A 63,807-nucleotide genomic window follows, 5' to 3' on the forward strand; every position below is an offset into this window, starting at 1 on the left:
TTCTGTCCTGGGAAGCAGAATTGCTTTACTCAGTTAACAGTCATTGGACATTCCAGAAGCATATTTACAAATGATCGCTTTCTTTCTTTTTTTTTTTAATTGATTATTTAAAGCATTACATAGCTCATGATATATCATCTTTCATACATTTGACTCAAATTGTGTTTTGAACTCCCATTTTCACCCCAAATACAGATTGCAGAATCACATCTGTTACATATTCACATTTTTACATAATGCCATATTAGTGACTGTTGTATTCTGCTACCTTTCCTATCCCCTACTATCCCCCCTCCCCTCCCCTCCCCTCCCATCTTCCCTCTCTACCTCCCCTGCTGTTGTTCAATTCTCTCTCTTTTTTTCCCTCCCCCTTGCCCCTCATAACCTCTTATAATTCTATGTATCATTGAAGGTCTCCTACTATTTCCATGTGCTTTCCCTTCTCTCTCCGTTTCTCTCCCCCCATTCGTCTTTGTTTACTGTAGTCTTTTCCTCATGCTCTTCCTTCCTGTTCTGTTCTTGGTTGTTCTCTTTATATCAAAGCAGACATTTGGCATTTGTTTTTTAGGGCTTGGCTAGCTTCGCTTAGCATAATCTGCTCTAATGCCATCCATTTCCCTGCAAATTCTATGATTTTGTCATTTCTTAGTGCTGCATAATACTCCATTGTGTATAGATGCCACATTTTTTTTATCCATTCATCTATTGAGGGGCATCTAGATTGGTTCCACAGTCTAGCTATTGTGAATTGTGCCGCTATAATCATTGATGCAGCCGTATCCCTATAGAGCGCTTTTTTAAGGTCCTCAGGGAATAGTCCGAGAAGTGCGATAGCTGGGTCAAATGGTGGATCCATTCCCAGCTTTCCCAGGAATCTCCATACTGCTTTCCAAATTGGCCTCACCATTTTGCAGCCCCACCAGCAGTGTACAAGTGTACCCTTTTCCCCACATCCCCGCCAATACTTATTGTTGTTTGACTTCATAATGGCTGCCAATCTTACTGGAGTGAGATGGTATCTTAGGGTGGTTTTGATTTGCATTTCTCTGATTGCTAGAGATGGTGAGCATTTTTTCATGTACTTGTTGATTGATTGTATGTCCTCCTCTGAGAAGTGTCTGTTCAGGTCCTTGGCCCATTTGTTAATCAAATGATCGCTTTCTTGACCACTGAACTAGATAGATCACCACATTATATGTAGATTTTAGTAGATTGATTTTCTGAGAACAAACTCACTTACAAATTTTTGTCAGCCACTTCTTCAAACATGAGTATCAGAGGAATTAATACTGAGGTAACAAATAATCATAAAGTCTTGTGGCCTATAAAAACTGAGGCTAATTTTTTCCTTCATGGAATATGTCCATAGGTAATCAATAAAAAGGTTTTGTTCATAATAATCTCCCTGAGTCCAACAACACCAGAGTTGAGAGAATAGAAACAATCTAGAACATAGTGATCACAGTACAGAGGCCCTTTTCTATATGGATATTACCTTTCCCACATTGAGATTATGGTATAAATAGTATAGTATTATATGTCATACTTAAATAAAAATGAAGAAAAACTGGTCCATATCTATTGAATCTGATTGAAAAACAAAACCCATACCCTAAAGGCACTTTTTCTACTCAAGGCAGTTATACTTGAATCAGGACAAAGGAATCTCCCTCCAGGAAAAGTAAATAACCTCTACCAATGATGAACTCACAAGAAAAAAAATTTAAAATATTCAAATACCAATAGTAGTATTTATAATTTTATTTTGTTTATATATTCAGATTGTTTTCAGTTCCCAAAATACCAGAAAAAAAACTTTCAATCAATAAAAGCTAAGTTTATGCAGGTTACAATAGCAAGGAAAGACACAAACTAGACACTCTGTGTAGTGTGTCAGGAAAGGAAAATCAAGACAGGATACTTACAGGTCACAGCACTAGGTGATTTCAAGTGAGCCTTGAGGGCAGGGACATGAATGGGAGTGGACAGATGTATGTGTGGTTTATAGTTCAGGAGGTGGACACAGGGAGAATAGGATCTTGATGTGAGTTCTTCATAAGTAAGCTGTTTCCCTTGGCTTATAATCTTAACTTCCAGTGGCCAGTATTTCCTGGAGCAAGTAATGAAGTTAAATTACACTGATCTTGTATGGATTAGTCAAAAACAGAAAAGTATGATTAGGTCCAGAAATGAAAAGCATAGAGGCAGGAAATTATGTTGTTTTCAGTGAAGTATACTTATATTTTCAGATATAAAAATTATCTTTTCAAATGTGAAATGATGTGTATAAGTACATAATGAATATTCTAAATATAAAATGGTATTTTCAAATACCAAAAAAGTGTACAAATTTATAAACATAGTAAAAATGTAAATTAACAACTAATATTAACTGTTTTTTTAATAACTTCATCCCCATTGCTTTATATTTTTTATTTTAAGACATAGTCTCACTAAGTTGCTTAGGCTGGCCTTGAAGTTGTGATCCTCCTATAATCTCCCAAGTCACTGGGCTTATAGGTATGTTACCACCATGCCTGGCAAAAATATATTATTATTCAAATACAAATTCTTAACAAATCATAATAAAAATAGTTGTCAAAAATTGTAATAAGCATTAAATAAAATAAAGAAAACTTGGTTTATCATGAATTGTTGTAAATGACATATTACTTAATCTTTGGATTCCTAAAAAGCAAATTGTGCTAAAGTTATCATGGTTGAGCATACTTTTGTGCAACTTTTCTGCAGCTGCTAAAAAGCTAAAAAGCCTCTTTTGAACCTGCTGTAGTAACTAACTTCAAATTTTTTCCTCTAACTCCATCTTCATGGTCTTGAGAAGATCTCTTGAATAACTGTTAGACTTTGTTGGTGATGTTCAGTCAAAGATTCAAGAATTGTACTTTTCATAGCTAATGAACTGCGTTTCAAATAAAGCCTTTCTGACTTATTTTTGTCACCCTTAGAATAAGAGAATATAAGTCAGTAGGATGATTTTCTGTTCTGTCATGTTGATATTTCTCTTCTTCAGAAGGTCTTTGACTGAAGTACAAGTTGTTATTGCAATAGGAATTTGTATTAATTTTCATTTTTTTTCTCCTCTTTGTGTTTATAGATTCAAGGGAAAAGTTTACTTCATTCAAAACTTTAACACAGTGTAAAATAGATTTCTTTGTTGTTCAAATCACTGCTGTATTTGAGTTTCTGCTACATGTAGCCAAAAGTATATAGAAAATCCAATAAAACATGCAAACTATGGATAAAATTAGAAAGCTGATCTGGGGATGTAGCTAAGTAGTAGAACTCATGCATGAGGTCCTGAGTTCAACCCCCAGTAACAATAACAACAAATTATATAGTTGTTTTAATGACATTAAGTTGGGCTAAATGGTTATATTACTATCCATTTGCTTCTGTAATTCACTGTTGTCATTGAATATGTTTCTTGCATTTTCAATTGATAGTGCATATTGGGAGTTTTGCCCTGGAGAATATCACATGTGGACACAAGGAAACAAAAACAGGGATGTTTCCAGCAGCATTGCCCATATACAATTAAATCAATTACAGTTGGAATGTTCTTACATAAGCTACATGATTCACTATTGCATAAAAAAGTCAATTATTCCTCAAATTTTCTATAAATGCTATAAATCTTCAGTTACCATTCAAGGAGATTTTCTTTTTTTTTTTTAAAGAGAGTGAGAGAGGAGAGAGAGAGAGAGAGAGGGAGAGAGAGAGAGAGAGAGAGAGAGAGAGAATTTTTAATATTTATTTTTTAGTTCTCGGCAGACACAACATCTTTGTATGTGGTGCTGAGGATCGAACCCGAGCCGCATGCATGCCAGGCAAGCGCGCTACCGCTTGAGCCACATCCCCAGCCCTCAAGGAGATTTTCAATGAAGTTTGACAAGTTAATTCTAAAATGTACAGGAAAAAGCAAATGACCAAAAATGGTCAAGACAGTTTGAAAGAATAAAAGAATAAATTGAGCAAACTTGCCCTTTCAAATATGAAGACTTATTATAAATCACAATGAGCTAACAGAATTATAAAAGTGTGATGTTGATGGAGGCAAGGGAATTTGTGTAAGTCACCAAGGTCAGATGACACAAAGTCAAAATCAAGAGGAAGAATACACCAAATGTTTAAGCCCTTGCAACCAGAAAAATGAAGCAACCAAAAAGCAAGAAATATTTCACTAAATGGGAATAAAAGAGGTTGAAATGTTTGGATCACTCATGGGGCTCTGCAGTAGACTTCTTCCCCAAAAGGAAGAAAATATCTTTAGGAAAAATAGCAAATGCAAATGAAGTCAGAGGTAACTTAGAGATAGAGCCACACAGGTTCTTGCTGTCACAAATTATTTTTTGTGGTTCATGAATATCTTTCTAAGGCTACCACCCAGGATGGTATGCATTCAGAAGGTTTGTAGTAGAACAAAATCCACATTGATGGGACTAATGGATATGTAAGTAAACACCTTAAGTCACCATTGCTAAAAGCAAAAATTTTGATAAAATCTTACAGAGTGAGGAAATTGTGTATAGAACTCAGAGGCTGTGGCAAGGAGAAGACCATGAATGAAAGATGGACAGAGGAAATGATGTCTATGCAGACTCTGCCACCTACTTCAGTGTCACCTCTAGGTGGTGCTGTCTCTAAGCTTTAAGCCTCAATGTGTTCTGGTTGTTGTTTTGGCAGTTGTTTTAAAAATAAATAAATAATAATAATTTTTTTAATGCAATTTGCTTTCTATTTCCCAATGCCATTAAAATTCTACAGCGTTTCTTCACTTATTTTTTGTTCCGCATCATACATGGAAACAAATTACATCTTACTGGGATCCATTCTTGTAATTAACATGACTATTGATTATATAGAGAGAGAAAAAAACTCAGCTGAAATTCTCCTACCATACAATCACAGAACAGATCACTTGTGTGACCTCAAAATATGTAGGGATTCTCCCCACCAGCAAGCAAGTAATTTTGCAGCAGAAACCAGCTGGGCATCCTCTAACTAGGTTCTGACACTATAAATATCAAGTCTCAGAAGTTGGGGGGTCAGTCCCCAAGACTACCTCCACTTCAGACCCAGTCAGAAGTATCAAGCTCTGAAACTGCTGACCAACCCACTGCAAACTGGGGTTCCCAAGATCATGCCCCCTTTCAAGTTCAATTGATTTGCTAGAGTAGCTCACAGAACTCAGGCAAACATTCTACTTACAGTTACTGGTTTACTATAAAGGATGTTTTAAAAGATACAGATAAACATTCAGATGAAGAGATACATAAGGGTGAGGCCCTGGGTTCAATCTCCAGCATCACATAAAAACTAAATAAACAAAATAAATGTATATTAAAAAAAGATACATAAGGCAAGGTCAAGAAGGGTCCCAAGCCCCAGAGCTTCCATCTCCTTAGAGATGGGGTGCATCACCCTCCCAGCCTGTGAGTGAGTTCTTGTTCACCTCCCTGTAATATGTGCAGCTATCCAGAAGCTCTCCCAGAACCCTGTCCTTTGGAGGTTTTATAGAGACTTTATTGCATAGATATGATTGGAGCATAGACAACTATGTAGAAATATGATTGGACAAAGAATATAGTCTAATGCTTACAGAATAAAGCAAGGCCTGTCCACTAGAATTCCTTTTGACCTTTCTGTGCATCATACATTCCTCCTGGGCATGGACCAGGTATTCTTCTGAAATAAGGATCTTATGACCTACTCTCAGATAAGGCGATGAGAAAATTTCTTTAGGGGTCATCTCTGAGACAGAAAGGTAGGGGAATGCTAGAGCTCCTATGACTCATATTTGGGAAGAGAAATTCTGTTTTTTATGAGCTGCCTTGGGTGGGGGAGCAAGTGACAGGAGGTAAGGAGAAATTCAAAGACAGATTTTGCTGTCTGAGGCTGCTTCAAAGGACAAAAAGTCTCCAACCTTACAACAAAGACATGCTTATTATTCTAGTCATATACAAGATAACAAGGGGCACTATGGGAATTATAAACCAGGAACCATGCACAAAGACTCATTGTATCATAATATTAAGAGTTGTAGTTAATGACATTAGTTGTTATATAGTTAAGCCCTGCTAGAAGTATCTTATGAATGGTTTGAAACAAAGCTTGGCCAAGCTATGGAAAAAATCTCTCAAAGTATTTAATATAATTTTTGAGTATTCTCAGAACCTCAGTAAACTAAGAGGAAATTTTTGGTCAGGTGTCTCAAGAATTTTGTAATTGTAGACATCTAATATATACATTTCACAATCAATTAGCAAAAAACATCAAAGCCTTAGTACGATTTTAATAGCATCTTGTTAATTAAGAGTTCTCACCTTTTGCATAGATTTTCACCACATGAAAACTTTGTCCCGATTTTAATTTAATTCATCTCATGTTCCTTGATTTGTGGTATTTCCCACCACTTGTCTTTCTCTTTCTTTTCTCTCTCTGTTCACCCACGCCAACCAAAGAACATTAGAACAATATTCAGAAAGCTGCTCTCAGGGCAAGATCAACCACTAAAAACCAAGAGAAAGGAAAATAAACACTGCTGGACTGAGATCAACCAGTAGCTTCCTGAATAACCTAAATACATAATACAGGCATGCAGTGGTGCAAGTCTGTAATCCAGCAGTTTAGGAGGCTAATTTGAGCAGCTTCAGCAATTTAGCAAGGCCCTCAATAACTTTGTAAGATCCTGTCCCAAAATAAAAACTAAAAAGGGCTGGGGATATGGCTTAGTGGTTGAGTGCCCCTGGGTTCAATCCTGGCTGCCAAAATAAATAAATAAATAAAACATAATCAAATTGTGCAATCAATTGTGGTTTGAAGTAGAATAAACACCTTCATTTCTGTGTTTCTTTCTCTACTCAATATAACATCACCTTAATGTTAGTTTTATCTCAGATATTTTACTAGGTGGTCTTGTCATTGTGCTAACATCATAGAGCAAACTTATATAGACCTAGATGATACAGATCAATCACGCTACATGGCCTCTTGATGCAGTCAAGAGGCTTAGTGAACATGAGATGTGTGCACTACAGAAAATATAACATGACCTCCTGTTTAACAGTACACTATTTTTTTTTAAGTAGGAGTGCACTCTGTAGTAACAGTAGGGCTACAGGTGCAGCTCAATGGTAGAGTGCTTGCCCAGCACAAGCAAGGCCCCAGATTCCATCCCCAGCACCACAAAATACAAAATATGATTACAAAGTATAGCATAGTAAATACATAAGCCAATAATGCACTGGCTTATTATAATTATTGAGTGTTACATGCTATGCATAATTGTACGTGCTATGCTTTTATGTGACTGGCAGTGCAGTGGGTTTGTTCATACCAGCATCATCACATATGTGTGAATTACACATTTAGCAATGATGTTGTGCTCCTACATCCCTAGGCAATAGGAATTTTTCAGCTCCATTACAGTCTTATAGGATCATTGTCATATATGCCATCTGTCACTGATGGAATCATCATTATGCAGCATATGGCTGTAATTGTCATTTCCACAGAAAAGATAGGTCAAACAACTGTATACATAAATCATGCACCACCTCCCCAAGAGATCATTGGAATAACTTATTGATCAAAGAGAGTTAAATTTATTGAATCTTCCACAATAAGGAAGAACAATCCTTTGACAAAAGTTTGATAGTCTCAGAAGGAAAGGGATACAGGTCGGTATTTGTAGGACTCGGGAATCTGAGTACAAATGGCTTAAAGAAGGATTTTCAAAGCAGTGAACTATTCTGGGAATTGAACAAAGTTTATAACATAATAGTTTAGGGATGTGGTAGTGTGACCAACTTGTCTTAGTTTACCTGGGACTTTCCCAGTTTTAAGAGTATAAGTCCTACATCCAGGGTACTAATTCAGGCCAAGGACAATTGGCCACCATTACAAGTATGATAACTAAATTTTCCTTTAATAAGTGGCATATTTTCCCAGAGGGAACAATCTGTTTCAGATATAATAGCCATTTTCCCAGAACAAACTGTTCAGAATAGTTTGCAGCAATTTTCTAAAATAATGAATTTAGTTATTAGTTTATGGCCTTATTCCTGGACATGAATTACTAAAACAAGTAGAAAAGTAACATCTTTATATTTGGCTTGATTTCCCATTCCTTATACATAAGGTATATGAATATAATGGTCTCAGTTCTCAATAGATCTACCTATATCAGAGTATAAGTCTTGATATAAATTAGTTTGGGTAAGGCAAGAGAGTTCTCTGGGATTTTATTTTTTAATCAGGACACTACTCCTATTTGTAATGGTTTCATCCTTATAACCTAATAGCCTCCCAAAGATTCCCCTTCCTAATATCATCACCTTAGAGATTAGGATTTCAACAGTCTTTAACAAATATATGTAGTTATTCCATAGGTTGTGCAAAAACACTTTGGGGGATTCCTTTGGAACTGATGTCAGAACTGTTCTACATTGCTTTAATATCCTTAACAGCATGGTTTCAACCTTTTACAATAGATTTAATTTGGAAGAAGAAACAATATTATTCATTGTCAAATCAAAAAATTAAGATGTGTAACTAGACAGGATTGTAAGTTCAAAGACAGCCTCAGCAACTTAGCAAGGCCCTAAGCAACTTAGCAACACCCTGTCTCAAATAAAACATAAAAAGGGCTGGGGATGTGGCTCAGTGGTTAAGTGCCCTGGGTTCAACCCTCAGTAAAAAAAAAAAAAAAAAAAAAAAAAAAAAAAGACATGATTAAATTCAATAAAGCTAGATGAAGTCAGACATTACTACTCAATGGCAAGAATACAGAAATGAGAGTAGACCAAGGATTCTAGTCCCAGTTGAGTCCTGAACGAAGTAAGCAATTTTGGCCTGTCACCTCACCTCACCTGTCACATCACCTGTGGTGATGCTGGTATAAATTTAGGCCTAAATTTCCCTCCATAGAATTCTCTATCAATTATCTAGTTGTCACATGGAAGTCAAAGAACCTGACTCAAGAGCATAATAGTCAGGAAAGGTAAGTTTTTGCTAAAGGAGGAGATAGAAACCTGTTCAGAAATGTTAACAGGACTAAGCATCACAGTAGAAAGCTGAACCAGTTAGTGCATAACTCTATAGTTCTGACCTACAAGTTTTCTGTCTGCCAATTCTGCTAGACATTTAAACTGGAATACCAGACGCAACTGAAAAGAAATTGTAGCCCAACTTTCAAGGTTTGTCTTAGAAAGTTTATTGACAATATTCCATTTTACAGCTTCTATTTGCATCCCTGTAGTGCATTCAGCTCGTTTCATAGTAATAAAGTTTAAAATGTTTTAATTTGGTAGGGTGTACAAAGTTTGCCATTTGAACCATTTCCAAACATACAACTGAGTGCCATTCATTACATTCAGGATACTGTGCAACCATCATCATTTACTTATTTTAAAAAGATATTTATATTTACTCATCTACCAACATAACTGTCCCTAGGTGCTAGGAATTTTGTGTTGAACAAAAAATGACATGTGGCCTTCACGGACCCTGGCAGGTGCTGCTGTTTTCCGAAGTCTTTACGTACAAATGGCCAAGGCTGAAAGATGAAGTGAGTGCAACACTGAAGTTGCTCCCACCCGGCCCCAATTACCGAAGCAGCGCCTTGAGGAGCGCTCCCTTCAATCCACGATTCTAGATTCTAAGACAAGCAGATTCTCCACAACCCTGAGGAGGACAAGACCAGGAGGTGGGCGGGACCAATGTCGTGGGCGGGGCCTAGGGCGGGGCCTGTTTCGTGGCTGCCCAGGAGGCGGGGCCTGGGCGGGGCTGAGGAGCCGCCGCTGGGGATTATTCGGGTGACTCACGCCCGCCAGGCCTGGGCCTGCTCCTGGCGCTGCCAGGGCCGCGGCTAGGCGTTTTGGCTTCTCTCCTCACGCGGCTCTGTGGCCGCGGCGGCCCGACCTGAAGACTGAGTGGGATGAGGCTGACGCGGAAGCGGTTCTGCTCGTTTCTCATCGCCCTGTACTGCCTCTTCTCGCTCTACGCCGCCTACCTCGTCTTCTTCGGGCACCGCAGCCGGGTGCCGACTGCGACCTCTCGGGGCTTCAGGAAGGGGGCGGCTCCAGCGCGGGAGAGGCGCGGCCGAGGTAGGACTGAGGCAGAGCCCGGTCTCCCGCCGCGCTCCAGGTAGCAGGGCTGCGAGGCTGCGGAGCTCCCTGCCCGCAGGTCCGGGATTCCTTCCGGGGCCCAGCATGCGCTTTTCCTCCTGCCGCCTCCTTATCCTTGTCCGAAGATCGCTGGCGGGCCATACTCCCCACCACGAGGCTGAAAGGCGCGGACTCCCTTTAAAAACATATTAAATAAAATCCAAGACGAACTCAACTGCCAGGATTTGCGGGAATGCTGCAAGAGGGCCACTGGGTCTAAGACATCAATGTCCTTATTGAAGGAGTCTTCTCTAATCATGCAGTGACTTTGGACGGTCACTGCACTTACCTACAAATTCTGTCCCCTGTCCTGTACTGTTAATTGTATTAGGATCCAACTCAGCAGTATCTCTCCTTTTATTCAGAATTTTGCACCATAGTGTCCTAAACAGGTGAACACTACATCCTGAATTATTCATATAGTTAGGTATGTACAATCCTTATATTAAAGAATTGGGAAAGTTAAACATGTAAGTTGATACATAGTATTCCATTATTTTTAAAGGTTTTGTTTTGGAGGATATGCTTGTCTCACATTAGCATTTTATTTCTAAAATCTTTCAGATCAATGGTTCATTAAGTTGCTGATTACTTTTTTTTAAATGTCTTTAACCAGTTCAATTTCAGTTGCATCATCTCTCTGAAAAATTGAATTTAGAATGAAATTAAAACTCTCTAATATCTAATTTATAAAATTTGAATTTATCTACAATTTTGGTTATACCTTACTGTAAACACTATTACTCTTTTTAAAACAGAACAGTCTACTTTGGGAAGTGAAGAATGGAATCCTTGGGAAGAAGATGAAAAAAATGAGCAACAACACAGAGTTAAGACTAGTCTTCAAATATTAAATAAACCGAAGGGAAAAACAGACCACAGTATACAAATCTGGGGCAAAGCTGCCATTGGTAAGTCAACATATAGAGCAAAGACGTATAAAAAGCATTATAAATCCAGTTGTGGTGGCACACACCTGTAATCCCAGCAACTCAGTAAGCTGAGGCAGGAGGATCACAAGATCAAGGCCAGCTTCAGCATCTTAGCAAGACCCTGTCTTAAATTTTTAAAAAAGACTGGGGATGTAAAGTGGACCTAGGTTCAATCTCAGTACCAAAATAAAAGCATTATAAATGCACATTACTGATATTAAATTCACTTTAATATAATTTATTTCATCATTGTTCTTTAAGGGAGCATATATTTCTTTCATTTTGTCAATATTTTATTCTCCTTGCAATTAGATTACATCTGTATAAACATGCACAAATACACACACATGCACTTTCATCATTGGTCCTTAGCAGAACACAACTTCATTTGTAGATGCAAAGAGCAGATTATATAGCACCATTATATTGAAATGTAATGTCAGCCTGAATTCTCATGAATCTGTGTATTTTATTTATTGGACACTTAATATACAAGTATATACATGTACATTTTATATATTCATACACACACAATATATATGTAAAATCTCAGATGTGTCCTATGCCCTAATAGCCAAACAAGTTTGGAAAACACTGAACAGAACAAAGTTAAATTAGGTTCTTCATTTCAAGATTTTCAGAGCTTTCAATATGACACTCTTCATTGTAAATGTCCAACAAGGGGATATAGTATGTAACTGATTAAACTTGATTGCTCATGGAAGTATTTTTGCTCTGTGTATCATAAGAGTCTAGTGCCCCAGGATACATGTTATGCTCAATTAGAAAACAAAGCCCTCAGTGATGACTATAAGAGTTACAAAGGATTTAATGAAAAGAAGAGGCTTTATTTGGCCTTTGAACATGAATTGGATTTATTATGATAAAGGATATGGATTTAGAAAGTAGAAAGTACCAAACGAGGAAAGTGAACAGTGCCTATTTCATTGTGTTTCATAAGTTCTTTATGCCTACATACAAGTATACATCCTCGAAGGTCACTACTGACCTCTAAATTTTAGACACCCAGATGTAGGCCTATAAATCAATCAATATCTAACAATTAAAAAAACATTCTAGTATTGATTTCTTCCATTAAATCTCCACATCCCTATTACAGTTTAATTAACTTTATCTCTTAACAGATTTTTACTGTGTGAAGCTGTGATACTTTTGGAGGTTCTGGATGAAAATCTGTTTCCCTCCCTTTCACAGTTTCTAGACACTACCCACATCCCTTGACTTTTAGCTCCACATGACTCTGACCTGAGTTGAGCTGCTGTAAGCATTGATGTGGCTGCTTCATGTAGTATGCTGATTTTGCTGAATTAAAGTCTTTGGGGTATATATACCAAGGAGTGGGATAACTGAGTCAAATGGTGGTTCCATTCTAAGTTTTCTGGGGAATCTCCATACTTCTTTCCGTAGTGGTGATACCAATTTGCAGTCCCACTAGCAATGTATGAGTGAACCTTTTTCCTCACATCCTTGCCAACACTTATAGGCTTTGGTTGTTTGGGTGTTCTTTAGTGAGACAGAGTGTAATGAAAGTGAAAAAAAAAAAAACAACTTTCAGCATAATTAAAACAAGGTTCCCAAAGTTCTTGTGAGGTCTCCACATTACCTTATTGTGTGATGCTATTCTCTTTTACTTTTAAAGCTTTCATTCAGATGAAATCATGATAAAACTTCAGGGACTACCCTAAGGACAAAAGATGAAGTGGTATTTGTCTGCAAGGGGCATCATGCAGTCAGGGAAGTGTGTTCAAGTGAAGAGGAGGTAAAATCCTCTTGACTTATTTAATTGTATATATATTTCTATGAGCTCCTCTGGTTGTGTCTGGAACAAAATAGTTTAATTCCTCCAGTTTATTATAACATAAAAAGCAGTTCTAATCATATAGTGGTTACTTTTACATTTCAAAATATGATGAGTAATTGGGATCCAGTGATACTAAGGGTTTCTCAAATCTAGAGGAAGGGAGGTTATTGTCTTTCATATGACCCACAGTTAGCCACATTTTACACTCACAGCTTGAGTTGTCTCTGTCATACATTAGTTGCCACATAGACAATTGTGGGCATTTGCTTGGTGGTAGAACTGCCTGCCAACCAACCAAAAGGGGAAGATTCTAGTTTCATAGTCAAAGATACAAAGGAACAGAACATAAACTTTTCTTACACACTAGAGTGTACAAGAGACTTAATGTTTTATGTTTATTTATTTATTTATTTTTACTTGTCAGGTTTGTATCTTTGGGAGCATATTTTTGAAGGCTTACTTGATCCCACTGATGTGACTGCTCAGTGGAGAGAAGGAAAGTCAATTGTGGGAAACACACATTACAGGTATTAGTTGTGCGACCTTAACTTTTGTTGTGCTGCTATACAATAGTTTATATAAATACTAAAAGGAAAATATAATTTTATAAAACATTTTCATTTCAGCTTGTGGAGAATAGAGAAATCTTATAAATATTCATAATTAAAGCTGACTTGGACACTGAAATATGAAATATGAAACTGACAAATGAAATGTTAAAAAATACTCCCCTTTTTTGGAATTATATATCTGTTTTATTAGATTATGTGGAAAAGTTCATGCTCTATATTTTGTAACATTTGTCTGATGATGAACATTTAACATTCCATACTTGGAAGAGTAATATACAAACCTCAAATTATTTTCATTTTTTCTTCATATAATAGTCATGTTTACTTTTTATAATATTCAGGTGATATTAAAGCTTTTGCTATCACTTTTGAGATTTTTATTAATTAAAACATTGCATGTTTAATACATTACCATCGTATGTATACCATCATATTTAGTGGTATAGATTACTGATATTCAGAAATCTCCTTTTTAGATTCAATACAACCAGTGAATTTTTAAAACTTTTTTAGATTGTATTTTTATAAAGTCCTTTTTATAATTTATATTTTATAATATTCTCTAACTGCATATTTTCTGAATATTTTGAGTAGAATTAAGATCATTTATTTAGAAAAAGTATAATAAATTATAATTTATCATGAAAATTCTATTTTTATTAGATTTTTGCTTTCTTAATGAAATAAGAAAAAAAAAGTATTTTAAAATGCTATTTCATGTAATAGTTGTATTATTAGAGTGAAAAATATGAACCATAGTTTCTAATTTCTGTTAAGATTTCATTTCTTTCCCACTGAAATTAGGAAGGGAAAAGCTAAGTTAAGCTTAATTTCATTTGAACTTTTACTGCCATTCTTATTCTTTATTTACTTTATACATACTTGAAAAGCAGTTTCATTCTATCTTCTCAAAGTAATCATACTTGAAAAGTAAACCAATTTTTAAAAATCATCATTGATGAGGATTATATTTTCTTTTATCTTCAGGCTTCTGTTGCTTTAACCATTCCAAATCTTAAGCATAGTTCTCAACTTATAATACTAGGATTTGGATGTTGGAAAGTAAATGTTTTTTATGTGTATAAATTTAATAATTTGGTGTTTGAAAAATAATCATGTGGGCTCAGTGGTAGAACGCTTGCCTAGCATGTATGAGGACCTGAGTTTGAGCCCTAGAAGCACAAAAAAAGAAAAAGAAAAATAGTGAAAGAAAGAAAAGGAAAGGAAGCATGTGTTATGGATATTTGTCTAATAGTTCTAGCCATAATATATAGAATTTTCAAAAAAATTCTTAAAGAATTAGCATCTTTAAGCTTAGAAGAATAATATTACATTGCTGTATTACAACAATGGTAACAAAGGACTTAAGCAAACAGCATTAATTCCCAAAAGAAAACCTAATTTACCCTTCCCTTTTCAAATTTTTATGCAGATTTTATGGTCTGATCAAAGAACAATGTTATTTTCTCTTTGGATTTAAGAGAATGTATATTCCAGAAAGTTCACCATTGTACCAATTCTTATAAAGCAAATGGTTTAAGTTTTAGGCTTATGAAAAGTAGCATATGTAATTTATCCAAAATTAATGAAGCTTTATGGAATTACAAGTTTTGAATTAAAGAGGTTATGTGAGTACTAACTTGAATGCCTGAACACATTCACCATCCTTATTTGACCAAAAATGAATCAAAAGTAATGATTTACCTTGAAGATATTGAAAGAGTTTCGAATAGCAGGATACTTGTTTTAAATAAGTGTAAATATTTAGTTTTGTTTAGGGCTGGGGTTGTGGCTCAGTGGTAGAGCGCTTGCCTAACGTGTGAGACTCTGGATTCGATCCTCAGCACCACATTAAAAAATAAATAAACAAAATAAAGTTGAAAAATATATGTTTTGTTTAAATAAACCTTTACATTTATAGAGAGTTTATATCATTTAATTTTAGCCTCCTTACTGTTCTCAGGCATTAGTATAAAGTTATTATCAGTGTTCTCAAGTTCATGAGGCTCAGAAATACTGATTCTTACAACTCACAGATCCAAAGAATGCAATCCAGAAACCAAGTAAGTAACTCAAAATGGAAGGGAACTATTAGGCAACTGCTTGTACTGGCTTCAGTGGCATGTTTCTTTCCATCCAGACAGGCTATAAGTGATACCCTGAGAGTTTTTTGATTAAACATGGAATCAAAAGCACTGGGCTTAATTATGGTAATTCTTCCCAAATTAATGTGTTTCTGAAGATAAGAAATATGACTCCTTACTCACCATATGAGTCAGTAAACAGCATACATAGTCTGCGCTCAGCATCTGAACATATGCCCGTCAAACTGAACAGCTGGTTAGCCCAATGAAGCCATTGACACCTTTGGGCAGTGTAGCAAGGTAACTGAGTTAAGAGTACAGCCCCTGAAGCCAGACTATTGCAGTTCCATTTCCAATTCTAATACTGTTGTCTGATCTCACATAGGTTTCTTTTTTTTTTTTTTTTTTTTACTTATTTCATCTCCTCTATTAACTTTAATCACATTTTCAACATGCAGCCAAGAATGAAGCTTTGACAGTAAGCCATAAGTTTACACAGTCAAGCTTTGTCAATTTTCTGCAGTCGCAACACTGAGATAAGATTAGAAAGTTAGGTATTTTCTTTCTTGTACCTTTCTTGACTGAAAAGCAATGAAAACTATTACAAAGATTTGGCCATACCTCAAATTCATTTTCCATAAATCTCTTGAAATTATTGCATTTACTTTTGCTTGGTTTATGGCAAACAAAATCAACTTAGTTCTTCAATTCAATTGTTAAATGCAGAATTTTAAGAATCACAGTGATGACAAAATTGGTACACGTTTCATCATAATACACCTGCTTATGAGAACAGACGTGAACATTAAAAAGGATTTACATTTAACATGGATCATTTGCCACGTGGACAAACACTTCTGGTTCTTTCAGAGCCAGAATGCTTATATGGTTCCAGAGGGACTCCTTGGCAGAATTTGCTAATTACTCATTAAACAGTTGAACATGTATAGACGTTATTTATCTTATAAAGCTTACCCACAGAAAAATAGACACAAAAATGAGGTAAATACTACGGGCAAGATTGTGGTTCTTGGAAAAAGGCTAAAAGCCAACATATATTTTTGGAAAGCTTTTCCTCCTAAGCATGTTTCAAAAGATGAAAATAGTAAGAGCTGGAAGGCCACAAACTTAACACACACGTCTTGTCCTCCAGGGAAACGAACGGCACTCTGCTGCACTGCAAAATCTGATCTTTCCCAACAGGCAGTGCCAGCACCATCGCAGCCATCTTTGTCATAGTGGAGACAATGCTTTGATCATTCCCTCTTTTAAATGTGATCTTTGTTCCAAGACCAGCTGTTTGTTTACATTACTCACGGAATAACACTTTATGCATCCTTAGGTCTCTCACAGCCAGGGAAGCTGTGGGAGGCAGCTATGCTACCTGCCTTTTAAGCTACAGTAATTAACATCAACCCTGTATGAGAATGAGGTGAATGATCCTTCTAAGAAGTCTGTAGTTATAGTTCTCTCAGCTAATGATCAGAAAACAAATCAAATTCTGACAAAGAGTAAATTCATCCCATTTTCCCCCTCATCTTCCCCATTCAAATGATCATATTTAGGCACTTGAAACAGGAATGGTAGAGCACTCTTCTCTTGGCCATTCAGTCAGGCTCCAGCTGCAGTTTCTCCATGTGCCACTGAAGAGTGCCACTGAAGGTACTGCTAAGCTTGAAGCAGAGGCTAAATGTTGGTGGGAATATTTTGTGGAGCAGTCAATGAATTCTCCTCCATTTGTGAATGTTGTTGTTCAAGTTCTTAAAAAGTTGAGAATTTTGCTAGGCCCTTCTCCATCTCAGCATATTGTTCTTTAAGCCTTTCCATGGCTCTTCTGTGTTCTTCATCCACCTCAGCCTGACGGCGGGGTTGTTCTTTCATGAAATCCTCCCACTGGAGTTGATGCTGTTTCTCAGTAGCTATTAAGTGGTCATGATACATCTTTCTTCGTTCCTGTTCCCTCTGCTGGAGTCTACAGACGGAGTCATTAGCTGCTTGCACTGAAATAAAACAGACAGTTGGTTTACAATTGTTAGCCTTTAGTCAGGAGAGACTGACTTGGATTCTGTTAATCTCCTCACATAGGTTTCTTAACCTTTCTGTTCCTGGGTTTTCTCCAGATTATAATAAGTCAAAAAAGTTCCTGTTCCACAGGATTGTTTTAAATATTAAATGCAATAATAGATGTACAGTGCTTGGAATAGTATATAGCATGTAGTAATCACTATAGAAGTCTTCTTGCTATTTTATTATTTATTCATAATTATTTTAAAAGATGAAGTGCTGTGATAAAAGTGTGCTTTACTATAAAATTGTGATAAAGCAAATTTTAAGAGAAAAGCCACCTTTTTTCCCTAAACCGAATGTGATACTATATAATACAAATTAATCTCCTAATGATACATTTAGGAGGTTTTGTATTCTTAGGAGACTAAAATTGCACTTAGCTGCAAGTACACTACCTAAATATTAGCAGATATAGATAGAAACAAGATGGAAAACAGATTTTTAAAACCAAAAGAAATAAGAATTTAGCTGTCTCTGAGAAGGCAAACTGATTGACATAGGATGGTGGTATATTATTTTCTTTTCAAAACACATCTTGTCTTATAATGAATCAAATAATCTGAATGAAACAGTAATTTTTGTAGGTTAATCATCCGTACCTAAAAAAAAAGAGTTTTGCGATAGATAAAAATTAGAAATGCAAGTAAATAACTTCTTATAATACCCAAAGACTGTTTGAATAGCAGAAATACCAGTCTTTGAATCAGTCATCAGATGACACTTTTCTTAAATTAAGTATCAACTCCTTGCTCCAAGGAATACATATTACTTAAGACAAAGGCACTCCCTATGAGACAAAGGTCTTTCTCATATCCTTTCTATAGGTAATAATTTTTTGCCTTAGTTCCAGTAAGATTCTGTGGCATCAGGTAAATCCAACTATGCATGAATTCTGAATATCATAGCATGAGATAGTATTTAGAGCAAGAGATATAGCCCTGACTCCCATTATCACTTTATATCGGTACTTAACAATTTTAGAACATTCAGATCCCATTTCTTTTCATTATAGAGAAGACAAGTTGGTTTTCCACAGTTCTTATTCATAGTTTCTTAATAAATTGTCAGTCATATTACGGCCAAAATATAATTGCTAGCTGGCTTTAGAAAATGTATATATACTGGCAATCAATGAATAATTCTTCAAAAATTAAAATATTAAATAACTAGAAACCTGGCAATGCAATAATTTATTCTTGACAAAATAATTAAGTACCTTCTAGTGTCCTATTTCCCTTTTCGTCCTCCTTAGTTTACAGAAATGGTTAGGAATGTTTCTTCTCGACTTTACAAACAGGTAGCTAAAGGTGGTAGTAGACTTATTTATAAATTGATTATGCACTTCCTAGAGCAACAAATGGTAAGTTCTTAGTATCTTATTCCCACTGGTGTTTTTCGTAGCTTCTCCCAATACTAAAATAAATAAATATGTAATTTGTCAGCAAACCATGAAAGCAGGATTTGTTGAAATCCTACCTGGACAGTTTCAATTAAAAAAAAAAATGAATTTTGGTATACAAGTATATGTAGGATAGAACACTGCAAAGATAGAAGTTGAAAAGTGTACTTGAAAAGTATCAAAATACAAAAACTGGGATATTTTAACACTTTTCCTTAAGGAGAGGAATTTATGTGCTATATCACTCAAAATATGAAATAATTGCTGGGCACAGTGGAGCATACCTGTAATCCCAGAGGACATGGCAGGAGGATCACGAGTTCAAAGCCAGCCTCAGCAATTTATCGAGACCCAAAACAATTTAGCAAATACCAAAATCCCCAGTACCAAAAAAAAAAAAAAAGACAGACTGAGGAACTGTCTTGGAAGATTGGAAACAAAGCACACTGTGTGATCCTAGATCTGAAGCTGGGGTCAGAAAAGGGACAGGAGTGTCACAGCTAATGAAATCTGAGTATTGTGAATTAGATAATAGTTTAATATCAATGATAATTTTCTCAGATAAATAATTATATTATGGTTATATAAGATGTTAACATTTGAGAAATCTGGATGAAAGGTATAAATAAAATTTTTGTGGGACTTTTTTGCAACATTTTTGTAAATCTGAAATTATTCCAAAAGAGAAAAGTCAAAAAATATAAACAAATTTTTAAAAAATTATGCCATAGGAAATAGTCTCACTATATTAACTATTATCAGTTAAATGCTTGTGGATTGAAGGCTCAATTATTATTTATTATTTTGGTACCTGGGATTGAGCCTAGGGGCACTTAATCCCTGAGACATGCCCCAGCCCTTTTTATTTTTTAATTTTGAGACAGGGTGTTTCTGAGTTGGGAAGGCTGGCATCAAACTTGCAATTCTCCTGTCTCAGCCTCCCAAGTCATTGGGATTATAAATATGCATGCACCACCATGCCCAGCAATAGTCTTCAGTATTTCATGATCTTGTGAATTAGGAGGAGTATTGCACATTTATTTTATAGAATGTCCTTTGGTTTGGTTTTGTCTCATGTTTCCCCATGATTGGATGGAGATTATGGGGTTTTATTTATAATACTTCAGAAGTAACATTGCACTGTCTTCAACCATCTTTTTTTCCCCATTGCTCATTATGTTGACTTTGATCACTTGGCAAAAGTACTGCCAGTTTCCTCATTGTAAAATTAACTATTTTTTCCTCTGTGATTATTAATTATCTTACTAAAGAAATACCTTGAGACCATGTAAATCTTCCTATATTTCATTATACTTTGACCCACAGATTTTAGTATTTGGAAGCAATAGTTTTCAATGTTTTGAATTCAAAAAGCAAAAAATAAAAATAGAGTACCTAATTTGAATATGATGGATTATTTTTGGGGAAAAAGAGTTAAATTGTTAACTAGGTGCAAATAAATATATAAAATCCAACTAAGAAAACCTCATAGAAATTTCCAGACTCACTAGATAAAAATTAAAAAGTAAAAAAAGTGCAATCCCAGTAGACTTTAATGTTGTAATTCTTTAAGGAAAAAAAAACACTAATGGAAATTTAGAAGGCAAAAAAAAAAAGTAATGTATTGATACATTTGTAAACACTGCTTTATATCTTCAATGCTTATATAAGCAGAACTCGGGGTGTTTTAATATAGAGAGTTGATGGACAAGGGCTTAAATATGTACAGAATTAAGAGGCTAAAATTAGGAGATAGAATGCATGCCTAGCATGCATAAGTTCCTGGATTCAGTCCCCAGCATGGCAAAAAACGGGGGGTGGGGGGATTAAGTGAAATCAACATAACAGTTTCACTCCTAAACAGTGCTATCATAAAGATACCCTTTTTAATTCTTTTTCTATTCTTAGAATGGTTTAACCTGTTATTTATCGAGGCTGACTCTGAAAACAAATAGAGTTTAAAATTCAGACTCACTGACATAAATGCAGTCATAGAAATGGAAAACAACATGTGAGAATTTGTTTGATTTTTAAAAGGATGAGCAGGCACATACGAACAAATAAGTTTATGTTTGAACAATTCGTATGTGCCTGTTCATCCTCTTAAAAATCAAACAAATTCTCACATGTTGTTTTCCATTTCTATGTCTGCATTATTTATCTAGGGTGAACAAATCTATACGAACAAATAAGTTTATGTTTGAACAATTCGTAGAGATTTGTCCACCTTAGATAAATAATATGAAAATAAATCAAAATAGAAAGTTACATGTGAAAAAAACTGACATTTTAGGTTGTTAAAATATAAGTTCTCTGAAAAAAATGAAATAAATATATTAGTATTATAATATATTGTGAGTTAAAGCTATGATATTGTTATTAGAAGATTACATTAATAGAAATGTATTACAAGTAACATCAAAATTACAAAAATTTAAGTGCTAAAAGTTCATTTTTAAATTAGAAGTCTACAATGTACAGTTTATGAAAAAAGATTATATTATGGTATATTAATCTTTAAGATTAGTAGATTATGAACATGATTGTGACACCCTCTTTTTGGGGAAAGATGACTTATCCTCCAAAATCACATTCTCCTGGCCCAATCTCCCATTCTTATGAGCTATCATGAGAATTGGGTGTTTCATCATAATACTAAAATGGGAAAGTGTGGAATTATAGCTACTCTGTACCTTCAGATTAAGGGGTGAATCACAGCAGCTACTCAGTGTAAGAACCATTCATAAATTAGATATACCAGCCAGGCCTGGTAGCCTGTACTGAAATCCCAGGAACTTGGAAGACTGAGGCAGGAGGATCACAAGTTTAAGGACAATACTGGCAATTTAACAAGTGAGACCTTGATTCAAAATAAATAATAGGGGTATGGGTATAGTTCAGTGGTAGCATACCCTTGACTTCTATACATAGTACTTAAAAAAAGTTAGATATACCTGTTTTATAAAACTGAAGTTTCTTATATATTAAGCAAAAAAATAATAATATAGAATCCAATGACTGACAGTCATGTGACTTTGCATTGTGCATTTATCACTTATTAAGGCACTTTTGAGACCACTAGGTACTTTGTCATCATAGTTCCCTTAACATAATAGTGGTATATATGATATTCATTCATTAGTACTTGCTGAATTTGGAAAAGAGTGGAAGTGATTATGGGAATTCCAAAAATATATTGTTTTCAGAGTCAGCTTTAAAATTCAATATTTAATTGATTTCTCTGGGCTTTTTTTTAGTTGTAGATGGACACAATACCTTTATTTTATTCATTTTTATGTGGTGCTGAGGATCTAACCCAGTGCCTCATATATGCTAGGCGAGCACTCCACCACTGAGCCAAAATCCCAGCCCCTTCTCTGGGTTTTTTTTTTTTAACATTGTAAGTATTTATTTGAAGGAAATTTTTCAACTGAGACAAGCAACAGAAGAAAAATATTGAAAACTATAATTCTGATTGTTAAAAATATCCTAGCATATCATAGACAAGCAAATCACTGTTTTAAAATTCTCTATATCAATTCTTTAAATATGTTTACTCTTCAGTTAATGGAACTTTGATTGATCCTTAACTAATAACTTAGTAAATTAAAATATAGCATTCATCACAAATAAATACCTTCACTTTATAAAATAAATGTGTATCAGGAAAGTTGCTATTAAATTGAATTTACATTCCTTGGTTCATATTTTAAGCAGTAGGAGAACTTAAATGATAGAGCATATAACTCTCTCACAGAAAATTGCTACTTATGTATTCAACATTTACTGAGGACCTACTAAAGTTAATTCTTAGTAGGTTCTGAGAATTTCAGAATGAATAAAATGCTTTCCCCTAATCTTGAGGACTTCACACACTAGTAGTTAAGAAAAACAAATTATTGTCATGCAGTATAGAAAGCATAATAATAACAATATGTATACTCCATTATAACAGTTAATTAGGAAACACAGATGACAACTAACCTAATATAATAGCATTGGGTTGTGGGGCCTTTGGAGAAAGAATTCCTAAAGGAGGTGATAACTGCTGAGTCTTTAAAATGTGTAGGAGTTAGCAAAGCAGAGAGAGGAGAGATTATATCCCTAGCAGTGGGTGATATTAGAGACCCAAAACTGAGAAGCAGCTTGGCTTGTGCATGGAACTGCAAGCTATCTGATTTCCCTTAGAGCATAAAGATGAGGTAAATTGCAAGCTATCTGATTTCCCTTAGAGCATAAAGATTAGGTAGCATGGCTGAAACTGGGAGAATTGGGCAATGGCCAGATCATGTTAAACCTTATATATACACCATCTTAAGGCTCTCAGACATTATTGCTGGCAGTGAAAAACAGTTGAAGCTATTTGAGCAGAATAGTGAAGATCATGTTTTTGCAGATGTTTATGCTTCTCTAACAGCCATGTAGAAAAATTATTTGAAGAAGACAGCTGGGTACAGGCAGACCAGATGGGAGGCTGAAAGTTTGTCCACTCTGCTAGCCCACTCCTTAACGCCTACCTGACCTCATTCTAAGCGGACAATCCTGCCTCCAGCTTCATCACAAAAATTGAGGCATCTATTATTATCTCCCTTTATTAGCCGTTGTAACATTCACTTGCTGTCTACTTCATCCCTCACCCATCCTTACTCTTTCCTGAGTTCTCAGACAATGAGTTGGTCTTTCCTAGTTCACCTCACTTCTACATACCATGTGCCTCTTCCAGGACCTTGCTTGGTCAGTTACTTTCTTGCTGTCCTTTATCCCTGACTTTTCTCTGTTTGTTTCTTGCCTTCTCATGCAGATTTCCAAAATAGTTGTCTACACTCATATTCTCCAATCCCAACTTCTCAACCCACTGCAGTTTGACTGACTAACCTCCCAACAAAACACATATACCCACCCAACTACCTGAATCTTAGGCAGTTGTTTTTCTTTTCCCTTAAAATTTTGTAACCTCTATCACTGTTTCCCAGACAGTGTACTGAGACAAGGAAACATGGCTACGTTTGACATCTGTCAAACACCATGCCAACTGCTAACTGAAGGTGATATCACAGTAGAAACACTAGATTACCCTATATTTATTTTAATGATGTTTTACCTTTGTAAAGCTGAGTTTTCCATGGTTGCTACAATTAAATGAAAGTACCACATAAAAATCAGGGTAGAACAAGAAGTAAAAGTGGCAGTATCCACTCTGATTCCAGGATGACTCAGGTGCACACATCCCATTATTAAGTATTTGTGATTAGTTAAGAATGAAATAGGGTTATTAGTTTTTCTTCCAGTACATAGGTGTGATTTTTTAAATGGCTTCTAAGCTGTTAGGGAGATTACACTAAGTCTCTTGACCTACTCACTTTTTTGTTAATCTTTATTTTATTTATTTATTTTTATGTGGTGCTGAGGATCGAACCCAGCATATCACATGTGTTAGGCAAGCGCTCTACCACTGAGCCACAACCCCAGCCCCCCAGTCACAATTTTCCCCACAATCTTTTTTAAATTTATATTTTCTTGGGGCATTATAATTATGCATAATCATAGGATTCACTATGCCATGTTAGAACATATACATAACATAATTTGATCAATCTCATTCCCCAATACCTTCCCTTTCCCTCCCCTTATCCACTTGCTCTACTCTACTGATCTCCCTTCTATTGTTGTTATTATTATTATGAATTATCATTACATATGAGGGACTCTTTGTGGCACATTTATATGTGGACATAGCATAACTTAATAGATTTCCTTCACTAGTGCTTACCTATGCCCTCCCCTTTTCCCTTCCTCTCAATCCCCTTCCTCTACTCTATTACTAATCCTTAAATTTAATGAGATTCCCTGACTCTTTTTATTCCTTTCTTTTTGTTCTTCTCTAGCTTCCACATATGGGAGAAAACATTTGACCATTATAAGTGGCTTCACTTAGCATGATGGTCTCTAGTTCCTTACATTTACCAGCAAATGACATAATTTCATTCTTCTTTATGGCTGAGTAAATTGCCATTGTGTATAATACTACATTCTTTTTTATCCATTTGTCTGATGGGTACCTAAGCTGGTTCCATAACTTGGCTATTGTGAATTGCCACTGCTATAAACACTGGTATGCATGTATAACTATTCTATGCTTTATTTTATTTCTAAATACCAAGGAGTGGAATAGCTGGGTCATACGATTATTGCATTCCAGGTCTTTTGAGGAATTGCCATACTGCTTTCCAAATGGTTTTACTAATTTGCAGTCCTACCAACAATGAATAAGCAAAGGAGACAATTAAGAATGTGAAGAGAGAACTTACAGAATGAGAGAAAATCTTTGCCAGCTATTCTCTGACTGGGGATTAATATCCAGAATATATAAAGAATTAAAAAAATCTTAATACCTAAAAAACAAATAACCCAATCAATAAGTGGGCAAATTAACTAAACAGACACTTCTCAAAAGAAGAAATACAAAAGGCCAATAATTATATGATAAAATGTTCAAAATCTTTAGCAATTAAGGAAATCCAAATCAAAACTACAGGGAGCTGGGCGTAGTGTCACACATCTATAATCCCAGTGTCTTGGGAGGTTAGATAGGATAATTGTGAGTTCAATTTAGCAAGGCCCTAACAGACCCATTCTATAAATAAAATATTTTAAAAGGGCTGGGGGGTATGGCTCAGTGATTATGCATCCCTGGCTTAAATCCCTGGTACCAAAAAAAAAAAACTACTGATATTTCATCTGACTGAAGTTAGAATTACAGTCATCCAGAATACAAATAACAGTAAATGCTAGTTGGAGGGAAAGAACTAATTACTTTTTTAAATGGAACTGTTAGGCATTTCTTTTGGTTTGGGAATCACTAAAACAGTTAATGAAACCCTAAAGATGCTGAGAATCTCTGACCTGTGCATTAGGTCTGTAGCATTGACCCCAAGGAGGCTTTCTTTGTCCTGTTTCCCAGTACCTTTCATTTTCTTTTCCCCTCAGAGGCAATTGTTAATATGAGTTTGATGTGTATCCATCCTCCTATTCAAATTTTTACATTTATTCTGATACTAGATATATAAAGTATAAATCTTTTTCCTATGTGTGCTTTCAATTTTACATAAAATTATCATTTTAGGAAAAAAGGTTTGTTTTCCTTTATATATTGAGGCCTAATCTTCATGGAATGTTTAAATGTGACAAAAGAAATAAAAATAAAAGATCCCACACTTCTGATCATCATATGCAAGTTGATCTGTCTCCAGCCAAAACTTCCTATTGATCTTCAATCATGTTCCATCATCTAAACATGTTTGAAAGAACTTATTATATTATAGAAATTTCATTTCTAGAGAGAATATGAATTAAAGTTCATTATAGATTATATATAAACTGATTTGAAACTTCTGATACCAAATACCTTTATCCTGTTTTTGTCTGTCTCTTGTTTTTCATTTGTTGTTTTCATCAGCTTCCTCACTGGTCCATCTGTAGTCCCAGGGTACTTCCCCATTGATACCAGTAATGTGGTGCTTGTTTTAAATGGAAGAGAAAAAGCAAAGATCTCTCATGCCACCCAGTGGTTATTTTTTGCACAGACTTTAATGAAAACTCAAAAACTTCAGCATCTTGCTGTAGTTTTGCTTGGAAATGAACTTTGTGATAATGACTGGATACTCAAGTTTCTCAAAAAAAATGGAGGCTTAGTGGAGCTGCTTTTCATAACATATGACAGCCCTTGGATTAATGACGTGGATATTTTTCAATGGCCTTTAGGAGTAGCAACGTAAGTATAAAACACTATTACTCTTTTCTAGACTCTAAGTTACAATAAATTGTTTAAAATGATGACATATTTAATTTTTCTTGGATCATTGAGGCCAAGGATAATCTTTCCTAAAGGCAAAATTAGGGTGTGGTCTCATTCTTTGGTGACAACAGTGATGTTTTCAGAGTATTATATTCTTTTATGAGAACAGATAAGCTTGTTTTATTTTGTTTCAGAATTCTGAGATGAAGGATGGATATTCAAGCTTTATTAGGAGTATCCTAAAGAGATGTTTAGCAAAAAATGAATAATGATAAAGTAAACAAAATTACTTTTAAGGCTAAATAATTATATTAAGAGTACACCATACCCTTGGGTTTGGGACTGATTGAATTTGCACAAATCCCTTCTATAAAAGGAAAGATTAATTAAATGTGGCTAATGTTCTTAATATATAATCTTTCTCCAGCTATAAAATACAAAACATTTTTTTATCTCTCTGTTAACAGAAAGTTTTAATTAAGACTACAGTAGCTTTAGGGTAAATTGTACTCTGGTGCAATACTGCACACCTGTAATCCCAGCTACTTAAGAGGCCGAGACAGAAGGATCACAAGACAAGTTCGAGGCCAGCCTGGGAAAATTAACAAGAACCAGTTTCAACTTAAAAAATTAAAAGGACTGGAGATGTAGTTCAGTGGTAGATCTCCCCTGGGTTCTGTTCCCGGTATTACACACACACCCAAAAATGGTAAATTGCCACTAGTACATAAACTTGAGGACAAGGATTGTTATCTCTTTTGTTCACTTCTAATTTTAGATTAGAGCCTAAAATGGTGCCTGTATGTGGTAGGCATTCAATAAATATTAGTTAAGTGGACAAATTATTTGATATGATTTTTTAATCAAATATTCATTATTCAGTCACTGGTTGCCAGATGTAGCCTTTGACCATTGTTTAGCTAGCTGCACAAATGTTAGCAGGAAAGCATGCTAGACAAGACATATTCCCAGGCCTACTTTTACAATATTCTGACTCAGTAGGTTTGGGTGGGGCTAGTCAGAAAGGTTTTTGTTAAATATAGCCAGATTTAAGAGCCTCTGAAAAAAATCTCTCCCTTGAGAAGAGCCCATATTCGTAAAATGCTTTGAAAATTTTTACTTTTTCACAGTAGCGTTGCATAACCTATTCACATAGTATAAGATGGATACTTATGATAATGCTAGTATTGTTGGACTAGGCCAACAATCATATGTCTTACAGATCAGTAATTCTCAACCAGGGGACAGTTCCCCACCTCACCCCACCCCACTCTGTCCCAGGAGACATTTGGCAAGGTCTGGAAATATTTTGGTTGCTGCACCTGGAGGGTGGAGGTTGCAAAAACTGGCATCTAACAGGTAGAGCCCAGGGGTACTGCCGAACATCCCACAGTGTATAGGACAGCTTCCACAACAAAAGTTACCTGACCCAAAAACATCCATAGTGCTGAAGTTGGGAAACCTCATTATAGACTAACTGTAACAAATTATTAAAGCTTTGCTCTCATGTGAAGGTTATATTTAGGCCTAGTTTGATCCTTGTTATCCCCAAATGCCCCTAAGAATGACTCACTTGCAGTAAGCCTTCCTTATGTGGAATAAAAGATTTTTTTGTTTGTTTTAATCTACTTGAAAAGCCATTGGAATTAATTTTTCAGAAGTCTTTGCTATAGCAACATATGTTCTATAATATTTCCTTTTTTCTGTGTGTGTGTGTGTGTGTGTGTGTGTGTATGGAATACAGTGTGATGTTTGATATGTGTTTATAAGGTGGAACAATTAAATTAGGCTAAATAACTAATCCATCAACTCACATAATTTTTATGGTGAACCATTGAAAATCTATTATTTTAGCAATGTTAAAATATACAGTGCATTATTTATTATAATCACCATTCCGTTCAGTACACCACTAAACCTTATTCCTCCTAACTGAAACTTCACACCCTTTGATCACTCTCTCCCTACCAAGAGTATTCTGTGATCTTCCCATCACCTGGCTAAAACATTAATTAAATCATGAGTATAATGAATGTAGATGAGTCATCATGCTTTGAATTTCTTAATTTCAACAAGCCTAACAACTATAAGTGAATAATAGAAGTAAAAATAAAAAACAAAGAATTTTAGGCACAATAAATATCTCAATGACATTTTTCTAAGAGATATCAATGTTAAATTTTTTCAAGTCACTTGATTCAGGGACTTTTCTGAAGCAAGTATAGAAAGTTAACAACTTTAGATTTAGAAATCCTATTTTAAGTCTCTTTTCTATGTATAGTCCTACCTAAGAAGATGGAATGTAGGGATATTGCCAATCATATGTCATAAATTAACTCATATGTACTTATTTTTATAGATACAGGAATTTTCCTGTGGTAGAAGCAAGTTGGTCAATGCTGCATGATGAGAGGCCATATTTATGTAATTTCTTAGGAACTGTTTATGAAAATTCATCTAGACAGGCACTAATGAACATTTTGAAACAAGATGGAAATGATAAGCTTTGTTGGATTTCAGCAAGACAACAGTAAGTTCTGTTTACTTGATTCATCCATTCTGTTCTTCAGTCTGAGTGTAACTTTATGTACAAACACAGAAGGTTTCCATTGAAGCATTATTGTCTCCATTTATACCAATCTTTCCCAAGAAAATACATTGGTAATTAAAACTGTGAAGAGATTAGGTTATATACATTAAAAATAGGGAGACTGTCCTATAGCTATAGTCCATCTTGAAGAAAAACGCTCGTATCTATCATTTGCAAATGTCACATTAGGGTTTCCTCAATAATAATTGTTATTCTAATATGGCACACAAGAGACTGTACACAGACCAATTTGGTTTGCTAAGACTTGCCTACCATATTTTTCACACAATCAAGAACCTGACACCATCCCGAGGACAGGGATTATATATTCTTCTTTGAATCCTCTACTCTAACATAGGGCCTTGAACAAGGTAGACCTAGGATAAATAGTGAGTGAATAGACCTACTAAGGTTAATTTTCTTCCATCTTTTACATAGAAAACAGGTGTTCATGGAGTAAAGGAAGTAACTTTGGAATCATTTATGCTGTTTTTAAATAAACGAATGGAGTTTTTAATATAAAGCACATTCATTAGGGAACTACTAGTACCTTAAAAATGTCTTTCTAGATCTAGGAATTTATTTTTTTAATTATAGAAGATAATCTCTTCTAGAATTCTTCCTAATCTACTGTGAAGGTAACTGCTGTATTCCAGGAACTGTTTTGTGATAAATATAATAGTGAACAAAACAATCCAAGTCCATGCTTTCCTGGCACTTATGTGATTTTTGGAAGAGACAAGAACAGAAAATGAGAAATATCATGAAAAGTAATTAGGCAGAAGAGGGGCATAGAGAGGACTAGGGGTCCTGGATCACTTGGTATTTTCACACAAGCAAGGTAGGCATTAAACACAGACCTGCAGAAGGTGAAGGGAGGTGAGCCTTGTGTATATTTGAGAAAAGAGTATTCAGGCAGAAAAAAAGAGCAAATGCAAAGGTCAGAAGGCAGGAATGCACTTTTCACAAGGGCCAATGTGTCTGCAGAGGAGTGGGTGAGAACAGTGTAAAATAACAAAGACTTTCTGGAGAAAGAGAATTATTCTTATAATTCCTCTCAATCTGTTGAGCCCAAGGTTGAGTAGGTATCTTTGCTTATCATTGTTACTTCCAGACCATTCTCTTCTTTCCCTCCATAATACTCCCAACTTTAAATTTCATGCCCACAGACAAAATTGCAATTACTTTACTCTCTGAAATCATATACTGGCCCTTGGGTTCATCCCCCTAATCCCTTGAAGAGTTTTGCTTCTAGCACACTCTTAGACCTTGTCTGACACTAGTGTGGTGATTTCCAAATCTAGCTAGATGGTTTTTCCATCATCTCCATCTTGCAGTTCCTTTACACCTTTTCCTCCTTGCTCTGGGCCCCCAGATTACCTTAACCATTTCCTTTCATGCTCATTTTTTTAGACATTGTCATTACACATATCACATTCCCTCAAGATGACCTCAAATTCTAACATCTCTGTACCATATTCTATCATTTTTACCTCATTCCCTGTTAATATTCTGACTCCAATAATTCAGCTAGAATTGACAGTCCTTTGTTCCTACTACCCTGTTGTTATCCTTCACTCCATCTATTCACTTTATTGTATACCCAACATAAATTTTATAGACAGGACTGCATATCCCTTCAACTCCCCAAGTTTCTTAAACTGGCAATTCCCAACTGTAATTAAATCCAGCTCTCAGCCTACTCCATACCTGCATCCATGCAACTGAACATATCCTGACTTACATATACGACTTTGAACCTGAAGTGCCCAGCAATCATCCTCTTCCTTGCCCATGCATTCTGCCATTCTCCTAGAAGACTGTTTCATCCCTGCTCTCTCCTGAACTGTAATGCCATCTCCCCATCTCTTTTACTTTATTATTTTTATGTCACTGAGAAAATAAAAACAGGAGAGAAAGTCTAGATTCCTAACTGATCACCCAGCTTCTACCCTTACCCCCTACAATCCATTCTGAACCCCACAACCAGACTGATGCTTATGAAACCTACATCATCAGGTCATGACATCCTCTAATCAAACCTTACATGTAAGACACCCCTTAGATAAAGCCATTCAGACCTTATCTCCTATTTCGTTCTTCAGTTCCTCTGCTTCAACTATCCTGGCCTCCCTGCTGTTCCTGAAATACACCAGACACACTCTGTCACAGGCCTTCGTTCTGGCTTGTTCTCTACTCTGCTCTCCCAAGATCTGCATGGCCTGCTCCTTTACCTTGAACTCTGCTCAGATGCCACTACAGTGAAATATTCCCTGGTCACTTATTGCAGTCTGCTACCCTATCCTCTTACAGCTTCTCTCTTATTTTTCCACACAACATTTAACACATTCTAGAAAACCTACTGATTTGATTTTTTTTTTTTTTTTTTGTACCAGGATTTAACCCAGTGTTGCTTAACCAGTGAGCCACATTTCCAGCTCCTTTTTTATTTTATTTAGAGACAGGGTCTCACTGAGTTTCTTAGGACCTTACCTGATCTGACTTTCTTACTGTCCATGTTCACCACTAGAACTAGAATGCAATGAGAAGGGAGAGAAGAGAGGACTTGGCACTCGGAAAATAAAGATTAAATTAATATTACTCATTCAGGAATTTTTCAGTGACCAATAGATTATTTTTAATGTGCATCTATAAAATGTTCAAATTTTGGAGATGGGGTTATAGCTCAGTGGTGGAATGCTTGGCTTACATGTATGAGGAACTGGCTCTTATCCTCAGCACCACAAAAAAATAAATAAATAAAATAAGGGTATTGTATTCATCTACAACTAAAAATTTAAAAATTAAATAAAATGTTCAAATTTTTAAGAAATCTATTTGGGCCAAGATTTTAGATATCTTTTGTCTATCCTTATAATGTGTTCACCATTTCTGATAACTGACATTAAAAAAAACAAAGTATTTTCTTTCATAAAAGATTTGCTTAGTAAAATGAAACCTAAAATTATTTTTCTGGTTTTCCAGGTGGCAGCCTCAAGAAACAAATGTAAGTCTTAAGAATTACCAAGATGCTTTGCTTCACAGTGACCTCACTTTGTGCCCAGTAGGAGTCAACACAGAGTGTTATAGAATATATGAGGCCTGCTCCTATGGCTCCATCCCTGTGGTGGAAGACGTGATGACAGGGGGCAACTGTGGAAATTCGTCTGTCCACCACAATGCCCCTCTTCAGTTACTCAAGTCCAGAGGTGCTCCCTTCATCTTTATTAAAAACTGGAAGGAACTTCCTGCCATTTTAGAAAAAGAGAAAACTATAGTTTTACAAGAAAAGATTCAGAGAAGAAAAGAATTACTTCAGTGGTATCAACACTTCAAAACAGAGCTAAAAATGAAATTTACTGATGTTTTAGAAAATTCATTTTTAATGAATAATAAACATTAATTATTAATTATCTTTTGAACTAAGACATGATTTTTTAAATCATTTCCATTACTGAGTATGTGTACATATTGATAAATGTTCTTTAAATACTGTCATAAATTCTAGATTTACACTGTATTTACACTGACCAAGTACACCACTTATTGGGCCACTCCTGTGTAAAAGCTATAAATGAAAGTGAAGTTACTAAGATTCATTTCTACAATTGAGTATTTCAGCATATCTCATAGTAGTTACCAGTCACTGGGGGAGATGGTAGTAAAAAGATATAAAATTTCAACTAGTAGAATAAGTTCAAAAACTAGTGAACAACATGATGGCTGTGGTTAATAATATATCAAAAGGCTTTAAATGCCAAGAGAGTAGCTGTTAAGTGTTCACCACAGAAGTGGTAACTGTGAGGTAGTGCTTATGCTGGTTAGCTAAAGTCACTCCACAATATGTATTTCCTTCAAACCCTAAGTGATAAGTACATACAATTTTATCTGTCGATTTAAAAACTTGACAAGAAAATAGAATAACCACACTCTAGGGAAGCATTTTCTTGTAGTCAAAAGACTGCAATTTGGAGTTTGACAAAACCAGGATTAAGATCTTGCCTCTACACCTTCCAGCTGGGAACTGATAAGCTACAACTGAACATATCCTGACTCACATATATGACATTGAACCTGAAGTACCCAGCAATCATCCTGACTTATATATATGACTTTGAATCTGAAGTGCCCTCTTCATTCTGAGTCATGGTGGCTTTCAGTGTGAAATGGTGAAAAGAGCATCTCACAGGTTCCATTGTACATGTAAAATATGTAAGTTATCTAATATACATACTATTTAGAGTAATATGTTTTTCTTTTCTAACTAATTAGCAATAACTTTGGCTAATTAACACATGCTTATTTACATAACCTGAGAACAATCGAATGCCATGCTAGGAATGTATGTGGACAGATCTATCAAAGTTAAGACTTTTCAGTTACTCAGGACTATTTTACATCTGGTTAAGACAGTTGCCTGGATGCAGAATTTAGTCAAGATTCATATAAAACCATGAACTGGAGCAGCTGGAACCAAATTAGTGCCTAAACTCAGTAGTAATGGTCATGGAAGTATAGAATAAGACTTTAGCCAACTCAAATTGTAGCACAAAGCATGAGGTCGGATTTTTTGTCCCATGAATTTGAAGAATAAAATCCATGGACACAAGGGTGAGAGCAAAGTAACAAGATTTATTAGGGTAATAAAAGAATGCAGAGCTTCCAAGAAGGGAGAGGTCCCAAGAGAGGGATACCCAAGAGTGCTATTGTCTAGATGTTTATATACATCTATGGTTTAAGGAAGTCAGCCCTCTGCCCAATCTTGGGTAAGGCAGTTGGTGTCCACGAGGTATTTATGAAGCCTATAGTCCAATCAAAGTATCAGTCAAGAATGTTTCTTTCTTTGGAGTGGCAAGGACCCCAGTCATGTAGGTCCTGATTTTAAAATAGCCTTTTTGTAAGTTTTTTAGCAAATATATGTAGGTGATGTTTATGCTCTCTTGCCCAGGAAGTTACCTAGGAGCCTGTCTCCCTTCCTCCCAGCCTTATCTCTTCCTCCTGAAATCAAAATGAGAGGGCTTCAAGCAAAGCCTGCCTGATTTCTGGGAAAGATGTGGCTTTGATTAAACCCAGAATTTTTATTTTCAGGTCCTTGGACTCAATCAGCTGTCTTGCCTGACTGCTTATTATCTCAGGACTCCTCAATTAACTGAGGACTCCTCAATTAAGCCTATCCTGGGGCTTCACTCCTATGACATTGGCAGATTTAACACCATTGTGCCCTTCAGGAAGCCTTTTGTCTCCTCATTCATTATATGAATGCCATGGATACTCAGCAAGTGGAAATTGCCCCACACTTTCTTAGACCTGAAGCTCCCACAATGTAACAACATCATCAGATGGGTCCTGGCCGCCTAGATGTAAAGGACTAGCAGCTGTGGTGGAGAATCAGGGTGCCTATGTAACCCTGAATCACAAGCCTATGTAACTCTAAGGGAAAATGCCCACTTAATCCCCTGCTAAAGTCACTAATGGTAGCCATGTTAGATCATGTGACTTCTGCTTCTGTCCCTCACTTTGGGGAATCACTGCGGGCATTTGATTCAGTGTACCCCATTGGTAGGCTTCCTACTGACCCCAGACATTGGTATTAAAATAGAGAACTGAGGCAAACATCTAGCTCAAGACATTTGTGAGTCAGGAAATACTGAGAACCTGGGAGTCAATTTTATGCAAAAATAGAGCCAAGTAGATGCAATGAAATAGGAGTTATGAACCAGCAGTGAGGCTGTGAGAGAAGCAAAGATGCTAAAACATTCTCAAAGAGAGATACTGCCTTCCCCAGAGCTGCCCCAGTGGTCCCTGATGGCTTAACAGCTCCAGCTTTCGTGAGTTTTGAGATTGCATTTTTTTGCCCCCATATGTATCTTCAGAATTATCTGTTCTGTCCCACCCCTCCCCCTACCTACCCCTCCTTGCTGTGGCTACTTAGCTGAGTTCTAAACCAAAAGAGCCTTACCAAGACAATGACCAAATGCTTCATCTTCCAGAGTTCCCATTTTGCCTTTTCCTTGGAGAAGAGAGCACACCAGATCCAAGATTTTGCATACCAGCTCTTCTAAGTGAAAGAGGTCTATGAACTGTATTTTGCAAGACTGGACCATCTTTCTCTTTATGTGGGACTCATTACTTCCCATAATCCTTTCAAGAATGCTTTCTGCATTGATGTATTTGTTGCCAGAAAGACCTTTGGAAAGTCAAGCTCATGGGGCAAGAGACAAATGAGTCAAAAGAAATGTCTCCATGTTCTCCAACATGCTTTCTTAACCATACAGAGTTTCTGGGTAACATACTAAGAGGCCAACTCTGGGTCATCAGTTGTCTCCAGAAGTAGTGAGAAATCTTTGGGATTTGTAACACAAAGCTGGAGTGCATACAGTTAAAAGTCCCAAAACCTATCAAGATCTAGATTCAATGTTCATAATTATTTAGAAATATATCTTCATTAAGTCAGAAGTACAGTCTAAGTCCAATGCTGAAATGGACTCCATGTTTCAGGTTACTTTTCTGTCCAAACCAGAGCCTTAGGAAATGTTACCAGGTGGCAGAATGCATTCAAACATCAAATATTTTCTAACACATGCATGTACAAGAACTTAACTAAATGTTAGGAATTTATAAAACCAGAAATCAAAAAACAAATCCTATTCTGAAGTATTCACTACCTGATAAGGGAGATAGTTACATAAGTAGTTACAGAATGTTTATGCTAACAATTCCAATGGACATTTACAAAAAGCTGTGGGAATTCAGGAAAAGTACTGAGTGACTAATAGGCAGGGAGCATATACAACATGAAAAATAGATGATTTATGTCCCGGGCAGGATAAAATGGGACTGTGTGATCGTGCTACCCAAAATGACATGCTTTTCAAAACTTTTAAATTATTTCCAGAATTTTCTATACAGTATTTTCAAACAGAAGTCTGTCATCAGTACCTGAAACCTCAGAAAGCAAAACTATAGATAAGGAAGGACTGCCAGAGTTCTTGATCTTCTCAGAAACCGAGTCCCATTTGCTGAGAGTTGTCTGGCACATGACTTGGCATCATCTATGGGTCAATAGTTTTCAAAAGACTTCATTTAGCCCTCTCTGGATGTCTTTTGTACACCTTAAACTACATAACTAAGCTGAATTCATAGTTGTCTTCTTCCAAAAAACACACATGCAAACCTATTTGCTCTCATTCTTTATCTCAGAAAATGGTGTCACCAGTCATGCTGTCCCACCCCAGAATCTTTAAATTTCTGTCCACTCCACGGCCTTCCAATTACTCACCAACTTCTGTGCACTTCACCCCCCCCTCCCCCCGGAAACTCTCCCTGGAAGAAGGCCCTTCCCCTCCATCCCCATCACCTCTTCCTCTTCCTAAAATGCAAACTTGGTCTCCTCTCAGTGGGAAAAACCACAACTATGTGCCTCCTCCACCTCTCCAACACTTACCACCTCTTCGGTTTCATTGGTACAAATTAGTCGTTTCTTGTTTCAATAAACTTTGAAAGTAAATCTGAAATTTCAAGTTCTTTGAAGGAAAAGCTCTACACACAGACAGAGATCCACCCCTACAGCAAAATCCCTATCCATCACAATCCACTTGAAAGCATCTGTGGAAAAAAATTAACTTTTTGTAAATCGTTACTCCAAGGTCCTTCCTCGTCTGCCCCTGGTCTGTTTCTCCAGCCTCCTTTTCTTCCTCCCCTCCAACAAGTGCTTCCAGCCTACCCTCACTCACAGCTCAGTAAAGGCTTTCTTGGTCATGCTTTTAAACAGCTTTTTTCTCTTTCAAGAATGCTCCTCACTCTTCTTCCAACCCCTGTAGCTTCTGCAGCAGCAATAAAATATGTTATGCTTAGCATTATTTTAGCATCTAAAATAATATTTCTTTAATTCAGTTACTGGATGCAGTTTTCTTTATTGTTAATCTACCTCTTCCCACCATAGTATAAAATCTGTCAGAGCAAGAACTCTGCTTCTAAGTCACAGAAGGAACTTTTGTCTTGTGAAAGTCAGTTACTTGAAGACTCAGAGCAATAGGATGAATATCCTGTCTTACACATGTAAAAAGAAATGTAAATCAAAATGTTCCAGGAAGGCATGTCCATACTATGAGTAAACTCACATCAAGACAGACTCTATTTTGTACTGGAGTGAAATAATGAATCCAAGAGCCTATCTTTTGTTCTAGTAATGAACCCAGAAAACTTAAATGGTACTCTTGCTTTTTGTTTAACATTCATATGTTTAAACTGGTGAAAACTTGTACTTTTACTGATTTTTTAATTTTACATTTTATTTAGTCAATTTTTTAAACAACAAAGTAATCTTTTTTTCAGGTACTGAATTTCTACAGCAGAAAAAAAACGTTTACATTACTGAAATTAATTCCAATTTAAGAAATCATGAAATATCACATAAAGTTCTACCTGTACGTTATGTTATATGACTTACAAAATAATTTAAGGTTGAAAGCCTTTCTGGCAAGTAGAATTTCTGAAATATTAAGTTTAATAGAGTATCAACAATTTCTAATACATCCTCCATAAATACAGAATAATAGCTTATATGTCTGGGAATTAGTTTTCACAAGCATCACTGATTGTTATTAGCTATATTTGTTACCAAGAAAACTAATTAAGATACTATGTGAAGTAAGACAATTAGACAAAAATATATCTTTAAGCTTTAGATACTTTAGCTGGGTCATTTTCTACAGCAGAAAGACAGATTTTTTTTTAATTACCAGTTAAAGAGAAATCATCCGCTCCCTTTCTGACTTGCAGTATCACTTCCACTATCGAAAATTATGGTATAGGCTGTTCAACTGTCAGGATGTTATCTTTGTTGAAATAATTTTATTGCAATGTTTCACTTGTGTCCTGATTTATTGCTAAAATGACATCCAAAAGAAGCAAATTATGCAAGTGAATAGAGAATGCTTTTTGCAGTCTTGTAGGTGACAAACCTCCACTCATGATTTCCACGCATCTTTCTTGTTTAAAATAGATTTGAGGGCTGGGGCTGTAGCTCAGTGGCAGAGCACTTGCCTAGCGTGTGTGAGGCCTGGATTCTATCCTCAGCACCACATAAAAATAAACAAATAAAATAAAGGCATTTTGTCCATATCAACTACCAAAAAATTTTTGAATTAAAAAAAAAGATTTGAATTGCTTTGAATATATTATCTTATTTACCTTTCCAAGGTGAAAATGGAAAACACAGTTGTTGCAACTGCACTTCTTGAAGAAGCCTGTGATGAAACCTTAGTTTTGAGAAACTCACAACAGAAGAGGAATTGCCCTGTCAGGCTATAGGGGCCTCCTGCTGTTAGGGAACAGACAGATATAAGTGATGGCAGTATGAGGATAAGGGGGAAATTCTATAAAACGGACCCACTGTGCTGACCCTCACATTTTCACTTTTAAAAAGCCACTTACCTGCAACCCTGCCTGGAGATGTAACATTCTTTACTCAGCAAAATATCTGTTAGCAGGAGAAATGCAGGACCTGAAATGCTGGTAAGAAAAACACAAATTACCCTGGGGGGGGGATTTTTTTGTGACTCTTACACAACCCTGAACACAGAACTCAGGAAGATAATTTTTCCTAACCATAAAATCTGTAAGAACAGCATGGGCCTAAGTGGCCTAGAGTTGTGATGGCAGTGGGGACTTGAAAGTCTGATGTTATCCTGCTGTCAGTCAAAAATAAAGAGGTGACCTGGACAGAACTCTCTGGAAACTTCCCTGGGACCCTCAATAAAACTAGAGGGCAGGAGGGGCATGCTGTTCTTTCCTCTCTGAGAGGACCCACTCTCTCCCTTGAGTTTTGTCCCCTTTTCCCCTTTCCTATCCCTTCAAATAAATTCATTCCTGCTACTCCAAGTGACATGTCTGAAAGCTTTCCAGCCTGACCACAAGAATCAGGGTGTGAATGGGGGTCTTCGTGCTGCCCAGGTTTCCAGCAGACCCCAGCCCTGTAACACTTCAACCACTGCCTCTCTCCAAATTGGACGCTGATCTTTTCCAGTAAGACACATTTGGGTCTAGATTTCTAAAATGTTCCTTGTTCCTTCATTTTTATATATAAGCTCTTCTTTTGCAATGTGTTACTTGCAATGCTTGATGTGTTCACTAAAAACAAAGCAGGACATGTGGTAGTGGATCATTAATTTAGGGCAGACTTCTAACTGGTGCCAGCCCATTATATCCCACCAGCTTTCTATTCTTCACTTTCTTTTGCTAAAACTCCAGGGGAAATCTGTGTTCAGATTTAGTGAACTTCAGCAAAGCTGATCAGCTCATGTCATCTACACTCAAACTTTTGATACTTTGTTCCTCGTGGATCCTTTTGAATTAATTTTGATGTTTTTTAGAAACACTGCATGAAAATATCAATCCCTTTGAGTTGTTTGGCACCTCTAAACTTATCCCAGGAGAGTATTTCACTCCAGCACCCAAGTCCTGGTCCTGGTATTAACCCACCTGTATCTCACTGGCTTACAAATATTTCTTATCCACATTTCATCAAAGCGACATCTTAGCTGCAACCTCTGCAGGGCTCCACAGACCTGAGCTCAACTTGGCTCCACCTGTCTTCTCCTTTTAGAGCTAGATGAAGGAGTAGACCCTCTCTGTGATACTTTGTTTTCATGGTCAAAGGCCAGAAAAGAAATTACTGACATACACCATGTTCATGCCTTGGATTTTAACACTTCTGCCCAAAACTGGTGCCTTCTAGAATATTCTGCTCATATTCCAGTGGCCAGAGTAGTCACAGGGACAAACCTGAACTCAAGGTGATAAAGGTATATGCTCTGTCTTCTGAAAGAGAGAAAACTTTGGGAAAAATAGTTCAATTTACCACACCTTATTTGACTGAATTTTGAATTCTGGGAGACATACATTGGTGTCCTGGGGCTATCCACAAGCATTCCAGTTCCACTCTCCTGAGCACGTGGTGGGATTATACTCATTGCGCTCCATTAGCAGGTCTAGGTATGTGGTTTACTTTGGCTGGTGGAGCATAGGTGACGTGTTTCACTTTTAGGAAGAAGTGTTAAGAGTCAACCAACAATTCACCTCATTCCCTGTATGGCAGTTATGTAAAGATGGACCTCAGTCAACCTGTATCCTTGAGTGAGCAGAATCCCCCTGACAACCCAAAATGAATGTGGAGAAGGAGATAAATAAATTTTTGGCCAGCGCTGCGACAGCCTGCTCGTCTGTCCTCCGGCCTCCAAGCCCAGCGCCTTCCCCAGCAAGGCCTCTGCCCACGATATGTCTCTGCGGGAGAAGTATGCAAGCCAGACTCAGGGCCTCGACCGGTTACCACCCCTCCACTCGAAGCCCAAGCCCTCCGCCACCGCCACCTCCCGCTGCGGCTTCTGCAACCGCCCAGGTGCCACCAATACCTGCACCCAGTGTTCAAAAGTCTCCTGCGACACCTGCCTCAGCGCCTACCGTTATGACCCCTGCTGCAAAAAGAATGAGCTGCACAAGTTCATGCCCAACAACCAGCTGAACTACAAGTCCACGCAGTTCTCCCATCTCGTGTACAGATAGACCCCCTGCACTTCCCCCTACAAGGGCTATGCCACTGACCTTCCAGTTCCTGGTGAAGAAGTGTGAAGCTGCTCAGAGCAGAGCTGCTGCACTTGACTCCCTGGGTGGTGGGACCAGCCGGCTTCTCTACCATGCGGCCTGCGCAGTGGTTTCATTAATGAGGTTCTAGGCATTAAGTTAGTTAGAAGAGATCGAAATAAAACACACAAACCAGTACCTTATTTTACATTGCTAGGTCCGAGACGGCTCGCCTCCCTGGTTCCCGCCTCCAGCCGCCCAGCAGGGCAGCGAGGATTACTCTGGGCTAGCAGGAGAGAGAGAGAGAGAACACGCCTGGGAGCAGCCTTTTATTTGGGGGACAAGAGATTTAGGGGAGAATTCCATCCAATGAAGGTTGAGGGGGGCTGCACTCCAAGGTCAGGGCCAGTGATTGGGTCTCCAGGGTCAGTGGTCACGCACACCCCCACACGGATGGGCTCTCTCATCAGGAAAGGGTCGGGATAGCTGCGACACAGCCAGAGCGCCTCAGGCCCTTAACGGGAGTCACCCAATCACGTGTCAGAATGGCTCCCCACAGGCTTCCCCGCCTGAGCGCTCACTTAGGACTCACTGCAGCTGACCGCTGCTTTGTCGTCTGCAAGGGAGAGGGTGACGCTTCCGTTCAGATTCCTTTTGGCTGATCACTCCCTGTGCAGCTGGGTTCTGGTTTTGTTTTCCTTTCAAGAGGGTTTCTGTCCTGGGACTGCCCTGCCCACTGCGAAGCCAGCTTGGACTGGGAAAGACCCTTCGGGTCACGTCCAAGTGTCCACTTGAAGCAGCGAGCTAGAAGCCTGTTGGCTTGTGAAAAGAGCCCTCCTGCCACACTGGGCCTCTCCTGATGGCTCATGCCGTTGGCCATCCTGCTCCCAAGTACAAGGATCCCCAGCCAGAGCCCTGCTCCCTGGCTCCCTGCCTCCGCAGGTGTCCAAGGAAAGCCAAGTCCAGTATTAGCTGAACTTCCTCTTGTTGCCACCGCAGTTCAGTCCCGTGGTGTCACCCCACACGTTGGAATGCGGGCTTCCCACGGCAGGGCAGGCTCCTCCCCTTTCTGTTGTTTGCACACATCCCTCGGACTGTACTGTAAATAGATATTTTTGAGATTTATTTTTAAATAAATATTCAACTTGCTATGTGTTTCAAAGCGGTTAAAAATTGATTATGTAGCTATTTATAAAAATGCCCTGGGTTCTTTAGTCTTCCAAGGAGACCTCGGGCCCTTTTCTCTGTGTCCTCCACTCACTGCGGTGGAATGGCGAGTTGGGGCAGGGGAGGGACAGAGACGATGTCCCTTTTTCTGGAGTTGGTGGAGGGCCACTGTCTTCCCTACAGTACCCGCTATACACCTACCTCCAGTTGCACTTAGGGGGTGAGCACCGGCGCTGAGGTCCGTGCCTGCAGACTGCAGGGCAGTCAGGATGATTCAGGGACCTCAGCCTTTGCTGTCCCTCATCCTTGGCCCTGCCGAGTGACCTCACACTCCAAAGTTCTCAAGTCGCATTTAGAAGGAAAGTCACTTGGGTTTCCTGTCACCCATCCATCTCGGTCCTCTTCACAAGTGTCCAGGACTCACCTGCAACATTTGCGATCTTTTTGCACTATAAGTGGGCAGGAGTCGGCGTTGCCCACCAGACGGCCGCCAGCCTCAGCCGCACCTGCGCACAGCCACGCCCGAAGGCCCCTCGACTCCACATGGGAATCACCGACCTCGGGATTTTCCTTTTGGGGGTGCAAAGCAGGAGTGGGGCAAGAATTTGAAAATAGATCACTTTTGTGAACTAATAATATATTTTAGCCATAAGTGTTTGTGATGTGCCCACTTAAGGGATTTATGTGCAGTGGGTTTTTCTGGGAGAAAGAGGTATTCAGCTCTTGAGCAGGGTTTAAATCTGGCTGAATCCTGAGGCCACTGTGAATTTGCCGATGTTCTTCCAACTCTGGAGTGATTTTAAGGTTTTCCAATCTTCTCTGGCTGTTTTTACACACCTGGTAGATCACATGTAGATATGCGATGTGTACATAAAACTGAGTTTCCACCCCCTGATCCCGAGACCAGCCGAGCTGGGGGTTCATCTTGATGTTCCTCCTTTTCACATTTCAGAACTGGCAATGCCTGGCCCATTCCTGAGAGCTCTAGTTTTCTAGTTTTCCGTTTCCAGATTGTTCCAGCATTACAGTAACTTAGCCAACCGTGATGCCATGTAATTTACAGTGGACAGAAGCAGGTGTGACCAGGTGTCCTAGGAAGACAAAGTCCAGTGTCCCTACCATCACGGAACTACTGTGCTCAGAGACTGGAATAGGAAATACTGTAACCGTGCTCCTTCTTGGTGTGTACCTTACTGTATGAGGTTGCTGTGATTGAGATAGTTAAATATATGCTAATTCAAAAATGCAGATGTTTTACATTTGATTTCTACCAAGAGTTGAAATGTTGAGAGATGATTTTTAAAAATAATAATAAAGTGTCTTCCATTGTTAAAAAAAAAAAAAAATTGGCTGTTAAGCCACTGATGGTAGAGACTTGCTTGTTGTCACAGCATAACTTAACCCATCCTGACTAGCCCATTGGGCTTTTTAGGGATGGTTCTCCTTCTTATTGTCTACCATATGCATTTATAGAAAACAAAAGATAACTGCTCTTTCCTGACAGGGAGCCAAGAGTTTCTAAAACTAGCAGGTAAATATCCAATGAGTAACAAGAGATGTACATATCTCAAAGTATCTCTGAACAATATATTTAGTGGTTACAAAGGAAAACAAAATAGAAGTTCACAGTTAAGAAAACTGATAGACACCAACTTACTAAGTGATGAATACATTATCAGTAATAAGATAAAAATATCATATACCTCCTGATAGGATGCATTGATAAATACAAACATCATTTCTGTAAAAATCCTGGTAAAAATACATACCCCAAATCTAACCCCAAGAAAACACTAGAAAGAACCAAATTGAAGGACATTATTAAAAGTAGCAAGGGCCAACATTATCCAGACACAAATGAATAAGAAGCATAGTATGTGGAAATTTATGTGACAGAGAAACATTGCAGATCATTGGGAAACAATGTACACTCCAATAAGTGGTAATGGGAAAACTACCCACATGAGGAAAAAATGAAATTCAATCATTTCTCACAGCATATACAAAAATAAATTCTAGGTAGATTGGAAGTGTAGCTCAGTGGTAGAGTGCATGCTTAGCATATGCAAGACCCTGGGTCCAATCCCCAACACTGCAAAAACAAAAACAGAAGACAAAACACACACACACACACATTATAGGAAAAGTTGATAAATTTGACAGCATAAAAAGAGAAGAGAAAGAAATAGAAATAGAAAATTTATGAAGTGACTATAACTGGCAAAGTTTGGAATTCAGAATATATGAATAACTGCAATTCAAAAAAGAAAAAAAGCAACCTAATAGAAAAATGAGTAAAAGACATATATGCCAATAGTCCAGAAGAAAATAAATGTCTACAAATCTCCAAAATAATCACGAGGTCTTCAATGCTTGATGAGTCTGAATACCCCTCCCAAGTTCACCAATGACCCAGAAGAACATGAATTCGTACGCAGAAAGTGGGATTCCAGAGCTTGCTGCCAACCATGATACCAATTCATCTTACAAATTAAAAAACGAGTATAATTATTTTTTATTTAAATTAGATAAGTGATGTGATGCAAATTTTTTAAAGGAGCAAATTTTAGACTGACAGTAGCAACAGTTAATTATAAAGAAGTCTCTTAGAGATACCATAGAGCTAGAGATGAAAGTCATAAAACCCCAGATGGTTTAGTTCTCCAGTAGGACTGTGAACTTCATCTTTGCTAGATGCTCAGTGATTGAGAAGCATCTGACTCAGCTCTGCCCATCGGTGATAAATGGCTGCAGAAAGCCTGCATTCGTTCACTCATTCACTCAGCTCACCCTCCAACTGACATGTGTAGATCACTCCCATGTCCAAAGCGTCTTGGAAGACATTCTCACCATGAACCAGGGATGTCAGTGTAGCAACAGAATCAGCACTGCAATATCAGGAAATTCACCTGAGCTTTTACAAGAAATCACAGAAGGTGGGGAGTAGGAGGAAAGGCAGGAAGGAAGAGGGGGAGGAATGGAAGGGAAAGGAAAGAAATATGGCTCTTATAATAAAGACTGTGATTTGTGCTGAGCCAGCTTCTCTTTTAGGAGAAAAAGAGCACATTGGAGGACTAAATAAAGATCATGATTAAAAGGAACACAGTAGAATTTGAGGAAAAGATGTCAAGTCAAAGGCAAATTGTCAATTAATAACAACACTTAAAAGCACTTTACTGAGGATATTTCCATGTCACAAAGACCTAGAAGTGAGAAGGAAAATAAGCCTGTAACCTATTTACATCTTTATTTGTCCATAGTTGTATTTATCTACTTATGAAAAATAGATATGGATAGACTGGGATGAATGGATAGATGGATGGATGAATATATAGATAGATAGATGTAAAATATATGCGTTTTTATCTTCATATACTAAATATAATTTCATAGTTAACAAGTAGAAATGCAGAAATCCTCAGTTTTTATTGTTTCACAGTGGAAAGTGGGCGCGCCCTCCACCGTGCACGTTCAGACCGTTTCCACAAGAGGGCGCCGTGAAACCGCAGAGAGGGCGGTCATTTTCCTGACTAGAGGTAAATTCTCAGCTGAAGAGTTCTGGAAAAGGAGAACCAGGCCTTTGTTCGGGTGGGCACAGTGCTGCTTTAGAACCAGGGAACAGAGCATCCCGGGACCACCGCCCACGTGTAATTTTCTGTCAAGCACCTTTCCTTTACAACTTAAGAATTAAATACTTGTGAATACTATCAAGACAACATTCCTTATGAGAAGCTTTTTGTTCTTCTTGATGTGAAAAGAGAAATATGATTACTTATATTGTACTGAATGTGATACATTCATTAGATCTTCATGAAAATTTCACTTAAATTTATTTAAATGTAATAAATCTACTTAAATGACCATTAAGGCCAATGGGGGTGTAATCACATTTTCCTATGGATCATTGTCCTGGGTTCATTGGGCCTCTCTCCTGTGTTGTGCCATGTTATCCAGACAACTCAAGGAAGAGGAAAGACAAAGACCCAATAAACATGTAAGTATATCCATCTTCTCTAATCATCAGAGAAATGCAAATTAAAATTAAAAGGAGGTGCCATTCTAGACTCATCATATTGGCAAAAATTTAAAAGTCAAATTTGAGTTTTCAGGAAAATGGGCACCTTCATGAACTGCTGGAGGAGTTTAAGTTATTAGAACCACATTGGAGAGTAATTTAGCACAGATAATAAAGTTAATGATGCATACACTGAGATTCAGCAATTCCACTCCTCCTTAAGTTGAAAACTTGGCATCACATTAGACTCATTATTCCCGTGAGTTATCAACTCAACCCTCCTCTCAGGAACTCTTACACATGTGCATAAGGAAACAAATTCAAAAACAGTCATAGCAACATTTTATAATAACAAAAAAAAAATTGGAAACAACAAAATGTCCCTCAATAGGAACCTAGAGAAATAAAATGTGGAATAGTCATTCAGAAGAAAATCATAAAACTATGTTGACTACAGGTACCTGAAGCAACATGATTGAATATTGTTTTGAAAGTAGGAAAAGAATTCATGCAATAGGATTCTACATTTCAGTGAAAATGAATGAGGTAAGCCTGTGTACAAATCTTGTACTAGATTCCCAAGACTGCAGTAAAAATGGCTTAAAACTTAACGGCTTACAACATCATAAATTTATTATCTTATGTTTTTTAGAGATAGAAACCCACAATGAGACTCCCAGGACTAAACTCAAGGTGTCAGTAGGGTCCAGGTGTCTTTCTGAAGGCTTTGTGAAAAAATTAATTTCCTTGCCTTTTCCAACTTCTAGAGGCCCCTCACCTTCCTTGGCTTGTGACCCCATCCTTCATCTTCAGACCCATTAATTCCATCTGCAACTGCAATTTGCCTTAACCATGTTAAGTAACATACCCTCAGTCTAGAGGAGGAAAATGTTTTTCTTTACCTTTTTAGGCTCAGTGGCCAAACCTGCAAAATAAACTGATGGGGGGGGGGGGGTAGGGGAAGATTAGCAGAAGAATACAAATTCCACTGATCTTAAAATTTTACGTGACACGGGTAGAGGGGATGATTCATAGATAAGGAAAATAAATAAATAAGCAGATGGGCCTGGAAGCTTTTACCCCATTCAGAGGTTAATAAATTTATGGAGAAATGACAAGGCAAAGGAGTCGAGTTCCTCACGACTAAAATACTCAGGGTCACTCCAGGTGCACTAGGCTGCACAAAATAATCACACAAGAGACAGAGATTACCTTTTTCTTTGGGTCCTGTGATGGCTTCTCTGACCTTAAGGGTCCACAGAAAGAGAGAGAGGAGCACATGCTGAACCCTTTTATTGAAGAGAAGCCATTCAAATGAGGCAAGGGGTCAGTTTCCAGGGGGTTGAGTCTAGCTTCGTGATGTCTGCTGTCAGCAGGCTGACTGACCTCTAGGAAGCCCACGCCTAAAGGCAGAGCAAGAGAAGGGGACACACAAAGGGAGTTTCCATGGAACATTCTATCCCAAACAGGGCAAAGGGGTAGTACTACAAAAAAAAATTGGTGAGTGTAGTTCGACCCCCATGGGTGACACGCCTATATCTGAAGGCACACCTTCTACTTCCCTGGCTGGGACAAGGCCCAAATCACCACGAAATGTAGTGATTGGTCAGAGCCTCTTGCTTCAGGACTGGAAGGCGTGGGTCATTCAGAGTGGCTCCCCACACAAAGGAAAGTGTTTCTGAACATTCTAGGAATGTGGAAAAGTAAACATTTGGAAGACACTACTAGTAGATGAGGGAAAGCTAGTAAGGTTTGTTTATGGCGACTCTCCAGGTACCATCTCTGTCTTAAGTAATTAGAGTGGTTTCTTGTCCTGGCAGGTAGAGGAAGGGCAAAAGTTCTTCCTGTCTGCATTTTCTCAGATGGCTTCACCTCAAAATAATCCTCATGCCGGAGTGGCATCTGTTGATCCCCACCGCAGACATTGGGGACTATGGTCAATTAAGGTGCGGCAGGGTAGAGACACAGGAGCAACACTTGTAGCAACCATGGCACTCATGAGAAATCGCTGAGTCTCAAGGTATTGAAGAGTTAGACTTTATCAGAGAAGTCCTAGTTATTTTCCAAGGTGATTCTACCAATTTACACTCCTAGAGACCCGTTTTCTTGAATAACTGGCCACTCGAGTTTTCTCTTGTGTTAGCTAAATTTCTAAGGAGTAGGGAAGGTTTTCTATTTGCCACTAAAGTATAAGTGTTCTTGAAGCCCCACTTCTTGCCTAGTGGTAAAGGCAAGACATCAGCTGGATGTTGCTCATCTGTTCTTCAGGTCTTCTCTCTCAGTTTAAGAAGGTCACCTTCCCTGACCTCACAAACTATCACCCCATGCTTCTGGTTCCTGCTGAGATGCCACTTCTTTGCAATGGCTTTGATAACCATCCTCTGTAAGGCTTCCCAACCCCTTCCCAGAACCCTGCAGAGTTTATCAGGTTTAGGAATTATGCACTGGTTTCCTGGCTTTTATTGGTCTGTATTCCACACTAGTTTGTAATCTCCTTGAAAGGGGGAAAGGGGCTTGTTATATTCATCTGCATACGCCCAGCGTGAAGCACAGTGCCTGATAAATAGTTTCATCACCATAAAGATCTAAATAGCCAGGCATGGTGGTGCACACCTGTAATTCCAGTGGTCAGGAGGCTGAGGCAGGAGATTTGTGAGTTCAAAACCAGTCTCAGCAAAAGTGAGGTGCTAAGCAATTCAGTGAGACCCTGTCTCTAAATAAAATAGGTCTGGGATGTGGCTCAGTGGTCAAGGGTCCCTGAGTTCAATCCCAGTAACCCCCTTCCCCCCCCAAAAAAAAATCTACTAAATAGATGACATTGTCCTTAATCCAAACAATCTTAGATTGAAACAGAACATGACAATGTTTTATGAGCAAAAAGGTTATTCAAGTCAGGTGGGGTGGTGCACATCTGTAATACCAGTGGCTCAGGAGGCCGAGACAAGAGGGCCACAAGTTTAAGGTCAGCCTCAGCAACTTAGTGAAAACCTGTATCAAAAAAATATAAAAGGGGGCTGGGGTCGTGGCTCAGCAGTAGAGCACTCACCTAGCATATATGAGGCCCCGGGTTCTATCCTCAGCACCACATATAAATAAACATATAAATAAAATATATATATTTAGTTGTAGGTGGACACAATGCCTAGATAGATAGATAGATAGATAGATAGATAGATAGATAGTCTGGGGATAGCTCAGTGATACAGTGCCCCTGGGTTCAATCCCCCCCAGTACAAAATCAAAGAAAGAAAGAAAAAAGGTTACTCAGGCTTTTATACTTTATTTCCATCCTGAACAATCAGAGAGAGTATTCTAAACTTCCCTTCAAATTCCCACCAACTCCTCTTGTTATTCCATTTCTCCCTCTCTTAAAAAACCCTTTGTATTTTACTCTATCTGTAATAGATTCGATTCTAAGAGAAGGGGTGAATTTGGCAATGTTGCAAACAAAAGCAGAAAGTCCCGCTTTGGTTTTCCCCCATCTCCAGCTCCAAGTCTGCAGACAGCTCTGTTGGACTGTCAGGATCACACACAATCAATAGCTGAGATAAATTGTCATCTGATCCTCTGGCACAAGACAGCAAGCCAGACAATAAGCCAAAGACCCCAAGTGAAACCCATGATCAATGATGTGTCTCAAAGAAAATGCCCAGCAGACAAATGGGGTTTCTGACGGCTCCTGTGCTTGCATTTTCTTGTAATCTCATTAAGATACGCACCTGTTTGTCTCCTTGTGTAAGTTTCTCAAGTGTGCACTGTCATTCTAAACCCACATTATTACAACATCACATTCGTGAGTCAGAGAATAAAACCCTAAACCTGTCTAAATCTAATTTCCGTGTGTGTGTGTGTGTGTGTGTGTGTGTGTGTGTGTGTGTGAGAGAGAGAGAGAGAGAGAGAGAGAGAGAATCTTCCTTTAATGTGGTTATGGATCTATATATCCTAAGTTTTAGCTGATGTCAATAATGACAAGCACTTAAATTTACAAAGGGTTTCACGTACATTAGTGCATTTAATTTGATATATTTTAGGTGAAATGCCTTCTAGATAGGCCCATCTAAGCCGTTGTAGAGTGAGAAGCTGGCAGCAGCCTCCTCTGGTCCTAGCGAGCATGTACCCCTTAGGTTGTACCATCCTGCTGTCAGTGTTCTGCTCCCCAAGTTGGCTCTTCCCATAGTGGCCCTCCCAGAGAGGGGGCTAGGCTGGAATCTGTCCTGGCCAGGAAGACTGGCCATGTGATAGATGAATCAGAGTTGGGCTCCATAGCTATGAATAGCTGTTATGGGTTAGTGTCCTGCTCCTGTGTAATGACACTCTAACAAGGACTTCCCGTGCCTTAATCTAAGCATTTCAGGATCTGCCAGATATTACTTTGGTTTTTTAAAATTTGCAATTAGAGAGAAACTAAGAGACAGAAAAAGTGACAGGCTAGACAAAAGGTTTCATTCTCCCCATTATCTCTTGAAATAAGAACACTAAAAACAGAGGGGGTCGTCTACTCTGCTCCCACCTTCAGCCTCCAATGATCCAGATGGCCCAGGGCTCCGGACTGGCTCCATTAATGGGAACTTGAAGAGCAGATAAGGGAGGGGCTGTCCTCTTCCTACCCCTGAGCCACTGCCTGTACATCTGGGTGACCATTCAAGAGAAGAAAAACTGTTAGAGGTTGTGGTGGTGGTGAGATGTTCTAGCCTAATTCACTTTCATCACAGAAGATTTTGTGGGCTAATTAGTAACATCCAATCACAGTTATTCTGGGTTTTGTTTTTTTTGTTGTTGTTGTTGTTCATTTGTTTTTGTTTTATTTTGTTTTTCAGTGCTAGGGATCAAATTCAGGGCCTTGTACATGCTAGGCAAGAGCTCTACAGCTGTCCTTTTCCCCTTGACTCTGTAATAGAAATACTAAAAATCAAGCAAACATAATCTCTTAAGTAAAAATGAGGTCAGGTACTAATTCCTAAAAGAAGCAATAAATGATTAATATTCTGTTTCACTGTCACAAATACATAGCCAACAACACAGTGGTTAAGTGGTTAGACTTGGGAGCGGGACTGCCCTGATTCGGAGTCTGGCTTTGCTAAGTACTTGATCTATGTCCTTAGGAAAGACTTGTCACCTTCTGCACCGCAATGCCTTCATCTCTGAAATGGGAGTGATAATAGCCCTCACTCACTCAGGGCTGCAATGAAGACTCAATGAGCAACTTGTGTGACGTGCTTGGAACGACATGTGTGCACATCCATACCTCTAGACAAATGCTCGCTGTTTTTATTGTTGTCATTCTGGGAAGAAAAATGACAGATCCTTGTGGAACTTTAGTTAAAATAATAGTGAAAAACCAGCCTCTATCTCAGAGCAAAGCCTGTCCAAGGAAGGGACATGCCTTTGTCCTTGGAAAAACCCACAGAGCACTGCTAGGCACATTCCCACCCTGCTAAGTTGTTTATCTACAGGAGAGATCTGCTGCGCCAGGTGTCCCTGACTCAGTCAGGCTAGGTGGGGATCCATAGCAGCCCCCTAGCAGCCACCAATCAGCATGAGACAGGGAAATACCTGGGATGCCAGATGACCTTCCCAATATTTTATGGTGGTTGATAACAAGTTGGGAAACCATAGTTCAGCATGAACACCCCTCTTGGCTCAAACCAATCAGTTCAAACGAATACCCCTTTTGTACTGACCAATCACCCCTACCCAACTTCTTCCCGCCAGTGAATGTGCTAATCATGTTTTAGAGTTGTTATTTGATTTTCCCGCGGTGTGTGATGATTTGCTAAGAGATGCTATGATGTATGTGGGGGTCCCTGCCTTCTCCAAAGAATGTATAAAACTGCTGCAAACCCTGGGCTCGGGGCCTCTCAGCGTCACCAGTTGCTGTGTGTGTGTGCAGAGGACCGAGCTAGCTCGCAATAAACACCTCTTTGCTGCTTACATTGATCTTGGGTCTCTGGTGGTCTTTGGGGGTCCCGAATTCGAGCATGACAATAGATAGTAATCACAATTTCTGATTCCAAATTGGATTCTGAGCCCCTCAAAGAGATTGAGCAATGCAGACAATCCAGGCACTGGGGAGAAGCCACTGGAGAGCGATTTTGGCCCAAAGGTTTCTCAGGGCCCTCCACGGGAGCCATTATTTAATTTGCTTCCTCGTCCTCTACAGTGAGCTCTGTCCTAATCCATAGCTTACAGCTGAAGCCAGATTTAAAGTTAGGTGTCAGTGTAGTTAGGTAAATCGGGTCTAATACCGAGTAAAATCTAAAATGGAGGCCATGCTGGGAATGACTCAGGGAAAACACAGGACAACTCATGGAATGTTAATGAAGTCCCGAAAAGGCCCTAGGCCAAAGTCCACCTCAAAGAAGTGTTAATGAACAGCCCCCAGCAAACTTAAAGATAGCCCATCACAAAGAAGTGTCCCACCCCTCAGGCCTTCCAACCTACATTCCATCCCCAAAACTATAAGAAGGAGAAACAACCGCACTTCCACGGATTCCACCTCTTGGGTCCCCTTCTTCCTCCGGGAGAAGTCTTTTCTGCTGTCCTTTAATAAACTTCTAATTTCTACTCTGACCTTGCCTCGGCGTGCTTCTTTGGTGTTATTCTTCAACATCGGGGAAGCAAGGACTCATCACCAGTCAACAGCGGTATCACAGCTGTGCCCATATGGTATAAACTGATGAGACTGGTCACCCCACCTTCATTCAAATAGCCTGTCCTGGGTTTATGAAACTCAACTAGAGCCAGCAGCAAACCAGGAGTTCCAAATCAAATTGGAAGAGTGCATTCCCATTTAGGTGTGCTGCTGAAGGGTCTCAGGACACCCAGGTACACTACACAGGAGATGCTCCCCCTGCCAGGACAGACTGGAATTTCTACCTTTGGTTCAATCAGGATCAGCTTCTCCAAAGCTGCCTTCCCCAAACTCTTCAAATTCTGAACACAGCTCTGAAATTCAAAATGCCATTTTAAATATATCCTTTCCCTCGGTCCCTCTCTTTCTCTCTCTCCTTCCCTTCATCCTTCCAGCTCTAAAATCATATACTCTTTTCCCTATTTTATAGGGAAGTGGGGCAAAGGTCAAATCAATAAAATGATGGAATTCCACCTTCAAACTCAGGACTCTTTCTACTCTGCCTCAGTTGCCTCAAATTGAATAGATCTTACTCTCAGAGCCTTCTGCTAAAGACATTGAAATGTAATTCATCTTACTTTCATCCTAAATGTCATAGCTCTTTATCTCTTACTTCTGTTCATCCTTCTTCACTTTGATAAACAGACTTCATCAAAATTAATTAAGGGAGAGTCCAGGAAGACGGCAGGAGAGAAAACACCATAAAACAATTGCACTGGCAGAATCTGCTTGGCCCATCTTGATCCACTCACGAAAATCGACTTGATGTGGATTGAAGACTTAAATGCAAGCTCTGAGATATATAATTCCTAAGAAAACAGTGGGAAAGCTCCTTGGCACGGGTCTTGACAGTGGTTTTCTTGGAGATGACCCTAAAAGCACAGGCAACAAAAGCAAAGTAAACAAGGGAGAGAACATCAAACCAAACAATCTCATGCGGCAAAGGAAACAACCAACAAAATGAAAAGGCACAGAACAGGAGAAATACTTGCAAACCATACATCCAATCAGGAGGTAATACTCAAAATATATTAGAAACTGATACAACCTAATAGGTAAAAAGCAAATAAACAACAACAACAACAAAAAATGACTCAATTACAAAATGGGCCGTTTTTCCAAAGACACACATTAGGAACTGCAAATGAATCATTTCTTTTAAGTAAGTAACCCCAGAGAGTGAGAAGCCTCTCCTAGGAATCCTTCAGTGCACCAAGGGGAACACCCATTTGCAAATGACTCCTGTTGATAGGGAGAATTCCTTGCTTGTCATGGAATGTACTAGTTCAAAAGCCTTGAATTCAAATCCCAGCTGCCCTGAGGTAGGAGAGATGGGTGCAAACTGATAAGACCCAACTAGGCTCTTTTGCTCACAAACTTTGCCCTGTTTACCTCGGGAGAAGCTTTTTCACAGTGAATCCCTTTAATGTTTAAAACCTATAAAATAAACACACAGGGTCTCAATCATTGTTAGAACCAGACTCCATCCGAGCCGGATCACCCACCAAGTCCCACTTCCACTCCTAATTGAGTCTTTGCCCTTATTTCTTATAATTTTTTTATTTTCTTAATCCAACCACTACCTGCATTCCGAGAACCGTTTTGTGCTGCACAGACGGCAGTAGAGACACATACGAATGGCCATTGGGTATGTGAAAAGATACTGAACATCACTAATCATCAGGGAAATGCCAGCCAAAACCACAATGAGATATCACACATACCTGTTAGGAAGGCAAGAGACACGAGATAACTAGTAAGGCTCCGTTCAAATTCTGAACAGAGCTCTGAAATTCACAATGCCATTTCAAATATATCCTTTTCCCTCAGTCCCTCTCTTTCTCTCTCTCTCCTTCCCTTCATCCCTCCAGCTCTAACCAGGGGCACCCCGGTGCTGGGTGGGTGAGAATGTAGATTGGTACAACCACCATGGAAAACAACATGGAGATGCCTCAAAAAATTAAAAATAAAACTGCCATATGAGTCAGCATTCCCACAACTGGGTACATATCTGAAGGATATGAAATCCCCATGTAGAAGAAATAGCTGCCTTCCCGTGTACATTGTAAAATTATTTGCAATAGCCTAAGGTCAGTTGATGGATTAATGGGGTTTTTCAAAACGTTGTGTCTATGCAGACAGAGGAATATGATTCAGCCATTAAAAAGGAAATCCTGCCATTTGAGACAACATAGATGAACCTGGAGGACATTATGCCAAGTGAAATAAATCATACATGTACCAAATGATCTCACTTATATGTGGAATCTCAAACTAATAAAAACAGAGAATAGAAGGGTACTTGCTAGAGGTGTGGAGAGGGATGTAATACACCTAAAACAGTGAAATATCCCTAGAAAAGTGATTATAATTAATAATATTTTATTGTATACTTAAAATTGCTAAGAGTAAATCTTAATTGTTCTCATGAGAAGAAAAAAATGTACTTATGTGAGGTGGTGGATATGTTAATCTAATTTTGACTGTAGTAATTGTTTTATAACATATCATATATGAAATATCAACATAAAGATGGTCTTTGATTTACAATAGGGTTACATCCAAATAAATCCATCATAATATGAAAATATTTTAAGTTAAAAATGTGCCTAAGCCAGATGTGATGGTACACACCTGTAATCCCAGCTACTCAGGAGACTAAGACAGGAGGATTACAAACTCAAGACCAGCCTGGGCAATTTAGTGAGACCGTGTCTCCAAAAAAAATAATAATAATTAATAAATAATAATAATAATAATAGCTGGGGATGTGGCTCAGTGGTAGAGTGCCTAGGTTAAATCCCCAGTAGCAAGGGGTAAAAAAAAGTGTTTACTACGCCTAATCTACTACTGAACATCATAACTCAGCCTAGATTACTTTACACATGCTTCAGAATACACAAAGCTTATTTTATAATGAAGTTTTAAATATCTCACATAATTTTTGAATACCATATGGAAAGTGAAAAATAAAATGTATTGGTATGTTTTGGTATCATTATAAAGTCAAAAAATCATAAGTCAAGCCTGGGAATATAGCTCAATTGGTAGAGTGCTTGCCCCGCATGCACAAGGCCCTGGGTTCAATCCCCAGCACCAAAAAAAAAAAAAAAAAAAAAAAAAAAAAAAAAATCACAAGTCAAACAATCAAAAATCAGGACTATCTGCACATGTATATAAAATATTTATAACCTATAAGTAAATATGTATGTATCTAATGTGAACAATGTACAGTCAATTTTCCCTCAATAAAACTGTGGAAAGAAGACTGCGTGATATAACTAACTTGGAGCTCTGGAGTACATCAAAGGCTTGCAGCCACCAGGAGAAGGCTGGACAATTAACTGCAGTTAATGTGGTCGATTTCACCTCTTTTTCTCAGTGTAGCTCCCCAAACAAACCCGTACTCAGCCCTTTGCCAGTCATCTGTGTACATGTTCCTGAAGCAGCTCATATACAACTTGTGGGAGCCAAAGTGAGCAAAAAAGATCCTCTCCTCTAAATATTGGAGATCTCTGCTCTGCTTACTGGTTGCTGCTTCTGATCACAAAGGTGCAAAGAGATGGCAGCCATTGTGGCACCCACCGTGTTGCTGCAAGCCTGTTCCCTCCAGCTGAGATAACTTCCAGGGAATTTAAGTATCCTGTATTCTTACCCCCATCTTTACCCCATCCCTTCTAATTTTTCTTTTCTCTCCTTTTTGGAGCTAGATATTAAATACTGGCACATTCAAAAACAACTACTTATATGGGGAAAATTAAAAAGTGATTATACATGCCCAGGAAGAAGTTCAAGCTCAGAGAACTAAAAGAACTAAAGTTTGTACATTAGTCTGGACTTGTCACATTATTGATTCAAATATCCAGTTTTCAATAACAAAAACAAAAAATCACAAGATAAAAAAAAAAAAAAAAAAACAAAAAAAAACAAGAAACTGTGGCCCATCTGAATGGAAAAAAAAAATGGTCAGAAATTTTTCCTGAAAAGAAAAAGAAATTCTAGAGTTAAAAGTACAATAACTGAAATGAAAAATCCACTATAGAGATTCAAATTTAAATTTGAGCAGATAAAAGAAATCAGTGAACTTGTTGGTACAATGAAAATTATTGAGTCTGAGGAACAGAAAAAAAAATATGATTGAAAAACATGTGAACACAGCCTAAGAGACCTGTGGAATATCATTGAGCAGACCAAAAATATGCATTGTGAGTTCCAGGAGGAAAGATATAGATAAAGAGATAGAAAGAATATTCAAAGAAGCAATAGCTAAAAACATGTCTGTTCAATTCTTTTGCAGCAGGCAACAAAAGAACACAGACAAATAGAACTTTATGCAAATTTTTAAATTTATGAATCAAAAGACACTATCAGCACAGTGAAAAGGTAACACACAGAATGGGGGAAATTTTCTGCATATCACATATCTGATAAGGGATCAATATGCAGAATATATAAACAACTTCTAAAACTCATCATCAACAAAACAAACACCCTGTTTCAATGATGGCTAAAAGACTTAAACAGGTCTTTCTCCAAAATAGGTATACCAATAACCAATAAACACATGAAATGTTAATCAGCATCACTAATCATTAGTAAAATGCAAACCAAAACACTATATTATTTCATATTGCTGAATGGGTACAGAGTTTTGGTTTTATAAGATAAGAATCATGGAGATGGATGGTGATGATGGCACACCAGCAATGTTAATGCAGCTAGTGAACTATATGCTTAAAAATGGTTAAGTTTTATGTATGTTTTGCAATTTTTTTTTCTTGGTGGTGCTGGGGATTGAACTCAGGAGCACTCAACCACTAAGCCACATCCCCAGCTCTATTTTGTATTTTATTTAGAGACATGGTCTCACTGAGTTGCTTAGTACCTCACTTTTGCTGAGGCTGGCTCTGAACTCACGATTCTCCTGCCTCAGCTTCTAGAGCCGCTAGGATTACAGGAGTACGCCACCATACCCAGCTTATGTTTTACATTTTTTGAAAAAAAAAAATCAGAAGAAAATAATTAAGAAGACCTCTTATAAGACAAGGAATCCAATTTTCAAACTACATAGCTTGCCAAAATGATGTCACTATTCATTTACGTTTTTCAATAGACAGTCATTTAGCATTTCTGTGTTCTAGCACTCAAGCATGCTGCGTCAACTTCCAGGCCAGAAAATGGATCAAATAGATAATGAGGACACTGTATAGCAATGCTCTGGCCAAATGACATAAGATGCTGTGGGGATGCTTAGGAAGGGCACTTACTGTGTCCCACGGGAGGGTGCTGAGGACAGTTTTCCTGGGATGATGCCGTAGCTGAGTTTTAAAGGTGGGAAGACAGGGAGAAAGATGATAAGGATATGGAACGCGTACACACTCGCGTGGACGGGCATGGATGTCCTGTGAGGACCCATTCAGAAGATGGCAAGAAGATTTTTTCACGCAGAATCATTTGAGATTCAATGGATACAGAAAGGAGTTCTCTTGGAGCTTCCCTTACCAGACTAAAACCAGTAACTTCTGTAAAATGGGGCTACCAAGAATCCTCTCTCAGTGGGGATAGTGATGGGCAGGTGTCATGGCCATAGAGAAGATGGAAAGACCTTGGGCACCTGCCCAAGCCTCACCACAAACTGCATTTTGTCAACTTAATTCACACCCCAGAGAATGAACCTCCAAGGATAAGGCAAAGTTTTGCCTCCCTAAAAGTTTAAAGCAGGGTAACAGCCCCTGTGTGATGGTGTGAGGAAGGGGAGAGGTGCATTTGAGGAGCTGCAAGAGTGGAGTGTGGCTAAAAACAAATACAGGCAGGGTTCGTGCCCAGAGATGTCAATCATGAAGGGTCCTGTCACATGTGCTTTACTCAAAATAATAAGAATCACTCCTAGGACCTTGGAATTTGGAAAGGATGTAAGGTAGGGCCAAAGGCAAAGGCAAGTTGTGTCTGCTGCTCTGCTTCTGACTTGTCCTTATAGATAGGGATCTGCAAACTTTTTAAAAATTTTAACCCCAACAGTAAAAATGTAGAATATGAAACTCCAGTATCTGTTAGGGCAGTGAAACTATTCCGTATGATATTGTCTCGGTGGATGCATATCATTTATACATTTGTTAAAACTCATGGAATGTATGCCTGTAATCCCAGAAACTTGGAAGGCTGAGGCAGGAGGATCACAAGTTTGAAGCCAGCCTGAGCAACTGGGCAAGACCCTAAGTAATTTAGTGAGACCCTTTCTCAAATAGAAAAGGGTTGGGGATGTGGCTCAGTGGTAAAGCACCCCTGGGTTCAATTCCTAATATCAAAACAAAACAAAATTTAAAAAACATGGGATGTACAATGCAGAGTCAACCTTAACCATACACTATGGACTTCAGTAAGCAAGTGTACCACTCAAAATATACAGTGTTAATAACGGGAAATGAATGAAGTGGGGAATTCTATGGGAAGTCCTTGCCCAATACTTTTTTGTAAACTTAAAACTGCTCATAAAGCGAATTTTAAAACAGTTCAAAAAGAAGAAGGCAGTCAGTTTAACTGACTTGAGAGCTGCTGCTTTAAAGGAAGACCTGGTTTATAAAAATTTGAACTTAAATCAAAAAGGTAGAGCAAGTGATAATTGTTTTTTGAAAATGTTCTTTCCTTTACAAAAAGTGATATCACGGGATTCTTTTAAGATTTCCTTTGTGCACTCATGAGGAACGTCTGTCTAACTAGAAGCATAAAAAAGAGGAATAATAATTCTACAGACTGTGTTTCTGGAAAAAAAAGTAACAAATCCGACAGCCTCAAATGTCCTGAGTATTATAGCGACTGGAGTATAATGGAAAGAAATGGGAAGGTTTTTTCCTAAGAAATAAACATTAAAGATAAATGTAGTCCTTGGCATAATAAATATTTTGGTTACAGTTTGCTCTACATACTAATCCATCTTTTGATTTTGACAATTGGATTGCAGCTGACATTTCTTGCCTAACTTTCTGTCTCTCTGAGTAACAATACCATCTTTTTCTTCTATTTTTGTATAAGTGATGGGATTCAATACTTTCATCAGGATGGGCTCATTGACGATTCATATTCTGCTTATGCTGTGTTGCAGCCACGTGTGAAATCGTAGTAGGATTTCAAAAGCAGTAAGTAGTAGCTCTGATGAGAAGGCTGTTATATGTGGGTGTTTGGAAGTTAGCAATACGAGATAAAAGAAAGCAAATTATGTTTTAATAATGATTTGTGCAGAATGGAAACAGGTGACTTTGAGCAGATGGCTAAAAATATTATAAAGTGGCTTTTATTCAATGAAAATGAAAGAATTTAAAGTCCTGATTTATTTTTTTGTTTTAAAAACTTCTCTTGAAAATCACAGACAAGTGTTTTTTGTTTTTGTTTTTGTTGGGTGAGCTAAATTATACCACTGAACATTTTAGAATATTTATTCATTATTCTCTTTTGCTTTTCTCTTCCTGAGATGTTCCATTTCCTTGCCTCTTTCTTTTCTGTTTTTTCTCTCCTTTTGTCTCTCATTAGCCTTTCCTGCACAGATTCATCCAGGGATTCAGCTAAACTCACCTTTATTGTTTCATTCTGTCCTCTTCTCTGCCAGAGAATGGGCATCCGGATGAAATTGGCAAGGTCTTTTGACAGCTTGTCTTTAGTCTCTGCTGCCAAAAAAGTAAAAATGGGTATTTATACGGTCCATTTCAACAAGCTGCTATTATATTGTGGGCCAACCATCTTTTTAAAAAAGATTAATATTTCTTGATTGATCACCTGGAAAACTGCACTGGACTGATCCAATCTATGAGTGAATGGAATTTTCCTAGATTTGGACAGGGTTCAACAATGTCTTCAGGTAGATACTCAGAAGTGGGTTTTCACGTTTGGATTTTTTTTTTTAAGAGAGAGTGAGAGAGGAGAGAGAGAGAGAGAGAGAGAGAGAGAGAGAGAGAGAGAGAGAGAGAATTTTTTTTTTAATGTTTATTTTTTAGTTCTCAGCGGACCACAACATCTTTGTTGGTATGTGGTGCTGAGGATCGAACCCGGGCCGCACACATGCCAGGCAAGCGCGCTACCGCTTGAGCCACATCCCCAGCCCACGTTTGGATTTTGTTTACACCAATCACAGAGTGTGGGGCTCATAATACTGGGTTGAAACATATGAAATTATCACTTTTATGTCAAAATTAATCAAATATCAGCAATATCATTTGGTTCAGCCTAGCAGATATTAAAAAATGCCTGTTAATTAGAACTGAATAGACTATAGAAATCATCCTATAGAAGATTTGAAATGGTGTATAGGAAGTGCAGAACTGCAGTAAAATTACTAATAAACTACAAAACAACTCCCATTAAGACCAAAGAAATTCTCATCTACCCTTGGAAGTTTCAACAGGAAGTAAACAGGACACAGATAAAGTCTGGAAAGTTTTCCACAATTGCAATGATTTTTGCTATACATTTGGAACTTAGCTTTCTGCACCAAAATAATAACAATGACAATGAAGACAACCAACATTTATTTAGCACTTATTATGTATCAGATTTGATGCTAAGTACTTTATATATACTTTTGTGTTTGATCCCTACCATAGACCTATTAGAGTAATTGTCTCAATCTTATCAATGACAAGGTTAAAACAAAGTTGTTGTTGTCTTTGAGAAAGTAGTCCAGTTTCTTAGAGACACATTAAATTGAAAAACATCCTTGGCAACGTCTTCAATGTTACCTGAATAAATGTAGAAGGTTTTTCATAAGGATGTTCTTTTAATATCTTTTGGCCTTGAGCAAAGATTCTCATGCATGATAATTAGCTGGAAATTTCTTACCCTTCTCAAATTTGAACCTTATGATTTCTTTGCTCCTCAAAATGTGGTTCTTATGACAGCACTCTTGACATGGCCTAGGAGCTTATTAGAAATGCAAAATCTGAGGCCTCACTCTGAAGGAATCCAAAATGTATTTTAACAAGATCCCCCAAGTGATTTGTATGCGCATTAAAGTTGAGAAGTGTCACTTTAAGTGTAAAATAGGTTCCAGGTTTCTGAATTTTAAATGTATTCCCAAAGTGATTTTGATGTAGGTGATCAATGATAAGATCACACTCTATAAAACATTGTCCCAGGATTTGATACTAAATGAAATTCACAGACAGCATTACTGCAAGTAGTTGGGAATCAAGTGATTGCAGAGTCCAGACCACATGCAATGGGTGAGTGGAGCAGTGTGTTTTCTGATGCTCTAGCTGAATCCAAGAAATAAATGTAGGATTTGGCAGGGCTTCACTAAGTTTTATTCCCTCATGTAGAGGAGAAATGTATCCTTTAAACTAAGGGAAGTATCAGATTGTCCACTTCAGACATAAAACCATTAGAAGCCAAAATATAGCTAAAGCCTGTGTGAATGTGGCTTGATATATTTGTGTTTATATTAGTTTGGGCGCGGCAGGGAGGTTACTGGGATTGAACTCAGGGGCACTCGACCACTAAGCCGCATCCCCAGCCTGTTTTTGTATTTTATTTAGAGATAGAGTCTCACTGAATTGCTTAGTGCCTCGCTTTTGCTGAAGCTGGCTTTGAACTCGCGATCCTCCTGCCTTAGCCTCCTAAGCCACTGGGATTACAGGCATGCACCACCATGCCCTGCTCTTTGTGTTTAATTTTTTTTAAAAATGATTCAAATATAGCCAGGAAACAGTGACACACGCTTGTGATCCTAGCTACTTGGGAGGCTGAGACAAGAGAATGGCAAGTTTCAGGCCAGCTTGGCTACTTGGCAAGAACCTGTCTCAAAAATAAAAAGGGCTGGGGATGTAGCTCAGTGGCAGATTATCCTTGAGTTCAATCCCCAGTGCCAGGAAAAAAAGAAAGAAAAGAAAAGAAAGAAAAGAAAAGAAAAGAAAAGAAAAGAAAAGAAAAGAGAGAGAGAGAGAGAGAAAGAAGAAAGAAAGAAAGAAAGGAAGGAAGGAAGGAAGGAAGGAAGGAAGGAAGGAAGGAAGGAAGGAAGGAAGGAAGGAAGGAAGAAAGAAAGAATTAAATAGTTACCACTGGGCCCAGGTGATGTAAGGCACATGATCTATTTTGTGACTGCAGGGAACCTGGTACATTTTTCACACATGCACCTAAAGAATGAGAGTATAGGTGGCAGAGGTAGGCTTGATGGGGGGCAAGAGAATAGCTGCTACAGGCTGAGGTGGTAGCTCCGTAGTCTAGTGCTTGCCTAGCATGTGTGAGGCACTGGGTTCAGTCCTCAGCTCCACATAAAAACAAGTACAGTAAATGTACTGTGTCCATCTACAACTGAAAAAATGAGAGAGAGAGAGAGAGAGAGAGAGAGAGAGAGAGAGAGAGAGAGAGAGAGAGAAATAGCTACCACAAGGTGGAGCAAAGTCACAGAGTACTGGTGTGAGAACCACAATCCTGGTTGACTGTCCCCTGAACTTGGGTCACCCTGGTTTTCTGGATTTTAACTCACAGGCATTCTTCACATGCAACTTTGTTGGTCTCTTAAATATGAGGAAGATAAGGAGAACCTGAAAATAGGAAATTATGAAAAGAATAATTGACTTGTTAATTACACTGGCTGGATCAGAAAAAAAGATACACACACACAAAAAAAAAAACATAATTAGTTGTCACACTTATTTTTATTATATGTGAAACTGCTTCACAAGTTCACATAAAATCATAAGTCTAGTGGGAAGCAGAATGAAAAATTGGAAAGAGCATCCAGTTTGGATGCAGGCAGATGTGCACTGGAATTCTGGCCTTGGTAGGCCTTAAGACATTCGCTGAACATTCTAAGCCTCCAGACCTTCTTCTGTAAAATGAGGACAGTCCTATCTACCTTATAGAGTTCTTGTGAGAATACCCACAAAAATGCTAACCTTAAACGGTAATGCCAATTTTCAACAAGAATAAAGTGCTTATTAATATTAAGGCATTAATATTCAACACATTTTATTGACTG

The 63,807-nt window shown here is 38.0% G+C and overlaps 1 protein-coding gene across 3 annotated transcripts; it reads left to right on the forward strand.

Moving 5' to 3' along the window:
- Window positions 1–9,724: 9,724 nt before the first annotated feature.
- Window positions 9,725–37,670, forward strand: RXYLT1 (ribitol xylosyltransferase 1). 3 transcript variants are annotated; one of them, XR_014024184.1, is made up of 8 exons: window positions 9,727–10,127; window positions 10,946–11,098; window positions 13,366–13,468; window positions 26,520–26,834; window positions 29,218–29,388; window positions 32,434–32,455; window positions 33,466–33,660; window positions 35,439–37,670. XR_014024184.1 is itself a non-coding variant. In XM_081311219.1 (6 exons), exons 1-6 carry the CDS (start codon window positions 9,959–9,961, stop codon window positions 32,849–32,851), a joined length of 1,329 nt encoding a protein of 442 aa, XP_081167345.1. In that variant the 5' UTR covers window positions 9,725–9,958; the 3' UTR covers window positions 32,852–32,863. The 3 variants fall into 3 exon arrangements, 2 of the variants coding, with proteins under 2 accessions (XP_081167345.1, XP_081167346.1); XM_081311219.1 differs by lacking the exons at window positions 33,466–33,660; window positions 35,439–37,670 and having other exon boundaries at window positions 9,725–10,127; window positions 32,434–32,863; XM_081311220.1 differs by lacking the exons at window positions 9,727–10,127; window positions 10,946–11,098; window positions 13,366–13,468; window positions 33,466–33,660; window positions 35,439–37,670 and adding an exon at window positions 15,474–15,576 and having other exon boundaries at window positions 32,434–32,863.
- Window positions 37,671–63,807: the final 26,137 nt, after the last annotated feature.

Source organism: Spermophilus citellus, assembly GCF_964194105.1.
Source record: "Spermophilus citellus genome assembly, chromosome: 10".
NCBI classification, from domain to species: Eukaryota; Metazoa; Chordata; class Mammalia; order Rodentia; family Sciuridae; genus Spermophilus; species Spermophilus citellus.

Excerpts from the sequence above, each read along its gene's own strand:
- RXYLT1 (XM_081311219.1), top strand. The coding sequence starts at position 9,959 with ATGAGGCTGACGCGGAAGCGGTTCTGCTCGTTTCTCATCGCCCTGTAC. Across the intron at positions 10,128-10,945 it reads GCGGGAGAGGCGCGGCCGAG|AACAGTCTACTTTGGGAAGT; the intron begins GTAGGACTGAGG and ends TTTTTAAAACAG. Across the intron at positions 13,469-26,519 it reads GTGGGAAACACACATTACAG|CTTCCTCACTGGTCCATCTG; the intron begins GTATTAGTTGTG and ends TGTTTTCATCAG.